At 42.8% G+C, this 72,089-nt stretch overlaps 2 protein-coding genes and 1 pseudogene across 2 annotated transcripts; all 3 read right to left on the reverse strand.

The window, feature by feature from the left end:
* Positions 1-16,486: 16,486 nt before the first annotated feature.
* Positions 16,487-27,858, reverse strand: LOC117049985 (transmembrane protein 68-like). The gene is made up of 7 exons (XM_033155224.1): positions 27,764-27,858; positions 24,996-25,370; positions 23,607-23,771; positions 22,248-22,438; positions 19,494-19,554; positions 18,042-18,181; positions 16,487-16,879 (listed from the first exon to the last, which is right to left on the reverse strand). The coding sequence occupies exons 2-7, from the start codon at positions 25,273-25,275 to the stop codon at positions 16,775-16,777; spliced, it is 942 nt and encodes a 313-aa protein (XP_033011115.1). The 5' UTR covers positions 25,276-25,370; positions 27,764-27,858; the 3' UTR covers positions 16,487-16,774.
* Positions 27,859-38,533: 10,675 nt separating this feature from the next.
* On the reverse strand, positions 38,534-48,816 carry LOC117050422 (annotated as a pseudogene).
* Positions 48,817-62,570: 13,754 nt separating this feature from the next.
* On the reverse strand, positions 62,571-69,234 carry LOC117049988 (transmembrane protein 68-like). The gene is made up of 7 exons (XM_033155228.1): positions 69,098-69,234; positions 66,764-67,136; positions 65,410-65,574; positions 64,701-64,891; positions 64,231-64,291; positions 63,608-63,747; positions 62,571-62,756 (listed from the first exon to the last, which is right to left on the reverse strand). The coding sequence occupies exons 2-7, from the start codon at positions 67,038-67,040 to the stop codon at positions 62,652-62,654; spliced, it is 939 nt and encodes a 312-aa protein (XP_033011119.1). The 5' UTR covers positions 67,041-67,136; positions 69,098-69,234; the 3' UTR covers positions 62,571-62,651.
* Between the last annotated feature and the right edge of the window lie 2,855 nt (positions 69,235-72,089).

Consider the following 72,089-nt stretch of genomic DNA (forward strand, 5'->3'; position numbering starts at 1 on the left):
ATAATACAATTTGAAATTTGGTAACGCCAATCCACCTCTCTCTTTTCTATCTGTTAATAATTTATATTTTATTCTTGGTTTCCCCCCCTGCCAAATAAAATCCGTTATATCTTTTTTCCAATCTTCAAAACAATTTTCTTTATAATCGGAATTGTTTGGAATAAGTAAAGCATTCTTAGTAATACGTTCAACTTTGTTATGGATATTCTTCCCCATAATGATAATTGCAATCTATTCCATCTTTCAAAATCTTTTTTTTATCTCTTTCCATACCTTTTCATAATTATTTTGAAATTGATTTATATTTTTCATAGTTAATTCTACTCCCAAATATTTTGCTTTTTTACTATCTGTATTCCCACCATTTCTTCTAATTCTCTTTGTTCTTGGTATTGGATGTTTTTAACCATAATTTTTGTCTTTCCCTTATTTAATTTAAATGCTGAAATTTTTCCAAACTCTTCCATTACTTTTATGGCTTTTATAATGCTTATTTCTGGATTTTCAATTGTTAGGATGATATCGTCTTATTGTTAGGATGATACCGCAAATGCCTTGACCTTAAATTCCTCCCTTCCTAATGTTATTCCTGTTATTTCTTTCTCTTTCCTAATTTCCATCAATAGAATTTCTAGTGACAATATAAAAAGAAGCGGTGATAGCGGGCACCCCTGCTTTGTGCCTTTCTCTATTGGGAAGCTGTCTGTTTTATCTCCATTTATTATCAAATTTGCAGATTGCTTCTCATATATCACATCTATGCTTCTGCAATAATTTCCCCCTAGATCTGATAGTTCCATGATTTTTCATAAGAATTTTCTCGATAAATTATTGAACACCTTCTCTGCATCGATTAGCATGAATGCCGCCCTTTTACCAGGTTTTAGATCTAAATATTCTTACAAATTGATCACAGTTCTCATATTTGATTTTATATATCTATTTGGGAGAAATCTGGCCTTATCTTCATGGATAATGTGCATTGAGTCTGTTTGTGTGTCCTTGCTACCCATTTGAGGGGCTCCTGGGAGCGGATTGGGGACATGTTGATTTAGGTATGTATGCTTTGTTTTCTTCAATAAAGGTACTTTGGTTCATCTTCCACCTGCTTTGTTTATTTGCCCTGATATCCTTGAAAAGAACCGCTGCATTTGGCAGAACATAAGACAGCTACTTTGAGATCTTGTATAGAATGTCCTGGGAGATTGAAGTGTTCTCCTACTGGTTTCTCTGTCTTGTGATTCCTGATATCAGATTTATGTCCATTTATCCTTTGGCGTATGGTTTGGCCTGTTCAATAGTTGCCCCTGCAGTATGTTTTGCTTTCTCAGGAGCTCCAAAATTTCCAGGTTGACATGCTTTGACATCAAATGGTCCCTGGCATTCAGTACACGTTCAATATTGTCAGGTGGGGGTGGAGGATCCATGTCCAACATGCATTTGTCAGTTATGTCAGAGCAATACTGTATTCATCATATGGTGGTCTGTTTTACTGTTTTACTCTGTTTTTGAGGGGAGAGGATTTATAAAGTAGCTGACATTCCTTATCCGCAAAAATGCTGTGTCATGCAGTACTCGGTCAACAATTTGGTCATAGATAAAAATATATATAAATGCCATATAAAAGACAAATAGAACCAAAAAACAAAAAAATAACAGGTATCCAATCTTCACTAGTCCCTTCATGAATCAATTGAAGAAGAGTTAAAACCTACTAAAACTCATTAAAACCACTTAGAACCTACTAAAAGGCAGATTAAAAACCACAAAATTATGGAGAGGGATGTTATCTGCCAATCTGTTAAATCCCTTCCAGGTTATCTAGATTCATTAATATCTAGCTTCAGACCTGAATTCAGAATTGAATCAGCCTCTGTTGACTTGGTGGATTCCTTTATCATAAAATGAACCAATGGCAAGGCCAGGTTCCCACCTGAGCACTGTGGTCTATACGTTGGTTGGTAACTTGAGGCTGTATTACTCCTCATGTGTTCTTTGTATAACTGTCTTTGGGCCTGAAGAAAAAGCACCAGTAAGCATAGAATAGGGTGGCTAGATTGCTGATGGAGGCATCTGACCGAGATTATGTGACACCATGGGATAATTTGGCCAAGCAACCCTTGCTGACCGAAGCATTGTTTCCCCTCCCATAAAAATTTCCTTGCACGTTTAAGACAACATCATTGGAAGCAGGTATTAACATTTAGTTCTCAAAAAAACAAAACACCATGAAAGTGATATGAAAGCAGCCAAGACAAATGTGCCACAGAAGCCCACCAACCTTGCAAAGGCCAACTAGGTAAAGGTTCTTTTGGCATGTGGGTGGAGGAAATAAAAAGGCACCTGTTGGGACGGGTAGTGCAGAAGGCAGGAATGCCAACAGGAAGAAAGCCCAGAGCCACTGAATGTAGTTATGCCCATAGTCCTCGTCCATGGTGTGTACTACAATGGCAACAGAAACCGAGGAGGAGGAAACTGGCAGGCAGTGGCATCCCCTTGTCATATGTGTGAAGGCAGACAGGAAGGCCTGGCAGAAGGTTGATTGCCGTTTTATCAGTTTTAATTGCACAGCCTGAATTTGGCTCAACCACCCTAATGCAACAGCTGCAGGTGGCCAAATGGATCCTTTCTCTACAGTCTATCTCAACACACTTTTAGAGCTAGTGGCTTTGGACAGGGAAGCAACTGAGAAAATGAGAGATTGCAAAGGACTACAAGGATCAGTTCTCTTTTATCTTTTTGCTGTTCCTTCCTTTCCTTGGTACAGCCTATTCTGTTAGAGATTGCAAATTGCCTACGTGCAGAAATACAGCTGTCTATCTCCAAGCCATTAAGCAATTAGTAGTTGGCAGAAAGCCCAGATCTGCTCTCTCTCTCAGACCCTTAGCAACGACCTGTGATTGGTCAATGAATTCCTGATAAGGTGAGCTCTGTGTGAGAGCTTTGTGGTTAGTATGGTTAGTGTGTGGTCAGGTGTTGGTGTAAGAAAGTGGTCAGTATAGAGAGAGAGAGACAGAGGAAAGATTTTATGTTTTGTTTCTTTTATTTTGTAAAGTCTGTAAATAGTAACTTTATGGATACTAGTTGCTTCAATCAATAAATACTGTATATAGTTATCCAGTGAGTTGCTGAGTTCCTGCGTTGTGCTGTCCAGTCACAACAGCCAGAAGCTTCCAGAAAAGTCTGCGTCTAACTCTGCGGTGTCCAGGAATACGTCATACTCCTGACACTAAATCTTAAGAGGTTATGGAAGTTCCAGATTGTGGCTGGTGATTGGCTGAAGCTGGTGAAGCTGTGGACGCGTGGAACTGCACAAGACAGACAACAGCTGCAGCGTGTCAGTGCTGGATGCTGTGGATTCCTGTGTTCTCTCTCAGAAGCTGTGAGTAGCTGGTTCCTGGGTTGTTAGGAAACATTGCTCTCAGATGGCTTCTCAACCGTTTCAGATGGCGTTTGAGCGTCTGAATGACCACAACTACTTGCTTTGGTCTGAGCGTATGCAGGCTGTGCTACAGAGGGAGCATCTCTGGCAGGCAGTAAATAAGCCATCTGCAAGGCCTGATGAGGAAGAGCAGGACAGAGACCAAAGAGCAAGGGCCACCATAGTCTTGGGGCTGGAAGACTCTCAGTTACCGCATGTGAGAGGGATTAAGTCGGCAAAAGGCGTGTGGAAGGCGTTGAAAGACCTTCATGTGCGTGAGACAGCAGGTTCCAAACTGTTTATTCGCAAGGCGCTGTATAAAGCAATGTTGCAGCCTGGAGTTACAATGCAAGGTCATTTGCACAGTTTGCAGATGAAGTTTGTGGCGCTTCAAGAAAGAGACTGTGTATTAGACCAGCAAGAGAAAGTGTCTATAATTTTGAGCTCTCTTCCTGAAAGCTGGGACAATTTAGTCATGACATTTGAAGGGATGAAAGAAGAAGATTTGACTGTTAATTACGTAACTGGGCGTTTGCTGGAAGAATGGCAGAAGCAGGAGGACAGGTCGTTAGTTTCAGAGGCTTCGGCAAGGGGTCGGCTTGTAAAGAATGCAAGCAGCGTTCCAGAAGGGAAGCAACAACAACGTCCGTGTCCGGCGTCTGGTGAAGAGTCCGCTTATGCTGTGCGTCGGTGCTATCGCTGTGGGTCAATGCGGCATCTGAGAAAGGGGTGTCCAGAGGCGGCCAAGCAGCAGCAGCGACAGGAGCAGCAGCAGCATCAGGAGCAGCAGCAAAGACAGAAATTCTTCAAACGCAAGAAGTCAGCGCAACTTGTGACTGCCGTGGTTAAGTGTGCTGATGAGAAACAGACTGTCTGAGTTGTAGATTCAGGAGCTTCTAGACACATTGTAAATTCAGAGAAAGTTTTTGTTTCTAAGGGCCAAACACAAAGCAGTCAGGTAGCTTTAGCTGATGGGAGAACTTCTGAGGTACATTCAGGGGGTTCTGTATATGTTCCTTGTCTGCGTGAGTGCCTGGAGAATGTGCTGTATGTACCATCACTAAGAAGCAATTTAATGTCAGTTGATTGTTTGCTTAAAGCTGGGTTTAAAGTTCATTTTGAAAACAACAGCTGTATTATCAAAAAGAATGGTGAGATTCTTGGCACTGCTAAGCCAGAAGATGGTTTGTTTAAACTTAAAGCTGGTTCTTCAGTTGCAGCAGTGGTCAGTAATTCTCAACCTGTGTTAAGCAACAAAGCTATGCATAACAACTGTTTACATTTACTGCATAGGAAGCTAGGCCATGCTGGATGGAAAAGTGTTTTAAAAATGCCTGAGTTAGCTGATGGATGCAAGCTAGAGAGTTGCAATAAGTATTTGGACTGCAATATATGTAAGAAAGTCAAAATTTGCAGAGTTCCATTTCCCAGGAGTGATAGAGTGAGTGACGAACCACTACAGCTTGTTCATTTGGATGTAATCAGTCCATTTGTTGTAAGCAGGGGTGGAGCGCGTTTTTCTCTAACCATTGTGGACGATGCAACACGTTTTTCTTGGGCTTATCCCATGAAACACAAGGGAGATGTATTTACCAAATTCAAAAGCTGGGTAGCATCAGTGGAGAGGTTTTTTTCTGTCAAGGTGAAAAGAATTCAGAGCGATCGAGGTGGTGAATTCATGTCTAATGCTTTCAGAGATTGGTTGCAGAAACGTGGTATTGGGCATCGGAAAAGTAATGTTTTTAGTCCACAAGAAAATGGTGTTGCAGAACGCAAGAATAGATCGTTGCAGGACATGATGCATTCAATGTTGGAGGATGCTGGGTTACCTATGTCTTATTGGGCTGAAAGCATGTTAACTTCGTGTTATATTCAAAATAGGCTGTTCCATCAGACTATTGGTACTACTCCTTATTTCAAATTGTTTGGAAAGAAACCTAAGATAGATCATCTACATGTTTTTGGTTCTAAAGCGTGGGTACAGATTCCAAAGCAAATGAGAAAGAAAGGGGAGCCTAAGTCTAAGCAATTAATTTTTGTAGGCTACCAGGAGTTTTCAAAGGGTTACAGATTTGCTGAAGGTACAAATGGAATTGTGATATCTAGAAATGCCAAGTTTTGTGAGCACGCTGGCTGGGAGAAATTGCATGCAAACACAGAGGTTTGGTATGATTCCCAGAGGCTTGAAAGTAAAAAAGAGACTCAGAGTTCAGAAACTGTGGGGGAGAAAAGTGCTGAGTTGTTATCTCCAAAGCAAGAGGCAGATCAGTCGTCGCCTGTTACTAAGCAACAGCAAGGGGGGCGAACGTCTGAGGGGGAAAATGAAACTTTTACTCCTAGGAGGTCACAGCGACAAAACAAAGGAGTACCTCCAAATCGTTATTCTGTGTGTAATGTAATGTTAAAGCCTCAAAGGTTTCAGCATTTGCTGCACAACTATCCAAAAAGTTTAAAGTGAAAGATCTTGGTTCAATTAAGTCTTATCTAGGTCTGGAAGTGTGCTGGGCAAAGGATGGGAGTTGTTTAATCAGTCAGCAGAGCAAAATTAAACAGCTTCTGGCAACATATAATATGCAAGACTGTAAAGGATCTGCTATTCCTATGGAACTAGGATTCATTAAATCACTTCACACAGATGAAAGTCCTATGTTTGAACATCTGGAATTATATCAGTCAGCAATTGGAAGTTTAATGTTTCTGAGTCAATGGTCAAGACCTGATATAAGTTACGCAGTAGGAATACTTAGCAGGCAGGTATCTAAGCCATCGCTTAATGCCTGGAAAGCAGTGAAATTTTTGCTAAGATATTTGAAACAAACAATTGGCCATGTGTTAAAACTTAGTTCTGCAGGAGATGAACTGTTACATTGTTATTCAGATAGTGATTAGGCAAATTTACCGGATAGAAAATATGTTACAGGTTTGGTCATTATGTTTGGAGGAGCTTTAATTAGCTGGAAGTCAAGAAAACAGAGTATAGTGAGTGTTTCTTCGACAGAATCCGAATTTGCGTCGTTATGTGAGTTATGTTCTGAACTGACGTATTTCAAGCAATTGTTAACAGATCTGAATGTAAACTGTGAAAAGCCAATACAAGTTTGCATTGACAATCAAGCGTGCATTGCCTTGAGTAATACTGAAAGTTTTAAGTCACGTTCAAAACGTGTCAGTGAAATATCAGAATGTAAGATGCAGTGTACAGAACAATTTAATTTCATGTATCTATGTACCAAGTGTTCTGCCAAGGGGCAGGGTTCTTTTTTTGGAATCTGGATCCAATGAAACACACAGATGGAAGAAGAACAAAAATATGCTTTAATTTTCTAGATACAATCAGACAAACGTAGCGTACCTGACAAAAGCCCAAGCACAAATCTCCTCTTCTGCCGCCCGGGGCCCCAAGAGAGCAGCGGGAGAGATCCCTCACACCAGGAAACCCACAGCACCCGGTACCTGGTCTGTGGCGAAGCCCAATCAGTCCCTTCCATTCCTTCGTTTATATAGCTGACTTAAGTTTGATTGTTTTCACCTGGCTATCAGGTACCATTCCCGAATGGTCAGGGAACCAGGCACCTGAGTGTGGCTTGGCTAAGGTCATTGGCAGCTGAAGGTGTTCTCAACTAATTGCATCTTCCTCACAAGCAACTTTACTTTGCTAATTAGAGGAGGAAAAGGGAATAGGATATGCAACCTGACTCCTCGTGATTACAAAGATCTTCCGCGAGTTTCCACTACACTCCACCCCTTGACATATCCTATTTCCTTTTCATCCTCGGTGTCATTTGATTGAGTATAGTCCACATAGGTTGCACCTTTGCATACAGTTGCTTAATTTTAACAAACAAAAAACAAGTGAAGATCATGGAAATACATATAATCACCAAAACAATGATAACCGGATGCAAGGCCAGGTTCAAAATATTGGTCATGGTGGGACTCCATCCGGAGAATATGTCCCACCAATGATGCACAGTGAGATCCCCAACATCTCGCATCACTCGCACTAACTCCGCTCCCTCATGTTTAATTTTTAACATCATTCCTTTAATCAAATTTACAAAGAAAAAACTATACTCATGACTATCTATATGATCCCCCCTCAATCTGCCCTCTCTGGAATCTTTCCACCTAGTGATATCCTGCCAACTCCCCTGCGTTATCCATCGTTGGCCATTAAAATATTGGAAAGTGACATTCCATGTGATGGACCATGACAGCGTAAAATTATCATACGTCCATGGGATGGAGAAGTACAGTCGTTTGCCAGACATCATCCATGTCCCCTGTCCAGTCACATTCATACATCTGCCATGGATGCCGGGGAGCCATCGCCTTTGAGACAGAGCTGGTTGTTCACACAGCAGCAGCGTAGTCGTGTTCAACTCAGGAGGATTCGATTGATCATAGATGTGCGCACAGAGGCAGACTATTACCCACCACCACCAATTCATGGTGTCCTAGAAGCATATAATAAGAAAATTATTATGGCGTATTACAAAGAAATAGGAGAGTCATTATTCTCGCCGCTTCAGCTTGGCTGCATCTAAACATATGGGTGCAGTAGCATTTGCCAAAAGCACCCAGTAGGTGGCCCCAGGTCCCTTACTAACAATCTCTCCAGGTCTGTTTGGCTGATCGGGGTATACCACCCATACCTTCTGTCCAGAGGTGAGAGTGGTATCTGTAGATCCAAACTCTCCTCTCCTCCTGACAGTAGATGGAGGTGGACCTGGTGCTTCCTGAATATCGGGTACACTGATACGCTCGCAAATGAGTTGCGCTATTCGTTGTCCTGTTAGCAGAGATGCATCTTGAGTGCTGACATTATGGAGGAGCACCTTTATTTCTCCTTGGTAGTTGGCGTCCACCACCCCTCCTAAAACCTGCAAGCCTTTTAAAGCTAGGCTGGATCGAGGTGCGATGCGCCCATAGGTTCCATGGGGAACGGTGACCCCAATCCCCAAGGGTACTAGTACCTGCCCTCCGGCTGGTACCACCACATCCTTAGGGGTTATGAGGTCAGCCCCAGCACTATCGGGCGTCGCTCGGAGGGGTGGCTGGCCATAAGGTTGGAGTTTCCAAACCTTTAGGTACTCCACTGGTGCTGGCGCTGGCAAACTTATCATTCGTTGCAATGGTGTTTGGCCAGCGCATATTGGATGGCTATTTAGTTCAAATTCCGCCTGATCTAGAACTTTACCCCACCCCTTCAGGGTATGGGTGGGGGTCAACTGTTTAAGCTTTTGCTTTAGTAACCCATTTAGCCGTTCTACCAACCCAGAAGCCTGTGGGTGGTGAGGAATATGATATATCCACTGGATATTCCATTCATTTGCCCAATCTTTTACCTCCCCCCCTGCAAAATGACTCCCATTGTCACTCTGTACCTGAAGGGGCGCTCCATACCTCCGTATTAACATCTCCAACCCCTTTATGGTGTTCTGCTGGTTCGCTCGTGCGCAGGGGTAAGTCAAAAGATACCCTGAAAAGGTGTCTACCATGGTTAATGCATACTGCCAACGTCCACATTTGGGTAAGGGTCCTATATAATCAATCTGCCATATTTGCCCAGGACCACTTCCCCGATGTAATTTTCCCATGGGTGTCTTAGACAGAGGCATCTGTCTCACCTGGGAGCACACTTGACAATTAGCAACCACTGTGGCAGCGGCACTCACTGAACATGGAATGCCTCTCTTGATGGACCATTCTTTGGTGGCTTTGGCCCCCAGATGCCCTGCCTTGACATGCGCCCAGCGTGCTAATACCAATAACTCTTCTTCTTCGTCTTCTGGAGTAGTTGTCCGTACTCTTGCTAACCGATCAGCAGCCTGATTGTACAGGGCAACAGGTGTCCCTGTTGTATGTCCATCTACATGTCCAATGTGCATTTGTACTTTTGAGAGCATTTGATCCAGTTTTATCCAGAGGTCCTGCCCCCACAATGGTCGGTTGTGGATGCAAAAGCCATCCTGTTTCCACTTTGGAAACCATACAGTCAGCCCTTTAAACACAGCCCAAGAATCAGTATAGATATATACAACATCCCCTCCTTGCTCAATTGCATGTTCCATGACCATTAATACAGCCATTAACTCAGCATATTGGCTGGACTTCCCTTTTCCTCCTCTGGTCAGAGTAATTTGTTTTCGAGGATTTAAAGCGGCGGCACGCCAGACTCGCTCATTTCCCTGGTAACGGGCGGAGCCATCGGTGAACCAGACTTCGTCATGAGTAACCTGCTCATACGGGGGAGCTTCCTGTGCTGGGGGATCTTTAAGTTCTAAGCTAGGAATTTCTTGGATTTCTTCCCCTGTAGGAGTCACAGCCAACACTTGCTCCTGCAGTGCGCTCACCCCATGAGAACCAGGTCTAGCTCTTTCTGCAATATACCACTTCCACTTTATAAGGGAAGATTGTTGAGCTCTCCCTACCCTGGGACTGGTAGAATTATCATTCACCCAAGCCATGATAGGAATGGCTGGTCGTAATACAACAGGGTCGGATCCAGTTAGCCTAGCAGTTTCAACCAAGGCCCAATAGCATGCTAAAAGCTGCTTTTCAAAAGGGGTGTACTGAACGGTGGGCAATTTACGAGACCAAAATCCTAGGGGGACGCGCTTCCCCTGCAGGCTTTTCTGCCACAAGCTCCAGACTGCAACTTCCTTATTTGCAGAGACTTGTAACTCAAATGGTTGCCCTTTAAGGTAAGGACCTAAAGGCATAGCAGCTGCCACGGCCGCTTTGGCATCAGACAGAGCTTTCTCCTGCAGCTCCCCCCATTCAAACTGAGCCTTCTTTCGTGTCACGTTATACACGGGTCTTAGTATCTGGGCTAGATGTGGTATATGCTGTCTCCAGTACCCCATCAGTCCTACCAGCCGCTGGGCTTCGGTTTTGGACGTAGGAGCCTGGAGGGTAGCGATTACATTCAGAACTTTTTCAGGGATATGCCTCACTGGTCCAGCCCACACCACCCCTAGGAATTGTACCTGCTGAGCAGGGCCCTGAATTTTCTTGGGGTTGATCTCCCACCCTCGGGACCGCATATGGTCAATCACTGTTATTAACCCTTGCTGCACATCTTCCGTGGGTCCCGACATAAAGACATCATCAATGTAGTGGGCTAAAAACAGGGCTAGGCTCAGTGTAATCTGCTGCAGGTCCCTAGCCACTAGCCCATGACATAAGGTGGGACTATGCAGATACCCTTGCGGTAAGACTTGGAAAGTATACTGTCTTCCCTCCCATGTAAAAGCAAACCGATCTTGCGATTCTGCATCAATTGGGATAGAGAAGAAGGCATTTGCTAAGTCAATTACCGCATGCCACACCCCGGCGTTCTTCTCAATATGTTCTAACAAAGTTACCATATCAGGTACAGCTACGGCCAGGGGCGGGGCATGTTTGTTCAGCTGACGATAATCTACCGTCATCCTCCATGTACCGTCAGGCTTTTTCACTGGCCACACAGGGGCGTTAAAGGGAGACACAGCCGGCCTTAATATCCCCACCTCAAGGAGCCCTTGGATTGTACGAGATATTTCTTCATGGCCCCCTGGAAGCCGATATTGTTTAACATTTACAGGCTTGGCAGGTGGTGGTATCTTGAGTGGGGTCCACTTGGCCCTACCTACTGTGATCGCCCTGACCCCAAAAACGTATCTTCCTAGCGGGGTATAAAACTCCTGACCTTGCAACAGGTCTATCCCAATGATGTACTCTGGTACATGGGATATGTAGACTCTTGCCCAAAAGGGGAGCGAATCCCCCAAGGCCACACGCAGTCTTACTCGGGTGGTGAGTTCTTCCCCATCCCCATACGCGTTAATATATACAATCTCTCCCTTATGTTTTGCCGGATTACCATGTATCAGAGTGACCTCAGCTCCAGTATCCATGAGAGCTAACACTCGCTGCACATTTGCTTTGGACCAATGAATGGTTAAGGGAATGTGTGGGCGCGGGTCCCCAGGGATAGCCGTCTTTATTGGCCTCACCGCTGGAGCCCTGCCACACCCCTATTCAGTAGGTTGGGGTATTTCCCACCTATGTTCTGACAAAGAGGGGTACAGTGACTCTGGGGGTGGGGCAGTCGGCGTAACCGTGCCCCTGACCCGGGGGCCAGTCCCCTCCTTTTTAATTTTCCCTGCACATTTTTGCTTCCACAAGTTGTACATTTCTGCAGTGGGAGTGCCATCTATATCTTCCTTGCGAACCCCTGCTTCCAATAATTCCAAAAACATCTGCTTCCTCGTCACCTTAGGGGTGGAGGATGTTTTATCTGTCCTGGTGAAGGACTTCTTATCAGTCCCTGATTTTCCCTTCTCCTGGGCTATTCGGGCACGGGGTTTAGCGACATTTTCTCTCTCTGCCTCCCCTAATTGTCCTATCAAGAGAACAACTTCACCAACAGGTCTCCCTTGGGCGGGGCCCAGCAGCGCTAACAATGGGCCACGCATATGTGAGGGTGCGCCCTTTAACAGCCGCGCCCTCATACCGGCAGTGAGACGCTGACTCTCTGGTCCCTGGAACCCTTGCTGATAGATCCCAGCCTGCAAAGCCATGCCACGCAGCTGTTCTATGGCTTCCTCAATGGTTTGCCAGGGGCCTGGCTGTTCTTCCCAATCCATTGGGGCGGGGTATCTGGCGTATACAGCCTCTACACACCACTGAAATAGGGAACCTGTTGCACCCAAATTAGGCATGCGCAAAAACTGATTAACCAATGTATCACGAGATAGGGTTCCCAATTTTACCAACTCCTCCCCCGTCAAGTAAAGACTGGTAGTTCCCTGGTCCCACAACCTAACCAGCCATTGGCTCAACCCCTCCCCGGGTTTTTGCCTGTTTGTCTTCGCCATTTCCGCCAACTCCTGCTGAGTGTAATCCCGTACTATCCGGGTGGCCTGGGCCGCTTGTGGGTTACCTGGCGGCCCCTTACTCTTGTTGGTCACTAGAGGACGTGCCTCAGCAACCCATTCCTCTTCATTCCCCTCATCTTCTCCCTCTGTCCATTCTGACTCCTCATCACTAGAATCCCAAATGTCCCCACTCCATGTCTTGGGGTCCCATTCCCGGGAAGCAATGAGGGCTCTAATCTTCCGAGGGTTAGGGATACACTTCTTTCTTACCCGCTTTGGGTGTTTCATTTTAGCGAAGCGAATAGCCATAGTGGCAGCCCGCTCCTTAGCCAGTTCTTCCCTCCCCCGAGCGCTTTCTAGCACCTCCTTAAGAATTGCCTGCTGGTCCTTTAAAGCAGCGATGTCCTCTAATTGCTGCTGTACCTTCCTCTGAGAGGCTTCTAATTGCTCCCAAACACTCCGGAGCGCAGTGAGTAGGACCCATCCAAGCCCCCCCACTGTCTTCTGCCCCGCACCTTTCTCTATCCCCATTAGCTGCAAACACTTAGACACAGCCATAGGGGTAGCACCTCCAAACCCAGCCATCTCAGCATCCCATGACACTGGTGGGGTCAACTGGTTCAAAATTTGAGCCACTGGTGCCCAAGCACTAGTGCTGGGCCAACCAGGGATGTGGCTCTGGCCATCCTCCTGCCTAGGGCTTTTCTTCTTCCACCAGGGCATTGTCTCCAGATCCTGCTCACAGCGCCAAATGTTCTGCCAAGGGGCAGGGTTCTTTTTTGGAATCTGGATCCAATGAAACACACAGATGGAAGAAGAACAAAAATATGCTTTAATTTTCTAGATACAATCAGACAAACGTAGCGTACCTGACAAAAGCCCAAGCACAAATCTCCTCTTCTGCCGCCCGGGGCCCCAAGAGAGCAGCGGGAGAGATCCCTCACACCAGGAAACCCACAGCACCCGGTACCTGGTCTGTGGCGAAGCCCAATCAGTCCCTTCCATTCCTTCGTTTATATAGCTGACTTAAGTTTGATTGTTTTCACCTGGCTATCAGGTACCATTCCCGAATGGTCAGGGAATCAGGCACCTGAGTGTGGCTTGGCTAAGGTCATTGGCAGCTGAAGGTGTTCTCAACTAATTGCATCTTCCTCACAAGCAACTTTACTTTGCTAATTAGAGGAGGAAAAGGGAATAGGATATGCAACCTGACTCCTCGTGATTACAAAGATCTTCCGCGAGTTTCCACTACACCAAGTGATCAGAATGTTGCAGATGTGTTAACAAAGCCATTGAACAAAGTGAAGAACAAACAAATGTGTAAAAGTTTGGGTTTGCTTGATGAAGTGAGTTAAAAGAACTCTGTATATGCACAGGAGTTAATTGCTATTATAAACAGCTGTGAGGGGGTGTTAGAGATTGCAAATTGCCTACGTGCAGAAATGCAGCTGTCTATCTCCAAGCAATTAAGCAATTAGTAGTTGGCAGAAAGCCCAGATCTGCTCTCTCTCAGACCCTTAGCAACGGCCTGTGATTGGTCAATGAATTCCTGATAAGGTGAGCTCTGTGTGAGAGCTTTGTGGTTAGTATGGTTAGTGTGTGGTCAGGTGTTGGTGTAAGAAAGTGGTCAGTATAGAGAGAGAGAGACAGAGAGGAAAGATTTTATGTTTTGTTTCTTTTATTTTGTAAAGTCTGTAAATAGTAACTTTATGGATACAAGTTGCTTCAATCAATAAATACTGTATATAGTTATCCAGTGAGTTGCTGAGTTCCTGCGTTGTGCTGTCCAGTCAATTACACAACAGCCAGAAGCTTCCAGAAAAGTCTGCGTCTAACTCTGCGGTGTCCAGGAATACGTTATACTCCTGAAACTAAATCTTAAGATGCTTCTCCAATATGGAGGTAAGACGATGGTTAAGGGAGCAGAAAGAAGATTGGAAATAACCGCTTCAAAATTTTACAATGGGGATAAATCATTCCTGGTATTCAGATATATGACTGGGGCAAGGGGGTTATTTTTTTTTGTAATCCATTAGCTGAGGGTTTTGTGGGAGGAACCAACCAGTGCATTGCTTCACTTCTACTTATCTGGAGGTAGAGGGAGAGTGGGGAAGAAAGTGGCAATGTGGGTGTGATTTAAACAAATCAGTGGAGCCAACCCAGTGCTCCTGTTTGTTTGTTTGTTTGTTTGTTTGTTTGTATCATGCTGACCTCACTCCCAACGTGCCTTTCCCTTATCCACCTGCTGTTAAGCAGCAGCAATGTGACCAGTCAGAGGTCAGGTGAACAATAGTGCCCCAGCACACTGTATGCTTCTGCTGTAATTCATCATTGTGCCATACAGTGCCATGTAATAAAATGTGTCCTGCATTTGCTATGCCTTCTTAATTGCTAGGTACACCCACACCTCCAACTAAGCTGGCATGGTTTTGAAATGGGGTGGCACACCCCACTAAGGTCATCTCCACCCTTGATTGTGGAAACTCCCACTATGTTGGCAGTGAGAACTTCCATCAATGATGCTATCAGGGTGACAAGAATGGAGCCACTTCTGAATGAATACCACATAAAAATTGCAACAAGTGTGATTGATTTCCCATGACTGCTTATCTGGATATTTTGTGTAGATATTTCTGCAGATTCCATTATTCTAGCATCATTATTTTAGCAAAAGGAGCTAATCACTTTGAGGATTTTTGTCAAAAAGCAAGATATAAATCTAAATAAATTAAACAAACCATTTAAAGACTAAGAAACATACTGTGATTAGACTTGCACCAAATTATTATTTCCATGGCACAATCTACATCCATGGCACTATGCAAATGACTATAATACTGTGAGGCATCATAAAGAATATCTACCTCCCAGCTCTATAATTACACATCCAGTGATTTGCAGATCTAAAGCTTGGCCTTTGTTCACAGGGCATACATTATCTTCAAAAACAAATGCCCAACAAATTCTTAAATCCTGATCAGCCTACTCTTGTATTCATAATTGTGGCTATGGAAGAAAGAAATCAGCTAAGATGGGAACTTAAGTCTTTCAGGAGTTAAAGATAAAGAAGATACAGTGTGTGTGTGTGTATGTGTGTGTGTGTGTGTGTGTGTGTACAGCCTGGTTGCTCCAGTCACTCCGGGTGGTTTAGAACATAATAAAAACACAGCAAAACACCATCAATTTAAAACTTCCTGATAAAGGGTTGCCTTCGGATGTCTTCAGAAAGTTGTGTAGTTGTTCATCCATTTGACATCTGATAAGAGGGTGTTCAACAGGGTTGGCGATGCTACTATGGGGCGGGCACCAGACCCAGATTCATAGCTGAGTTGGCTGTTTTCATTAGATCAGTCACTTTTTTCACCAATTCTGGCTATATTTTTGTTCTCTCTACTTTTCTTGCTATAGGTTTAAAAGGATTTGCATTATAGGGCTCAAATCTTGGAGCACCCTTTCATAAACATAAAAGTGCCACTGTTTTAAAACAGGTGATTCATAGACATTACTCTTTCACATGTAATATTATTTCATGTTTCAGTTAAACACTCTCCTTCCCGTTATACTCTTTGATTCTGCCTCTACTAATGCAAGTTCCCCCAAAAGGGGAATTCTGGGTGTATTTTTTTTTTTTAAAAAAAGCTTTATTTTATTATTCGCCAATACAACTATTAATACATTCGCATATTACAAACAAAATAAACTAACATTCACTCATTATTACATTCACTCATTTTTACAAACAAAGTAAACTAACATTCAATCATTTACAGAAAAACAACAACAACAACAAAAACAACAGATAAAGAACAGAAACGGAAAAAAACAAAAAAATCGACCAGTCTTCCCTTGCATCCTTACATCTGTTTTCCCCACCACCTTTCAACACCCCCCTCACCCTCTGCTTGACTTCCAGTCAACTCAGCTGCAGTTCATTTCCACTTATCCTTTTTCTTTCAACACACTGTTATTCCCATTTCTTATTTCTTTACAATTCTTTACAATTCTCCTTTATTATTCAGCTTGTTTAATATCTAATATTTATAACGGAACATGTTTATTACAATAGGAGATCCGACTTTTCAACATAATTTTGTAAGTACCCTTTGAACGCTTTCCAGTTTTTTTCTGTCTTTTCTCTTGTGGTCCTTCCAATTTCTTCCATTGTTTTGGATATATTGTAATATTCTAAAAGTTTGGCAAGCCATTCCATTTTTGTTGGAATTACCCCGCTTTTCCAATTTTCCAGGCTAATGATAGCGAAAAATTGGGAATTCTGGGTGTATTGCAGGAAAGCGCTTGTACGTCTTTGAAAACCTAGGACCTTCTGCACACACAGCAGGTGCTGAGCTATTAAACTAGGGACCCTTCCAAATAATTCATATCCAATCCAGCACAATTCTGTTTATATCAATTTAGCTTCAATAACATAATTATTAATGCTTCCTATTACAGACATCTGGTCGGAAACACTGCAACTGTTTTATATGGACTAGTCAGCTTTGTAAGGCTTATCAAATCGTTCTGAAAGAGCTCTTAATATATTTCCTGGCCTTTTTTGGTGTTTATCCCGAAGATTATTAAGTGCAATCTTTGCCTGTTGAAAGAAAACGAGTGGAATACATTGTGTTATAGGAATGTATTGCAAAATAGGTATTCACAGTTATTAATATCTGTGAGGAAAAAGCTAAAGGGATCAGAACCAGAGGCAACCCATTTATACCAGCTATAGAAGCACAATATGTAACTTCTTTCTGTGATATGCAAAAGACTTTGTGTACTGAGGTGTGTTGCACGATAGTCCTTGTCTCTCAACCCTCAAAAGTGGCTTCTTTAACATGGAGGGTTGGGCCCGAGGAGCCAGGGTGAGGAACCCCTACTAGGAATCAGATCATCTCTCAGTGAATCCACCCCACTCTCTTTATGTTTACCAAGATCACTGTAGGAGAATGGCGGAGAAACGAACATATGTGCCTTGGGCTGATTTGTACACAGTAGTTACCTTGCATGGTTGTTACAATGTAAAATAAAAGGATGGAACCTCACAACAACCAAGCCATAACCCCTTGCAGGAAAAAAATACTTATCTGCCCCTTTAAACAGGCAATCAAAAGCTGAAACTTGATGGAGCAAGAAAACAAGCAGAAAGTGCTTGGAGAAGGACCAGGCATACTAAACCATGTTCCAGCCCCTTACTAATAGCCATCAGGACCCTACATGCTCCCTCCCTTTGGGAGTCAGCTTCCCAAGTCTTCCTTTGTGTGGGTGAGGGGCAGCTCGGGCTCTGTCTTGGGTGGTGTGGGCTCTGTTTCGCACATGTGGACAGTTTGGGGGGGGCACAAGATGGCAGTTGACCAATGGCCCCAAAGAAGCTCAGCTCAACAACTTTTTATGTGATTGACCAAAATTTTCATCAGTAGCAATTAGAATAAGATCTATTATTTGATTATTGATATAAACATCCAGAATGTATTTTGTATAATCAACCCTAACATAGTGGGAAGAATTCCCATTACATGAGCAGATCTCTCTTTGTGCCGCATAATTTTTCCCCTTTACGGTAATTTGTCTCAACAAGTTAAGGAGAGGGGAAATTGAGTGGTGGGCATAATGCACAGAAGTATATATAATGAACCCTATATCTGGTCAGATAGAACGAGGAAATCAATATGTACAATACTATTTAGAGCTGAAAGAAAGAGAAACCAAGAGAAAAAGAAATATTCTCATTTAAACTTCCAAGTTTAGAGTTAACTTACTTTTTCAGCCAGCTCTACAGCTGTTATATTTGGATCATATGGGATGGGTTCTCCAATAAATGTCCTCAATTTCACTGGAAACCCTCCGTAAATGGGAAGGCATATACATCGAGTTTTATCATACAGCCATTGTGTCAACCCTGTGTATGAAATGGAAGAAGATTCTGAAGGAAAGAGACACCATATCAAATTTGAAATTGGTTGACATTCTCAGTGTTTGACAATTGCAATAAATACATCCCAGAGAGGAAGAGTTAAATGATATTAGAGCTTGGGAAAAGACATACAGTGATACTTCTGGATGCAAACAGGATCTGTTCCGTTGCCCCGTTCACATCCTGAGCAGAATGCAACCCGCTGTGCCGTTTCTGCGCATGCATGGGTCGCGATTCGGCGCGTCTGCGCATGCACGAACCGCCGAACCCTGAAGTAACTCGTTCCAGTACTTCCGGGTTCGGCTCATTCGGAACCTGCAGCGATCGTATCTAGAGGTATGACTGTACAGTGGTACCTCGGGTTACATCCGCTTCAGTTTGCGTTTTTTCGGGTTACGAACCCCGCATACCCAGAAGTGAATTTTGCCGCGCGGACGCTTCTGCACATGTCCGCGCAGTTCGTGCATGTGCAGAAGTTTGATGTTTTGCTTTGCACATGCGCAAAATGGACGCTCGGGATATGTACTTTTCGGGGTCCGAACGGCACCCGGAGCAGATCGGGTATGTAACCGGAGGTACCACTGTACAAGATATTGTTAGCTTTTCTCAGCTCTTTGCAATCAGATTCGTAAGTTTTGTAGCTACGATAGACTGCAGAATATGGTTTGTTTCCTGTTCAGTTCCCCTCCAGGTTAGGGTGGCTCCCACATTTATCGATTATAAAGGTAAAGGGACCCCTGGCCATTAAGTCCAGTTGCGAATGACTCTGGGGTTGTGGCGCTCATTTCGCTTTACTGGCCAAGGGAGCCGACGTTTGTCCGCAGACAGCTTCCAGGTTATGTGGCCAGCATGACTAAGCTGCTTCTGGCAAACCAGAGCAGTGCACGGAAACGCCATTTACCTTCCTGCTAGAGTGGTACCTATTTATCTACTTGCATTTTGACGTGCTTTCAAACTGCTAGGTTGGCAGGAGCTGGGACCAAGCAACGGGAGCTCACCCCGTCGCAGGGATCTGAACTGCTGACCTTCTGATCGGCAAGCCCTAGGCTCTGTGGTTTAGACCACAGCGCCACCTGCGTCCCTTATTGAGTATAGCTTTCTATTAAATCTAATAGAAAACTAAGCAAGGGCATGTTCATTCAGTACTGAGGCAGGCAGCACGGCTTTTGCAGATATGTATACATGGAGTAAACTCTATAAGTGAGTAGTAAATAGATATTCTTTTAAAAATATCATTCTATATTTTTAAAATGTATATTGACTGAAATCGCTTGATCAACCAAGGTATTTAACTTACTTGTCTTTCCAATGGTCCTGTATGCTTCACAACTGTTTTGTGTAAAAATAGGGATGATGGGCTAAAAGAATAAAAGATGAAACAGAAATGAAAAGAAAGGTGAGGACTGGATAATTATTTTGTCCCAACCATTCCGCCCCTTTTTGTTATGGACTACGAAGAATGCTTCACATCTGGGATTATAATGAGAAGCAACTCATAAATGATAATGTAATTGGCTTTAAAATTCTTGACACATCTATTCAAATATCTCAGATGAAGAAACTTCAGAAGCTGTCCTCCAGATTTTCAGGAATGGAAGAAAAAAAGAAAAGAAAAAAGGATTTCCTGGTTTGGCCTGAGGTGGAAAGGAAGGGACTTCCAGTTGGACGCCATTCTGCTCGGTCGGGAGAAACCTCGGCTCCGAGGTTTCTCTGTCGCTGCGGGGGAGGGGAGAGTCAACCCCCCAAGAAACTCCAGGTAGAGCGTCCTGGAGACATGGGATCCGGCTGGTCCCCCAGGGCGCCTCCCTTGCTCTCCGGTAAGCCCTAGTAAGGGCTGACGTGACGGGCGAGGTTTCAGAGGCGTGGGGGCTGTGGATCGTCTGCTGTCCTCGCAGCGAGAAGTAGCAGCTGCTGACAGAGAGAGCGTCCAATTCTTCCAAGATTCGGCTAATTTTGACTTGTAAGTACTGATTTTTCAAAAAAAAAGTTACTTTAATATTCGGCTGTCCTGGGAACTTCAAAAACGGAAGTCGGTTCCCTAAGCGTTGAAACAAAAGGAAACAGTGTAATTTGCAATTCCGAAGCTATTGACCAACTTTGTGACAAGGAAATTTCTGAAGCCTTTTCCCCCAGGTTGGGGGGTTGAATTAGGTTTTTATTTTAATTGGAACTGTGATTTTTGGAGAAATTATTACCCTCTCTTTGAGGAAATTTTGGATGGCTGCTTTGCAGCAAAAAATACATTTGGACTGCATAAGCTTTTTAGACTTTAAGTATGCCTAAAAGGAAATGGTCGCAGGAATTTCAAATAAAGGTTCTGGAACTCTTGCACAATTTAACAGTGGACGTTAATCAGTTAAATCAGCTAACTGGGACGGTGGTACCTTTGGACTTGGCTTTGCAGGAAAATGGATTATTGACTTCTTGTGAAAGTTATGAGGATACAACTACAGAAGAGGAGAAAATCCAGGATAAAATTCATGGACTCAACCCATGAAAAGAAAAGAGAAATGTGAGAAGGAACAAAACAAAAAGAAGCAAAAATGGGAAAGCTGCAGTAAAGAAGAGAGTGCAACGGAAAGCTGTACAGAGCTTGGACAATGTTGAAAAAGTTTCAAGGACATATGAGATAAGAAAGGAGCAGAAGCCAGTTTCCCAGGACTGCGGGGTTTTGGAATTTGAGAGGGTGGGGGTGGGTTGAAAAATGAATGTTTCTATGGCTATTCTCTTTGTGTTATGGTGTATGGTCTGGCAATGGATAACGGTTAACGAACAGAATTTAATTTTGGGGAGTGTAGGAAGGAAGCGGGGAGAAGAGTAAAAATGAAATTAATTAAATTAGGTTGTTTTATTGAAATTTTGAATTAGGCAATGGAGGTTCAGAAATATTGTGAATGCAGAGGATATGATAAATTCATAAACAAGATATGTAAGATGAATAATTATTTGGCAAAAGAGTTTTAAAAATGAAAATGTCAGAAGAAAAAAGTAATATGGGGATTAATTGACAATAACTGTGAATTAGGGTTAACCTGGAAATCAACAGGGGGGCGAATCGGGGAAGTTTGTAAAGATGTTATGTGCAAAGTAAGTGGTTAAATTGGGGAAGAATTGTTGGTTGCCCCAGTGGGAGGGGGGGTCTGTTTTGCTTGCTCCCCTTGGTGAGAGAAAGGGGAGTATGGAAAATTTAATCATGTATTGTAATTTGGTTGTAATTGGAAAATCTTAATAAATATTATTTTTTTAAAAAAAAGAGGTGGAAAGGAAGACAGGTTCAGTGAACCGGCCGCTGCTTTTTGGAGTTTGGGGGCAATCTGATGAAGCAATAAGGGATAGAATAACTGAGGCACATGCAAATCTGCTTGAGACTCAGAAGCAGGAGGAACATCAAGCTATTGATCATGCTTTCAAGGTTAAATCCCCATGTGCTAAGAAGAATACATTTCCAGGAGATTGTTGGGTTCTTTTTATTCTAGAAATATCAAATACTGAGTGCTCCAGACATATTATGAGAAAAGTCTTGAAATAGATGATGAGAGGATTATAATCCTAAAATTGGAAAACGTTTATTGAATATATGGAAAATAATTGTGTACAGCTGAAAACGTATTAAGGTAAATTCAACAGTGTAAATAAGTTTTGATGGATACAATAATGGAATACTGAATGGTATAGTTTTTGTAAAATATGCAGGGATTCATCATATGTAAAATGAACCATGGAAGGAGAAGAAGGGAATTCACTGATATCTTAGGGATGTAAAATGAGTAAAATGAGTATTTTAAATAGTAAAAGTGTGTGTGTGTGTGTGTGTGTGTGTGTGTATGGAAAAAAGGAAAATGCAAGTTTTCTTTTTAAATGTCACCAATTTTCAGTAGGTTTGTTGTAAAGCAGGAGTGGGGAAAGCTGTGGCACTCCAGATATCATTTGACCCCCAAACAGGATATTTGCCATCCTCGGCTATGGAGGATGCTAAATCAAGGATTTCAGCACAGTATGTCATATCCTGGATAATTGTAAAGACAATGCAAAGTGCACAAAAATCACTCACCACTTTTGCCTCCAAAGCTGCCTGAGCAAATCCTGTGCGTTTACCCCATATTAAGCAGTAATCATGACCATACATTGCTTCTCTACCTCCACCAGGTGAAATGCCCATTAAATGGCCTTTCTTCAGAATTTCCACAATTTCAGCTTTCTTGTAAGATTTCAACCCGATCACATAATAAAACATCTGAAGCCCTGAAAAAATAAGCCCCAAATAGAAGAATGCATTTTTTTTGGAAGGCACATTGAGTAGGATTGAGTGCTGAGCTGGCCACCTTTTTTGACATGTGTTCCTCAAGTCAAGTCTGTAGTACAACAGAATAGCCTTCAAGTTTGCATTATGACAAAACACAGCTCACAGTGCCTTGCTGCACCATCCAACATTCCATTCCTTTGGGCTGCAGAGCTTTTGGATACAGTACACACACACACACACACACACACAGAGAGAGAGAGAGAGAGAGAGAGAGAGAGAGAGAGAGAGATACACACATGGCACAGAGGAGACTATGCTGATGGAAAACTGCCTCCACCAGCAGAGATTGGTCCACAGATGTAAGGGTGGAGATTGTATGCTGCATTAATTAACCTAGTAGAAAAACTGCAAACAGCACTCTGTGCTACTGGACCTCTTTGGGCTCTGTCCTTCCTTCCTTCCTTCCTTCCTTCCTTCCTTCTTTCTTTAAATGACCTTTCTGTGGTGTCATAGTTTCCTGGTGTGGCTGCTCTGTGCATGCAGAGGAAGATGATGTGGGGGCAGTGGCAGTGGAGGACCATGAACACTACAGCAAGGGTGCCACTGTTTGATTGCAGTGTCACATGGGGCATAAAAGCTGTTCCTTCCAGTAAGGAATATCCTATCTTTATTAATGACTGAACTTTGCAAAACACTTTGTACTTGAGGAAATCATCAACTTAGAGACCCCAAATCCTACGCCTTGCCCTATTCTGGCATTGAAGTGAGCAGCAATTATTACATGAGAGCTTACAGTCATAGCATAGGAATTAGATGACACTATCCAGATTCCCTCAGTTTTAAGATCTCTGAGGAAGAATGTAGACAGAGAAGAACAGCATTTCTTCATGGAGACCATTTCTGCGGACTCAGTTGTGAATTGGAAATAATTATTCATCCTGCATTTGCTCTCTTTTACTAGCAAAGACTTGGTGAGAAAGTACCTTCATCTGCGCTAGCTAAACTATTTCACCTGTTGCTGCTATTATATTTATCAGTTGTTTTTACCTGCTTTCCTTATATACAGTTTTATATTGTATAGCATTGTTTGATATCTTACAGCATTGATTTATGTCATATTTTACATGTTTTATGTAAAAAAGCATGATTTAAATTTAAATAATTTACCTGGTATCCAGTAGCCGACATGATGAATTACTGAATGTACCAGTCTCCCCGTCTCTAAAAAATATCTAGCCAAAAGTAACGTATAGCCAAGAGAAACAACTGCATGATGATAAATAATAATCCCTGGTCCTTTAGGGATATGTTCCATGCCAATAAGTTCATAACCTGAAAATAATACAAAATGCAGCAAAGAAATATCACAACCATTATTGGAGGAAAACAATGTGGTTCAGGAAAAAAAGAAAGAAATTTAAGATCAGGTAAAAGATTCAGATAGGTAGCCATGTTGGTCTGACGCAGTAGAAATATATAAAAAAAATTGTCCAGTAGCACCTTATAGACCAACTAAGTTTGTTATTGGTATGAGCTTTCGTGTGCATGCACACTTCTTCAGATCAGGTAAAAAGCTCTGTTATATGCTCCATATTGTGGAGGGTTTTCTCCTCTCAAGAATGTTCCTTCCTTGCTTCCTTTTGGGCAGAGGTGGAAACATTGTTTCCCAGTCTTTGAGTGAGCTAAAACTGTGTTTTGCTGGTTGCATGGCTGGTTGCATTTAAACAAGTGCGCGGCCAGGGCTCAGCCTCTTGCTTCCTGCTCCCAGCTGACACGTTTTCCCCTCCCACCCTCCCTTTAGGCAGGGTTTCTTCCTGACCTTGCTATGGACCACGGTTGGTCACCGTTGAGGGGCCTGGTAGGAATTTTCCCACTTGGCAAATTGGCTTTGGTCTGGTGGTTTTCGCCTACCTCGTAGCAATTCGTCACAACTTTGGTCTTGGCGGTTAGGTAGTGGATTATCTTGGGAAGGCTGAAGGTGGGGGGGGGAGGTTGGGCCATCACCTCCCCCAAATGCTGAAGGGTACTTCGTTAAATGAGTCCGGGGGCGTGTCCCTGTCCAAAGCCGTGGTAGGTGAGGGCCAAAGGCACGCCCCATATTGGTGACCACAGGGTGAGTCCCTAGCTGATGTGCTGCAGCAGGGCTCTCCCATCGGTGGTTAACCCTTCCCAGACTGCCAGCATGACGTACTGGAGTCGGATATAGTCGGTTAGTTCCAATGCCTAAGCCAATACCGCTCAACATCCGTAACCAATAAAGTTGTGGCCTTTTCATGCCCATTAACCTTACTTGTTGAGTCCTGTGTCTTTATTTCACCACGGGAGGGGTCGGGATATTGACATGCAAATAAATGGCCATGCCTTTGCTGTGATCCTTATATAGCCAATCCAAACTTGTAGCTGTTGTGACTCTGGGGTGGGTTCAGAGGTCCAGTCCTCATTCACTGTGGCAACTATTGTTCCAGTGCTTCAAGCCTGAAATTCTGATCCTCAGTCCTATGATATTATATTGACTCATAAGAAAGAATTATTGCTATGAAAGAAACATTTACTCACCATGCCAAATCTTTCCATATATATGTACAATATGAGCAAAAAATCTCCTTGGCTTTTCCCAAATTTTGCTTCCATAACCAGTTTCTTGGTGCTTATTCATCTTCATGTAAACATATAGCAAAAACGATGAAGCACAGCCAGCCAAATATATATCTATCATTAATGAACAAAGCAAAACCAGAAGCTTTCGAAACCACCAAGGGTGAACCACTGAGCTCAGGTATTCTTCTAAATAAGGAAAACTTATCAAGTTCTGCAGCATTTGAGTAAACCAGCTCATTGTTTCCTGATCTGAAGCACCAAGTGTATGCCAATGAAATAAATATATGAAGTGAAATTTTCTTCAGTTGTGATGCTATTTCCCCCACTGTTTACCTGGAAAATAGAAAATGCAGTATGTTCATTGAAATATGACTCCATCATTTATCGTTGTAAAGCAAGCTGGTTTCATTCCACTGCTGAAGGGTTTTCTTGTTTGTTTTTGCATTTTCAAAAACGGGATCAGGGAGTACCGTATTTTTCGCTCCATAGGACGCTCCGGACCATAGGGCGCACCTCGTTTTTACAGGAGGAAACCAGGGAAAAAATATTTTTCTGGTTTTCCTCCTCTAAAACCCATGTGTTTTTTTTGAGAATCAGCTCAAAGTTTTGCAGCTTTTTTTGCAAAGGGAAAAGCCCTGCTTTTTGAGGATCAGTTCAGATTTGTGCAGCTTTTGCAAAGGGGGAAAAGCATTGCTTACAAACCAGTAAGCACCAGTACAAACCAGTACAGACCAGTAAGCACCAGCAAGTAATAGGAAGCAAGAGGAAAGCATACCAGTACAAACCAGTAAGCACCAGTACAAACCAGTACAGACCGGTAAGCACCAGTAAGCACCAGTACAAACCAGTACGCACCAGCAAGTAATAGGAAGCAAGAGGAAAGCAAACCAGTACAAACCAGTAAGCACCAGTACAAACCAGTAAGCACCAGTACAAACCAGTAAGCACCAGCAGGTAATAGGAAGCAAGAGGAAAGCAAACCAGTACAAACCAGTAAGCACCAGTACAAACCAGAACAGACCAGTAAGCACCAGTACAAACCAGTACAGACCAGTAAGCAGCAGTAGAAATCAGTACGTACCAGCAAGTAATGGGAAGCAAGAGGAAAGTGAACCAGTACAAACCAGTAAGCACCAGTACAAACCTGTACAGATCAGTAAGCACCAGTACAAACCAGCACGCACCAGCAAGTAATAGGAAGCAAGAGGAAAGCAAAGCAGTACAAACCAGTAAGCACCAGTACAAACCAGTAAGCACCAGTACAAACCAGTACAGACCAGTAAGCACCAGTACAAACCAGTACGCACCAGCAAGTAATAGGAAGCAAGAGGAAAGCGAACCTGTAGAAACCAGTAAGCACCAGTAGAAACCAGTACAGACCAGTAAGCACCAGCAAGTAATAGAAAGCAAGAGGAAAGCAAACCAGTACAAACCAGTAAGCACCAGTAGGTAATAGGAAGCAAGAAGAAAGCAAACCAGTAAGCACCAGTCAGTAATAGAAAGCAAGAGGAAAAGTAACAGAGAGCCTCAAATGGCTGAAAAACTCTATTTCCCAGGATCCTCAGCCCTCCCAAAGGGCTGTGCAAGGGGCCTGGGCGGGGCAGGAAGGGAGCTAGCTCCCTTATCTCCCTCCCAGATCTCCTGCAATCAGCTGTTGAGCAGGTTCCTTTCAACACTCTCTTCCCCTCTTGTTAGCCTTTAGCTCTTTCTATAACAGAAAAAGCAGGATCTGCCTTTCCCCCCTGGGCAGTTTGGCTCCAGGGACCATGCATTCGCTCCATAAGACGCACAGACATTTCCCCTTACTTTTTAGGAGGAAAAAAGTGTGTCTTATGGAGCAAAAATACGGTATATTTAACTGCACCCCCACCCCGTCCCACTTACAACCATACCAAATACAGCATATCTACTTATACCATGTGACTTCCCTTTCACACTTTTCCTGGTTCCTTTTGCTTTTCTACTACTCCGCATAATCCACATGTTTTTAATCATCCTATTTGTTATCTGTTTGGTACTTTATCTATTTCAACTCTGCTGAATTTACATGAGGCCTTCTAAGCTATGTATTTGTCTGTACTGGTTCTTGAAATACTCAATAAACATTATCCCTTCCTCCTTATATTCCTTATCTCCGTTTTCTCTTTTCCTGTTTGTCAGACAAGCCAGTTCAGCATATTCAAACAATTTAGTTTAGTTCTTCCTTAGTGGGTACTATACTTGTTCTCCACCTTTGTGCCTATAAAGTTCTAGCTGTAGTGGTGGCATAAAGTAGTAAACTCTTTAGTTTTTTGGGACCTCTGTTATTACCACCCCCAAGAGGAAAATCTCAAGTGTTTGGGGAAATTTTTTTTAAAAGTATCTTTTAAAATTCATTACATATAGTTTCTTAATATTCTTTAATCATTTTACAGGACCACTACATGTGAATAAAAATCCCTCAAGTTCCCTTGCAACATATACCTTTTTCTTTTTTCAGACATTTTTGCCAATCTGGTGGGTATTAAATTATCTCTGGACCATTTTCATCTTATTTTCTTTTATTGCATAACGTGCTGTAAAATTCATATTTATTTTCCACAACTTTTTCCACAATTTATAATCAATATTGTGACCCACATCTTATGCCCACTTATTCATGCTCGATTTCACAAATTCATCTTTAGTTTCCCACTTCAACAGCTGTTCTACGTTTTATGATTCTATGAACAAAAACTTTTACTTACATTCCTGGTAGGTCTAAATTGCCTTTAATTCAGTCACCTCTCTCAGGGAGCAGCAGAAGTCTTGTCTGGTGCACTTTTTCATTGGCTAATCTCCATCCTTATGGAGACAAGCCCCTTTATGTGGCTGTTTAAAGTGACTGTGATGGGTGTGCCATCTGTATGAAGAAAGGAAGCATTGTGAAAAAGAGGGAAGGCTTGCAGTTCCTGCTACTTAGAAATTGTGGCCATTTGTAATTAAGGGTAACTTACGGGATCACATCTACAATAACAGTCATATTGCACAATAACATATTGGGTCACAGAAAACCAGTTAGTGACTAAAGAGTAAAGGTAGGAATTCTGAAAAATATGCATGTAATAGATAATTCTGCAATACGTAAACCAGAATAACATGTTACGTTTACGAATTGGTCTTACAGGAAAAAGCAAGGGGTGAGATGGCTAAAAATAGCTTTGTCCTGTATAATGAGATAAGAATCCAATGTCTTTGTTCAGACCAGGTCTCTCCATGGTTTTAAGTTTGGTATTAGTTGCAATTCAGCAACTTCCCTTTCCAGTCTATTTCTGAAATTCCTTTGTAATAAGATGTATGGGAAACAATCCGGAAGATATTGTCACCAGGAGATAGAGTGGCCTGTCTTGGAGTTCTCCCCATATCCGAGCTGAACCCCAAACTCAGCTTCTGTGTGGATGTTTCTTTAAGGAAAGAGAGTTTGCATGTTTCACCACAGATGATGATAATTAAGATCAAGCTCTCTAGAAAAGGCAGGCATTTGGGATGGGAGAGGGAGCCTAGTCATGGACCCAGGGTGAGGGTACTGTGAGTCTGTTTGTGGGTCCTTGCTACCCATTTGAGGGGCTCCTGGGAGCGGATTGGGGACATGTTGATTTAGGTATGTATGCTTTGTTTTCTTCAATAAAGGTACTTTGGTTCATCTTCCATCTGCTTTGTTTATTTGCCCTGATACCCTTGAAAAGAACCGCTGCATTTGGCAGAACATAAGACAGCTACTTTGAGATCTTGTATAGAATGTCCTGGGAGATTGAAGTGTTCTCCTACTGGTTTCTCTGTCTTGTGATAGCAGTGGGGGAGGTGGTTGTGTTGTTAAGTCAACTAGGAGAGGTCCACAGAGAAAATGTTACCAAACCCTGGGCACATGCGGCAAAGGAGGGGGAGAAGTTTCTACAAGTCAAGTCTGGTCAAGCCAAGAAGCCAGCTAATAAGGTGACACGGAGGCAAATGTTTATGGAGCTTCTCAAGGCAGGAGTGCCCAAAGTGGACATTGACCATATTGCAACAGCTGAAGTATATAAAATGTGGAAGCAGAGGTGTGCTGATAGTTGCAGGGAGACAGACATCAATCCTCAAGTAAGGGAAGCCGTCCCAACCGCCCCACCGGAGGAGGCATTCTATCCCCCTTGGAGGGGGGCCCAGGAGTGGGAGATACCTCAGCCCATGGATTAAGGGGGTGGCAAGACTCCGGAAGTAAGGCTAATAAAGGCAGCCATCCCCAGAGATCAGTGCCCTCATATACCCCAGACCATATATTGGTCTCGAATAAATATGCAGCATGTAATGGCCCTCATGGATACTGGGGCAGAGGTAACCCTCATACATGGCAACCCTGATAAACATAAGGGGGGCCACAGTGTATATCAGTGCCTATGGAGATGGGGAAGAGTGTACTACTCAGGTGAACATATGCCTGGCTTTGGGAAAGTCTAGACCCTTTCGTGCAACTGTTCTAGTCTCTCATGTAGCTGAGTATGTCATTAGAATTGATTTATTGAGAGGGAGAGAATTTCAAACCACATGGGGCCGGTTCTCTTTTGGGGTTCAGGCCATAATGGGGAGAGCAGAGCAAAGTGGACCCCATTAAAAATACCACCACCTTGCAATGTGGTATATGTAAAGCAATACCGGCTGCCGGGGGGAGGGCATAAAGAAATATCACAAACAATTCGGGGATTGCTGGAAGTGGGAGTTTTAAGACCAGCGGTCTCCCCTTTCAGTTCTCCAGTATGGCCACTGAAAAAGCTGGATGGCACATGGAGGATGACAGTTGACTATCGGCAATTAAATAAGTATGCCTCGCCACTGGCTGTAGCTGTACGAGACAGTAACTTTATTAGAACAAATAGAGAAAAATGCTGGCACATGGCATGCCGTAATTGATCTGGATCCCAGGATCAAATTGCATTCACCTGGGAAGGCAGGCAGTATACCTTCCAGGTTTTACCACAAGGGTATGTGCACAGCCCCACCCTATACTGAACTCTACCTTGTTTATGGCCCATTATATTGATGATATCATGATATCAGGACCTACTGAAGAAGAGGTTCAGCAGGGCTTAACTGTTGTTGTTTTTTGTTTTTTTTTTCCATTTTTCATTCTTTACAATCCATCTTTACATCCATATACATATATCTCATATCTGAGAAGAAATAGAAAATATACATAAACAAATCTTCATCCACCCTTATCCCATCACCCTTCCCACTTCCCGTCACCCCATCTCAATTTCCTTTCACCTTTGTATTGTTATTTTTATAGAATTTATTAGATTTTCCAATTAAAAAGTCAATTAAAGCCAATACAATACAATACATGGTTAAACATTCCAAACTCCCCCCTCTCCCACCGAGGGGAGCATCAGACACCAAACCCCCCTCTCACAGAGGTAGCCAAAAATTGTTTAACATTTAACCACATATTTTCCAAATCGCAACAGGTAACTGACCCTCCTCCCAGGCCAGTCAATTAAATTCCAATCTTTACTTCTTATAATGACTTCCTCAATCCCCCCCTAACTGATTTCCAAATTATAACATAGTTCCAGATTTTTTTTTGCTTTAACTCTAATTTAAAATCCAACTCATCATTTTTTCTATTTTACATTTCTCTACCTCCACCTCAAAATACTTCTGTATTTTCTCATTATCTTAACCAAATTTTCTATATTACTCTTACACCTCCCTCCCTTATGGTCCCAGAGTCTAACTTTCAAAGCATTGTCCATTATCGCAGTGTCCATATCCGATTGTCATAACCATAATAAAATACCATTTCGTTTTAAGTTCTAATCTTTTACCCAATACCTTTCCTTTCAAAAGACCCGACCCATGAGTCATAACAAACCAAGTCCAGTAACTGTCCATCTAGTCGCAGACCAGTAGTTTTCTCACCGTCCAGTGGCAACTGAAAGCAATCTTTAACATTGTCACGATCTTCTTGCATAAGAACTCCATTTGGTATATCCTGTTCCAATTCTTCTTTTTCGGCATTGTCCATACTCCCTTCTTCATATTCGTTCTGTTCCGATATAAAGTCCTCCAAATTATTCTCAATCTCAATCTCCAAATCTTTATGTGCCAATTGTGCAAGGCTGTTAATTCCCATGGCTACTTGCTGCAAAAGTTCCAAAGCTTGCTTTACAAACTGCGAGGACAGTTTTCCCTTTGCCATCTCAAGGTCGAATTTCAACTTGCTAGTCACAACAATTTATTTCTTACTGCGTAGATCCATTACTGCGTTAATCCGCCATCTTTGCACTTATTTTTGTCTATGTATTATAATATCCACTCCCTCTGGACCTCCGGGAGAGAGGAAAATAGATCCAGTCCACTTTTAAAACTAAGAACACTCATACAAAAAGTTTCTTTGTTTCAGTCACATTGAAACAGCTTCAGCTACAAAGTCGCTCTGTCTCTTAATCTCAGCAGAGAGGGATTGACTTCCGTTTTTAGAATCCCCTCCGAAGCCAAATTAAATCAAATTACTCACAGTTTTATCTTCGGATTTGTCCTTTTGTCCGATTTTTTATTTTCCTTGGAAGAATTGAAACGCTGTAGCCCCTCAGTATCGCAGCTTCATGCAGGCAGGGAAAGCGGTATGTCCGATGTGCCGGAGCTCCACTCCCTCGCTCTCGGGGGCTCAAAACAAAGCCTTACTGGGGAGGGAGGAGCACCCTTCTAGCACCCGCCGGACGACCATGCCCCCAAAACTCTCGATTTGGGGTTCCTTGGGGTTCTTCTGCGCTGTAGAAGACACCCCGCCCCTGCCGCACTCAGGTTTGCTCAGCCAAGCAAAACCTGCGACTGATGGCGGCTCCGCGCTCAACCGGAAGTGGCCTTTGTATTGTTATTAACCTGCGTACCTTATTCATATAATTTATTAATCCAATCTTCCTTTGTTGGGGTCTTTTGTGATTTCCAATTCTTAGCTATTATCATTCTTGCCACTGTACTTTCGTATAGAAATAATTTTTTATTTCTCTGTGGTATTTCTTGATTTAATAGACCCAACAAGTATGCTTCTGGCCTTTTAATTATGGATAATTTTAGCATCGTCTTTTTTTCTCCTTTTTTATTGATTTTCATAAAGACATTGATAACATGCATACCCAAACAAACCCCACCAACCATCAGACATACAAACACACAAACTTATAATAAGATACATAATTTTTGTAGTCTTCATAATATGATCTTCACAAATAAACTCAAAGTTTCCATAGACAAATAAAGATAAGTAATAATATTATATATTCTAATATTATCAAATTTCTTTTAACCATTCCTTTAAAAAAAAAAGAACCAGGTTACTAACATTATATGTATATAACTGACTTCCCTATGCCACTCTCCACCAGCAATATTTCATTATAAAGAAAAAGCTGTATAGACACTGACACTTCTATTAAGCTGGTTTACATGTATTCATTTTACAAGAGTTAATCCAACAAATACTCCACGTGTTTGTGTCACATTCATTTTTAGCAACATTCGTTTTTAATAACTTCCATCTATTCTTTAGTGACTTTGTTTTGTTTGTTTCCCTTTTTCTTCATATTTCACATCCTTATACTTATTCAAATATATTTATAAAAATATTGCATAAAACTAAAATACTTTTACTTAAACTAAAGAATACAATGTCTTTCATCCTTTAAGGGTAATTCCAGGTCAAGTTTTTAAATCAGATTTATCCTCCCCTACTAGTTCAGCCGAACCTGTCCAAGTGTGTTTTTTTGTCTCCTAACGTATTCCGATAAATTTTCATAAATTTTTCCACATCTGCACCAGATTTGCAGTTTTTCATCGTGCCCTTGTGGTGGAAAGATATTCCTTCAGGATATTACCATTTATACTTTATACCTCTTTTTTTTAAGTCATCTACCAGTGGTTTAAAGACCTCTCGTTTCTGAAGTAATCAATATGGAATAATTATATATATAAATATTTCTTTGCCGTTAATTTCAATTTTTTTCCTATTACTTATTTCCAGAATTTTGTTCCTGATTGCCATTGATCTTATGGAAACCAGACAGTCAGCTGGCCATTTCTTCTCTTTTGCTATTTTAGAGTTTGTTCTATATATTGTTTCTATATTTGATGCTAACTCTATTTTTTCCATTTCCATCCATTTTGCTATTTCTGGAAAGCGTGTTCTCCTTCATGGAGAGCACGTGTTGCGGTGGGGGCTAACAAGTCACCCCTCGGCTGCTGGGCGGGTTAGTTTGGATGGCCACTACTGTGATTGGGCTCTGGCTGTCGTTGGAGAGATTCATATGTTGCAATTTGTTGATGGACAGCCCAGAGCCTATAAATGACCCCGCACTCAGCGTCGGAGCCCTCCTGGCTTCGTGCATCGGATCGCCCGCCCTCCCGCCCTGTTATTAGGCCTCTGCGTTGACCTTGCTATGCCTGTCATGGGGTCGTCTGCGTTGAGCAGGGGCCTGGTAGGAATTTTTGCCACTTGGCTGATTGGAATGTTGCCATTTGGTTTTTCGCCTACTGCGTAGCAATTAGTCACAACTTGTAAGGTTGGCGGTTAGGCATTGGTTATAAATTGATTTAGGAGGGGCAGAGTTGGCTGTGGTTGCCCCTCCTATGCTGCGAAGGGGCAGGTTGGCTGTGGTTGCCCCTTCAAAGCTGCTGCTGCGAGGGGAATTCCGTTACAGGAATCCAGGGGCTCACCATGCTTGTCCGTTTCCCCCCGCTCAGGGGACAGGACCCACGCAAGAGCCCCTGGGAGCATTTGGGGAGAACGGGCGCACATTCTCTCCCCAAAGTGTTTTCCCCTATACTGACTCCACAGGCGGGTAGATGTCAGTTCTGTCCCCAGAGGGACAGATAGTCTTAACCAATGCCTAAGCAACCACTCACTTAATTTGTATTCAATAAAGTTGTGGCCAAATTAATGCCGAAAACCTAAAACTTATATCTGGTGTGAAGTGTGATTTACTTGAGGGGTGGTTTGGGGACCTCAACACGCAATAATTCCCCCCCCCCCAAGTTTCTCATCAGCTTCCTCAACAATTCCCCTCAGATGAATCCATTTAACTTTTTTTTTTCTGTATTTGAAGAATAGCCATAGAATCCAAAATGGATTCCTGCTCAGATTTTAAATCTTTGACCTTTTAAATTGTATTTATCTCTCCCTTATTTTCCCTTCCTTCTCAAGGCCCCTTTTAAACAGCTCCTTCAAGACTATGAGACTTTCCCTTTAATTCTTGAACTATTGTAGTTTGTTTGGACCATATCCTTTACCTGTTCTGATAAAGTCTCCGTTACCTTAACATTCTGGTCCAATTTTCTTTCTATTTTTTTAAATTGTTCTTCATTCTTTTTGTTATTCTCATTAATTTATTTTTTAAAATCATTTTTAATTGTTGTATATCTTTTCTCAGTCCCCACATCAGTTCTTTAAGATCCATTGTAGAGTCAAAATCTACCACAGAGCCTCTCTTATTTTTTGATGATGAAGCTGTAGACTTTTTATGTGGCATTATGGTCAATTTCACTAAGATCAGCTAAAGTCTACTAATGCCAACTAAATTTTGACTAAAGATCTTAATTCTTGTGATAAGCCTTTCAGTCTGCAATTTAAACGATTTAAAGATCAAAATAAAATAAGCAGAGATAAAAATAAAAAAGAATGAAATTGTGACAAAGATAAAAATAAAAAGGGGAGGTGAGGGGGGAGGGGAAAAGGGGGGAAGGAAGAAGGAGAAGAAGAAAGAAAGAAAGAAAGAAAGAAAGAAAGGGAACTCAGTCAGCTTGTATGGTCAAAATACAGTCAATTTCTCCATTCAATAAAGTTCAAGCATAATTATGCCTTCTCCCGATGAGTGTCATGCTTTCATAAGTCATACTTTTGAAGGTCAGATGCAAACATGGATAGAGTTTATTCTGGAAGCTATGGAAGCCAAGTAAGTAGATCACAAAATTCCAAGCTAATATAGGAAGGGTCAGTATTTAATTGCAGTTATTGTTTTCCCCGGTAGATGTCGCTGTTGCACCACATAGGCAGGAAAAGAGCAGTTTGGGCGTTTTTATCAGCGTTTTTACTTCGATGTGGTTTTTAACAATTCTTTACAATTTCTCTCAGAACTAGGAGCAGGAGGGGTCTTAAAAGACATTTTTTATGCTTATCATGACCCGTTGATGACTTCACAAACATCACACTCTCACTAAAGAATTATTGTCCCGATCTTCTCTATACGATGTTCTTGCAATATACCTTTAGCCACACATCCCTCCGCCATCTTATATCCAATTCAAACTTTTATGTTAACACCAACACGGAGCACTCTTCCCTTTAGTATTGTCAATAAATGTGTTTTTCACTCTTTCCTTTGTTGTGTCTTCTAGTCTTTATAAACCTCTATGGAGTGGGAGCCCTTCACATGCTCCATATTCACCCTGGTCTCTCCCCTTTTTGGGGGGGGCAGCTCAGATGGCAATCTAATCCAAATATTTACCATTATAGTCTTTTTGGAGCTAGTTTCAAGGGAAGCTTGGTCCCGGTATCACATCAGACTGGGCTCATCGCTGGTGTGGAGAGAGAGCGCTGCGTTGGGGAGGTCTACCTTAGCTGCTCGGCACCCAGGCTCCAGCTCTTTGTTGAAGCCCTCCATGTCTCGCGCAGCACACCCAGCTCTCCCACGCTGATGCTACTTGTTCACCCCAGCAACATCCTCACTGGGGTATGGAGGGAGTAGGGAACCTGAAACCCTCCTTACTCTCCAGCCAGCCACCGCGCCCGCCGCCCCGAAAACGGAGCCGCCGAAACGCGCGTCCGGCGGTGGCGAGGACCAAACCCGGAAGTGATTTTAGCATCTTCTTAATTTCCTCATGAATCATTGTCCAAAAAGGCCTAATTATTTCACACGTCCACCACATATGCATTACTGACCCCACCTCCTTCTCACACCTCCAACAGATGTTGGTATTCCTCTTATAAATTTTTGCTAGCTTTACCGGTGTTAAATGCCACCTGTAAAACATTTTTATGAAGTTTTCTCTAATCGTATACGAGGCCGTAAATTTTATAATTCCATAATTTCCCCCACTGCTCTAAATTGATAATTTGCCCAAGATCCTTTGACCATTTTAACATTATCTCCTTCACTTCTTCATCCATCAGATCCCATTCTGCTGTAATCCATCATTGTGCCATACAGTGCCATGTAAGAAAATGTGTCCTGCATTTGCTGTGCCTTCTTAATTGCTAGGTACACCCACACCTTCAACTAAGCTGGTGTGGTTTTGAAATGGGGTGGCACACCCCACTAAGGTCATCTCCACCCTTGATTGTGGAAACTCTCACTATGTTGGCAGTGAGAACTTCCATCAATGATGCTATCAGGGTGACAAGAATGGAGCCACTTCTGAATGAATACCACATAAAAATTGCAACAAGTGTGATTGATTTCCCATGACTGCTTATCTGGATATTTTGTGTAGATATTTCTGCAGATTCCATTATTCTAGCATCATTATGTTAGCAAAAGGAGCTAATCACTTTGAGGAATTTTGTCAAAAAGCAAGATATAAATCTAAATAAATTAAACAAACCATTTAAAGACTAAGAAACATACTGTGACTAGACTTGCACCAAATTATTATGGCACAATCTACATCCATGGCACTATGCAAATGACTATAATACTGTGAGGCATCATAAAGAATATCTACCTCCCAGCTCTATAATTACACATCCAGTGATTTGCAGATCTAAAGCTTGGCCTTTGATCACAGGGCATACATTATCTTCAAAAACAAATGCCCAACAAATTCTTAAATCCTGATCAGCCTGCTCTTGTATTCATAATTGTGGCTATGGAAGAAAGAAATCAGCTAAGATGGGAACTTAAGTCTTTCAGGAGTTAAAGATAAAGAAGATACAGTGTGTGTGTGTGTGTGTGTGTGTGTGTGTGTGTGTGTGTACAGCCTGGTTGCTCCAGTCACTCCAGGTGGTTTAGAACATAATAAAAACACAGCAAAATGAGCATTCCCCACATCAAATGGGGTGCGCATGTTGCGAGGTTGCGGGGAGACCCGTTGAATCACGGTGGCAGCTCCTGGCAGTTGGTTTGGCTTCGCCTTCCCAGGTTGGGATACCTGTGGACTCCACCTACTCTAGTAGCCGCCCAATCCCGGCTGGGGAGGTGTTGCCAGGGGATTGGCCAGGTAGAAGGAGGGATTATGCAGTACACACAATAGAACTTGAGTCATACCTGGGAAGCGGCTGTTGGGATTCAGAGCTTCCCCACCCTCCACTCCCTCAATTGACGCTTACTTTGCAGGTTTAACCACCTTTTTTCCACAGCCATGCAGGCGCTGCTATGACAAGGTCGCCGTTGAAGGGCTGGAAAGTAATTTCCCTGCATTGGCAGGTTTCGCCTTTCCCGTAGCAATTTGTCACAACTTTGGCGGTTGCAGGCCTTGTGCGGAATCCTTTAGTCATTTACAGGATTGGGGGGGTGGTGGGTGGTGACCCCCGCCCCCATTGTGGTGGCGATAACAGGGTTCCCATTAAAGGGATCTCAGGGGGAGGCATTGACCAAACACCCAGTGTCGTCACTGCCCTCCCGTTCCAGCGGCAGCGAACATAGGGGGGTGGGCTATCTGCTTGAACATATGTTCTCCAGATTAGCCCACTTCCCAATCATGCTGGATAACCCTGAAGTTACCCAGAACCCCGGCTGGGGTGCTGGGAAGGATAAACGCCCAATGCCTGAGCCAAGGTCTTCCTACATCTGAAATATTAATAAAGTTGTGGTCAATTTAATTCCATAGAACGTTGTCATGAGTCATTATTTCCCTCAGGGGCTGCCCCGGGGTCCGGGGGGACTTCGCCTGGCCGCGCAACACCATCAATTTAAAACTTCGTGATACAGGGTTGCCTTCGGATGTCTTCAGAAAGTTGTGTAGTTGTTCATCCATTTGACATCTGATAAGAGGGTGTTCAACAGGGTTGGTGATGCTACCACGGGGCGGGCACCAGACCCAGATTCATAGCTGAGTTGGCTGTTTTCATTAGATCAGTCACTTTTTTCACCAATTCTGGCTGTATTTTTGTTTTCTCTACATTTCTTGCTATAAGTTTAAAAGGATTTGCATTATAGGGCTCAAATCTTTGAGCACCCTTTTATAAACATAAAAGAAGCCCCACTGTTTTAATACAGGTGATTTATAGACCTTACTCTTTCACTTGTAATATTATTTCATGTTTCAGTTAAACACTCGCCTTCCCGTTATACTCTTTGATTCAGCCTCTACTAGAGCAAGTACCCTCAAAAGGGGAATTCTGGGTGTATTGCAGCAAAGGACAGGAAAGCACTTTCCATTATAAAATGGGCATTCTGGGAGTATTGCAGGATAGGGCAAGACTTGTATGTCTTCGAAAACCTAGCAGGTGCTGAGTTACTGAACTAGGGTCCCTTCCCGATAATTAATAAACAATCCAGCACAATTCTGTTTATATCAATTTAGCTTTAATAACATAATTATTAATGCTTCCTATTACAGACATCTAGTCAGAAACACTGCAAATGTTTTATATGGACTAGTTTGCTTTGTAATGCTTATCAAATCGTTCTGAAAGAGCTCTTAATATATTTTCTGGCCTTTTTTGGTGTTTATCCCGAAGATTATTAAGTGCAATCTTTGCCTGTTGAAAGAAAACGAGTGGAATACATTGTGTTATAGGAATGTATTGCAAAATAGGTATTCACAGTTATTAATATCTGTGAGGAAAAAGCTAAAGGGATCAGAACCAGAGGCAACCCATTTATACCAGCTATAGAAGCACAATATGTAACTTCTTTCTGTGATATGCAAAAGACTTTGTGTACTGAGGTGTGTTGCACGATAGTCCTTGTCTCTCAACCCTCAAAAGTGGCTTCTTTAACATGGAGGGTTGGGCCTGAGGAGCCAGGGTGAGGAACCCCTACTAGGAATCAGATCATCTCTCAGTGAATCCACCCCACTCTCTTTATGTTTACCAAGATCACTGTAGGAGAATGGCGGAGAAACGAACATATGTGCCTTGGGCTGATTTGTACACAGTAGTTACCTTGCATGGTTGTTACAATGTATAATAAAAGGATGGAACCTCACAACAACCAAGCCATAACCCCTTGCAGGGAAAAAAAAGAATTCCCATTACATGAGCAGATCTCTCTTTGTGCTGCATAGTTTTTCCCCTTTGATTTGTCTCAACAAGTTAAGGAGAGGGGAAATTGAGTGGTGGGCATAATGCACAGACGTATATATAATGAACCCTATATCTGGTCAGATAGAACGAGGAAATCAATATGTACAATACTATTTAGAGCCGAAAGAGAGAGAAACCAAGAGAAAAAGAAATACTCTGCTTTTAAACTTCCAAGTTTAGAGTTAACTTACTTTTTCAGCCAGCTCTACAGCTGTTATATTTGGATCATATGGGATGGGTTCTCCAATAAATGTCCTCAATTTCACTGGAAACCCTCCATAAATGGGAAGGTACACACATCGAGTTTTATCATACAGCCATTTTGTCAGCCCTGTGTATGAAATGGAGGAAGATTTTGAAGGAAAGTGACGCTGTATCAAATTTGAAATTGACATTCTCCGTGTTTAGCAGTTGCAATAAATACTTCCCAGAGAGGAAGAGTTAAATAATATGAGTGCTTGGGAAAAGAGATACAAGATATTCAGTCAGCTCTTTTCAGCTCTTTGCAATCAGATTCACAAGTTTTGTACAATAGACTGCAGAGTATGGTTTGTTTCTGCTCAGTTCCCCTCCATGTTAGGGTTGCTCCCACATTTATCAATTATAGCTTTCTGTTAAAAAAAAAATAACACACACCAAAGACAGTCTGACCCACCATGGTCTCGATCCCAACATAATTCTTTCTGTGGGTATGCTAGTCAACAGCAGTTTAAATCTGGTTTAGGCTTTGTGTTCTGGTCATCACTTTCTCCTCTTTGATATCTTGGAGGCTGTTTAAACAGGTTCATCTTACTCTCTAAAAGAGCATCCTATACTAATTCCTCTGAGCAGCCACACAAATTGCTCCTCTGACTGTCTGAGAGGCAATTAATAAATCTGTGAGTCTGTCAGTTGATCCATAAGAGAACTGACTAATGCATATAGAAGCTAAACACATGGGATGGGAGAGACAAATGTGATTTATTTCCCTCTCTGTTAGACCAGATGACTAATCTACTCTTCTCTTATTTGTTCTTCCCTCTATATCTTTTATCACTCTGTGCTTCCTTACAAGAAAAATCTTGGAATTTAAGTCCTTAGCAATGGAAGATTTTCAATTCTCCTTCCTCTTCTGCCACCCCCTTTTTAATTTATCTGCATTAGAACTGTGTCTATTAAAATTCACCAAATCAATAAGAATGTGACTCGAGCTGTGGAATTAAAATCTATTTTATTACTAAAAAAAAAATCTAATAGAAAACTAAGCAAGGGCATGTTCACTCAGTACTTTTATTGAAAAAAATTAATATTTAAACATACTAATAGACACATACAAATATACATACACACATGCATATATTCCCCCGTATATTCTGTAGAAAATAATTGGTTATGCCTATAAATAACATTTTACATTTCTTCTCACCCCTCTACCACCCTTCCACACACACCCCACCTCACCCAGTGCTGGGCTTCCAATCTTCTCAGCTGCAATATCTTCTATCATTTCTCTTATATACTATTAATTATACTATTATTTTCAATACTAATATTTTTAATTTCTTCTAGCTTATTTTTCTCACGGAACTTGTTTCATTCTGATAGGAGTTCAGGTTTTTCAATATAATTTTGTATATATCCCCAAAAGGCATTCCATTACTTTTCCAACCTGTCCTTTGAGATCCCTCCAATATTCCCCATTACAAAGGCAGGCAGCACGAATTTTGCACATAAGTGTACATGGAATAAACTCTATTAGTGAGTAGTAAACAGATATTCTTTTAAAAATATCTTTCTATATTATTTAAATGTATATTGCCTGAAATCGCTTGATCAACCAAGGTATTTGACTTACTTGTCTTTCCAATGGTCCTGTATGCTTCACAACTGTTTTGTGTAAAAAAAAGGGATGATGGGCTAAAAGAATAAATGATGAAACAAACATGAAAAGAAAGGTGAGGACTGGATAATTATTTTGTCCCAACCATTCCGTCCTTATTTTTGTTATGGACTATGAAGAATGCTTCATATCTGGGATTATAATGAGAAGCAACTCATAAATGATAATATAATTGGCTTTAAAATTCCTGACACATCTAATCAAATATCTCAGATGAAGGAACTTCAGAAGCTGTCCTCCAGATTTTCAGAAATTGAAGAGAGAGATAAGGAGTTTGGGGGCAGCTCGTAGGCAACGAGCGCCCCCCAAAAGGAAACAAGGAGAGTCCCGTCATTGGAAATAAAAGGAGGGGGATAAGACCTTTGAAAACCTTCTTTTTAAAGGAAAAAAAAATAACTTTAATACTCCTCCTCCCTGGATTCAAAACCTCAATCCAACTCTCCTATATTTTACAAGATTTATTCTGGAACATTTCCCACCCACTCTCTTTTTGCTCTTGGGCATGTTGGATTTTTTTTTTGCTATTTAGTAAGTTGGATTTCCCCCCTTTTTTCTCAGTTTTCTCAGTTTCTTGGGCAATTTAATTGAGGTTGTATACTGCTGCCCCCCCCCCGCGATTATTGTTGCATTTATGAAGGATGTATCATATCAACAACCCCTGATTTTTTTCCCTCCCTCTCTGGACTGGGGGCATATTTAAGAATATAAATTTTATTCCGGCTTGGTGGCTGTGGCTGACTCACAAGATCTTGCCTGCTCAGACTGTGTAGCTTCATATATATTGGATTTTACCCCCTCTTTTTCCTACCTCCCCCCCAGCAGCGGAGCTAGCCGCTTGGGAACCCAGAGCGGTGCATATGGTGTGCACCCGGGGGGGGGGCGATCAGCCCAGGAGTGTGATCGGTTTGGCAGCGATCTACCCAGGGGAGATTTTGTCACTTCCCTCAGGGATGATACCTGGGGTGGGACGCCCCCACCATACCCCCTTCCTCCACTACTGCCCCCCATTGCCCCCCTTAATTAATGGTTTCTTGCGCAATTTATTTGAGATTGTTTTTCCCTCTTGCTCCTCCCTTCTGACAGGCTAGTCTGTTCCTCTGCCAAGCATGTCACCTATTGATTATAAAAAATAGATTTGCTTATTATTATTATTATTATTATTATTATTATTTTGTTCTCCTCGATGGTTGGAATAGAAACCCTATTTTTCTGCCCTTCCCCTCCTAGTTGTGGTTCTGGCATTTATTTTATGTTATTAGTAACTCAGAGGGCTGTACAGTTGGAAATGAAAATGGCTGCAGAAACACTTGTGAGCTGACGTAACAAAAATAACCCCAAGGTCAAGAAAACAATAGGATACATAAAACAAAAAGCCGCAATATTTGGTGTTATATAGAGCAGTGTTTTTCAACCACTGTTCCGTGGCACACTAGTGTGCCACGAGATGTTGCCTGGTGTGCCGTGGGAAAAATTGAAAAATTCAAGAGAATTACTTTATATATAGTCAATATAGGCACAGAGTTAATTTTATTAACATTTTCTAATGGTAGTGTGCCTCGTGATTTTTTTCATGAAACAAGTGTGCCTTTGCCCAAAAAAGGTTGAAAAACACTGATATAGAGATCCCTGCCATCTGGTGGTTAACTAAGGGTTCTGTTTGTAATATAAATATTCTTGTCAGCACTTTTTTTCTTGGCACAATTAAAATAAGAATGGCCTCACAAGAGAAAAATCCAATACAGACACGTAGCCAAGCAAGGAAGGGTCCCCTTCAGGAGTGTGAGCCAAACATGGACCTTGTGGAGGCAATGGTGGAAATGCAGAAAGATCTCCAAAGCCACACTAAACTGGTAGGTGAATTATCTACAGAAATAAAGGCCCTTGCAAGCAAAACAGGCAATTTGGAGAAAACGGTACAAACTCTCCAAGAGGCTGTTCAAAAGAATAAAGAGGAAAATAAACAAATAAGGAGGGAACAGGAAAAGATGCAGGAGGCGATAGCATCTCAGGAACTAATGGCAGACCATTTGGCTTTCATTGAATTGAGGCAAAAAGAGATGCTATTAAGATTTAGATCTATTGCTCAGCAATCTGGTGAAGCAATTGCGTGTCGAGACCCTGCGGCCGCCCCCTCAAGGATGAAATAAAACACAAGGACACAGGATATGAGGTTAATGTTATTGGGCAAAATTTGGCCACAACTTTATTGGTTACAGAATGTGAGTGGTATTGGCTTAGGCATTGAGTGGACCTGACTATATCTGACTCCTGTCCGTAGAGCAGGAAGTCAAGTAAGGGTAAACCACTGGTAGGGGGAGCTCCGTCGATTCAGACCAACTCGAGCTCCCCCTGGGTTCCTAAGGGGTCGCGGCATGGCCCTAGCCCCGCCCCGGGCTTCGGACAAGATCCACACCCCCGGATTCCTTTAACGGAATACCATTAAGCTTGGAGGGGCAGGCGATGGCAAGGCCTCCCCTCCCCCATCATAAGGTCACCCAATGCCTAACCGCAACACCTTATAAAGTTGTGACAGTTGCTATGTGGTAGGCAAAAACCACATGGCCAAGCCAATCTGCCAAGTGGAAAAATTCCTACCAGGCCCCTGACAAGGGCAGGCGACCAACCGAAGTCCAGAGCAAGGCCATTGAAGAAAACCTGCAAATATGGAGGGAGGGTGGGAGATTGAGGTAGCGAGCCGAAAGGAAGCCCTCCGGCTCGCACTTCTGCCTTTAAAGGGGAGTCCAGCCACGCCCCCCAGCCGGCCAGTTGGCCAGCTGTTTGCTGACGTGGCCGGGAATCCTCCGGGCAGCGAGGGACAAAGTCCCCCGCCCACCCGGAAGTGAGAGGGCGACCACACGGTCCACCGCAACTCCTCCCCACGGGTAAGTGGAGCGGATTAAGGGATAAAATAAATGAGGCACATGCAAATCTGCTTGAGACTCAAAAGCAGGAGGAACATGAAGCTATTGTTCCAGTAACAGGTAGGTAGTCGTGTTGGTCTCTAAGGTGCTACTGGAAGGAATTTTTTTATTTTTTATTTTGTTTTGACATCAAGCTATTGATCATGCGTTCAGGGTTAAATCCCCATATGCTTAGAAGAAAACATTTCCAGGAGATTGTTTGGTTTTATTCTAGAAATATCAAATAATGAGTGCTCCAGACATATTATGAGAAAGTTCTTGAAATAGATGATGAGAGGATTATAATCCTAAAAGATTGGAAAACGTTTATTGAATATTTGGGGAATAATTGTGTACAGCTGAAAATGCATTAAGATAAATTCAACAGTGTAAATAAGTTTTGATGGATGCAATAATGGAATACTGAATGGCATAGTTTTTGTAAAATATGCAGGGATATATGATACGTAAAATGATCCATGGAAGGAGAAGGGATTTTATTGATATCTTAAGGATGTAAAATGAGTGTGTGTGTGTGTGTGTGTGTGTGTGTATATATATATATATATATATATATATATATATATATGAAGGGGAAAAGGAAAATGCAAGTTTTCTTTTTGAATGTCTCCAATTTCAGTAGGTTTTAAAGCAGGGGTGGGAAAAGTTGTGGCATTCCAGTTATCATTTGACCCCCAAACAGGATACAATGGTACCTCGACTTATGAATTTAATCCGTTCCAAATGCACATTCGTAGGTCGAAAAATTCGTAAGTCAAAAAAAGCAATTTCTCCATAGGAATGCATTGGAAACAAAAAATTCAAAAAAAATTCGTAAGTCGAGTAAACCACATCTAAAATTTGTAAGTCAAGTAAACCCCATCTAAAACCGCTAACGGATGTCCTTCGGATGTCGAAAAACCCATAGGGATGCAGGCACTTTTTTCATTCGTAAGTTGAAAAATTCGTATGTCGAGTAATTCGTAAGTCGAGGTACCACTGTATCTGCCATCCTCAGCTATGGAGGATGCTAAATCAAGGGTGTCAACACAGTACGTCATATCCAGGATAATTGTGAAGACAATGCAAATTGCACAAAAATCACTCACCACTTTTGCCTCCAAAGCTGCCTAAGCAAATCCTGTGCGTTTACCCGACATTATGCAGTAATCATGACCATACATTCCTTCTCTAGCTCCACCAGGTGAAATGGCCATTAAATGGCCTTTCTTCAGAATTTCCACAATTTCAGCTTTCTTGTAAGATTTCAACCCGATCACATAATAAAACATCTGGAGCCCTGAAAAAATAAGCCCCAAATAGAAGAATGCATTTTATGTGAAACTTATTTAGGAAATAGTGGGGATACAATACAAGTGTCATTATTGCAAAGATATTGCACTATTATGGATCACAAGCATAGCTCTCTGCCAATCCATTTCAACTAGGATTTCATGGATGGTGCCTTTATGCTAATTCCTCTTTTGCTCAGATGTTTTGACAGTAGGCTATTTTTGGAAAGTGGGGTTGAGTGCTGAGATGGCCACCTTTTTAGACATGTGTTCCTCAAGTCAAGTCTGTAGTGCAACAGAATAGCCTTCAAGTTTGCATTATGACAAAACACAGCTCACAGTGCATTGCTGCACCATCCAATCCTTCCATTCCTTTAGGCTGCAGAGCTTTTGGATACAGTAGTCACCAAGAGAGATAGAGAGAGAGAGATACACACATGGCACAGAGGAGACTATGCTGATGGAAAACTGCCTCCACCAGCAGAGATTGGTCCACAGATACAAGGGTGGAGATTATATGCTGCATTAATTAACCTAGTAGAAAAACTGCAAACAGCACTCTGTGCTACTGGACCTCTTTGGGCTCTGTCCTTCCTTCCTTATTTAAATGACCTTTCTGTGATGTCATATTTTCCTGGTGTGGCTGCTCTGTGCATGCAGAGGAAGATGATGTGGGGTAGTGGCAGTGGTGGACCATGAAAACTACAGCAAGGGTGCCACATGTGTTTGACTGCAGTGTCACATGGGGGCATAAAAGCTGTGTGTGGGAATGCTTGATTGACCATGTGTTTGGCTGGGGCCATGTTTTCTGGATCTGTGTGCAGATTTGGTGATAGGTTGTACTTGCTATGAAAGCCACGGACATGTCTTTGGAGCTTCACTTGGGCTTCTGGCCTTTTCCTTAGCCGTAGCTCCCACCCCATCCCAGCTGCCAGTGGTGTTTGAATACAGAGGATTTTGTACAAGTGGTTTGCTAGTACAGATGCTCCCAAGAAGAATCCCATACTTTGCGTTGTTCCTTCCAGTAAGGAATATCCTATCTTTATTAATGACTGAACTTTGCAAAACACTTTGTACTTGAGGAAATCATCAACTTAGAGACCCCAAATCCTACGCCTTGCCCTATTCTGGCATTGAAGTGAGCAGCAATTATTACATGAGAGCTTGCAGTCATAGCATAGGAATTAGATGACACTATCCAGATTCCCCCAGTTTTAAGATCTCTGAGGAAGAATGTAGACAGAAAAGAACAGCATTTCTTCATGGAGACAATTTCTGCGGACTCAGTTGTGAATTGGAAATAATTATTCATCCTGCATTTGTTCTCTTTTACTAGCAAATACTTGGTGAGAAAGTATTTTTAATATTTTGTTGGAAGGCACCCAGAGTAGCTAGGGAAACCGAGCCAGAAGGCTGGGGTATAAATAAATTAATAATAATAATAATAATAATAATAATAATAATAATATCCTTTATCTGCACTAACTATACAATTTTACTTGTTACTGCTGTTTTTACCTGATTTCCTGATATACAGTTTTATATCTTACAGCATTGTTTTATGTCATATTTTACATGTTTTATGTAAAAAATTATGAGTTAAATTTAAATAATTTACCTGGAATCCAATATCCCACAGGATGAATTAAAGAAAAGCACAGTCTCCCCGTTTCTAAAAAATATCTAGCCAAAAATAAGATATAGCCAAGAGGAATAACTGCATGATGATAAATAATAATCCCTGGTCCTTTAGGGATTTGTTCCGTGCCAGTAAGTTCATAACCTGAAAGTAATAGAAAATGCAACAAAGAAATATCGCAAGCATTATTGGAGGAAATCAGTGTGGTTCAGGAAAAAAAAAATGACATTTAAGATCAGGTTGAAAGCTCTGTTATACGCTCCATCATTCTGGATGCTAGGTTGTCATCCACACGGATCAAGACTTTCTGTGTGGTGGCCCCTTAATGAATGAAGGGATTTCTCCTCTCCTGGAATGTTCCTTCCTTCCTTTTTTTTGAGCACATGTGGAAACATTTTTGCCCAGTCTTTGAGTGAGCTAAAACTGTGTTTCTTGTTTTAGTCAACTTTAAGCTTTTATATAGGTTTGAGCCCTTGAGATGGTTTACTATGTGGTTATACTTCATTTTTCTGAGACTTTTTTTAATTTAAAGAGTAGTATTGGGTGGCTCTGTGGGTTAAACCACAGAGCCTAGGGCTTGCTGATCAGAAGGTCGGCGGTTTGAATCCCCACGACAGGGTGAGCTCCCGTTGCTCGGTCCCAGCTCCTGCCCACCTAGCAGTTCGAAAGCACGCCAAAGTGCAAGTAGATAAATAGGCACCGCTCTGGCAGGAAGGTAAACGGCGTTTCCGTGCGCTGCTCTGGTTTCCCAGAAGCAGCCTTGTCATGCTGGCCACATGACCCGGAAGCTGTACGCTAGCTCCCTCAGCCAATAAAGTGAAATGAGGACCGCAACCCCAGAGTCGGCCACGAGTCCCTTTACCTTTATCCCCCTTCTCTACAAAGTGTTGCTTTGCATGAGAGCTATCCAGGGCCTGGAGTACATTTCTTCCCCATCCCTAAGAGCTCCAACTTCAGGCATCTCCAGACCATTCTCTGAATCACTTTATACCAAGTGAGAAAGCTGTTTCCTAGACAGACACACCCTTGACCATATCCTAAGTAGCTACAGGGTCTCATCCTTATGGCCCAAACTTGGTTTTGGTAGTGTATTTCTCATTTCAGTTTCAACACTGACAGTAACATGAGACCTGTGGGAAGCATTGAGAACACATAGAGAATCCGATGGATCAGGCCAAAGGCCTCTGTATTAGACCATCCTGTCCATCTAAATTAGTAGCCATCACCATATCCTGTGCTGGCTAATTCCATAGTTTGTGTACATAGTTGCTAATTGTTTCTCTGTGAGGTGTAAACAACATTCTCCAGGTTTCTTTTGGAGAAGAGGCATACTTTAAATGTGGTTTAAATGTATGGTGTTTATGCAGCCACCAGCTGACCCTTTCTTCTGTAATCTGTCTTATTTATTTATTTTATTATTTATTTATCGAATTTATATACCGCCCTATACTTGGAGGCCTCAGGGCAGTTCACAGAACCGCCTTAGTTTCATTCTTCATAAAATGTTTTGTTTTTCTTATTACATACATAAATAGCCATGCCTTTATTTTGATCCACATGGAGCCAACCCAAACTTGTAGCTGTTGTGACTCTGGGGTGGGTTCAGAAGTCCAGTCCTCATTCACTGTGGCAACTATTGTTCCAGTGCTTCAAGCCTGAAAATCTGATGCTCAGTCCTATGAAATTATAGTGACTCAGAATAGAGAATTATTGCTATGAAAGAAACATTTACTCACCATGCCATATCTTTCCATATATATCTACAATATGAGCCACAAATCTCCTTGGCTTTTCCCAAATTTTGCTTTCATAACCAGTTTTTTGGTGCTTATTCATCTTCATGTAAACATATAGGAAAAACGAGGAAGCACAACCAGCCAAATATATATCTATTGTTAATGAACAAAGCAAAACCAGATGCTTTCGAAACCACCAAGGGTGAACCACTGAGCTCAGGTATTCTTCTAAATAAGGAAAACTTATCAAGTTCTGCAGCATTTGAGTAAACCAGCTCATTGTTTCCTGTTCTGAAGCACCAAGTGTACTCAATGAAATAAATATATGAAGTGAAATTTTCTTCAGTTGTGATGCTATTTCCCCCACTGTTTACCTGGAAAACAGAAAATGCAGTATGTTCATTGGTTTGATCTGCCATCCCAGAAGCATTCATGATTACATGAAAATCTCATGCTATTTAATATTTTCCTAGTTTTCCCCACTGTAACTTGCCAAGTTGCCATATTGTCTTTCTAACGTCCATCATGGAGATTTACAAAATAACAAATATATGACTCCATCATTTATCTGTCGTAAAGCAAGCTGGTTTCATTCCACTGCTGAAGGTTTTTCTTTGTTTTGTTTTGTTTTTTTTGCATTTTCAAAAACAGGAACAGAGAGCATGTTTTATCTAACATAGGCATGATGCCTCAAAGTAATTTGAAGGTCTGGCAGGACATTCATTTTGATGGCCAAAACAGTGATAGCTTCATTCCCTCCCATATTTCCAAATCTTTGTTTCTTTCCAAGCTTTTATGTAGTTGTCTTGATAGATATTTTGTATTTTATTGTTAACCAGATTCCCAGATAATTTCCCCCCCTCTATTTTCCACCCACATTCCAATTCAATGTCTTTTTTTGTTTGATTATTCTATTTTTTTTAGCACCATCTTGATTTTCCCTTTATTTTGTTTGCAGCCAGCCAATTTTACAAATCTGCTTATCTCTTCTATAACTTCCAGTATGCTCATTCTTGGTTGTTCTAAGGTTAATATGATCTCATTCACGAATGCTTTTAATTTGTAATTTTGTTGGCCCACTCTTATTCCATTGATTTTATTATTAATCCTTATATTTTGAGCCAGTGCTTCTAATATTAATATAAATAACAGTGGGGTCAATGAGCAACCTTGCCTCGTCCCTTTATATATCATATACTTTTCTGATGTGTTATTTACAATTTTATTGGCCGTCTGCTCATTATAGATTGATTTTATACTTTTTATAAAGGTCTCACCAAACCCCACTGCTGAAGTATTAAGGAAAGTGAGAAAGGGTCACTTCTTCAAGAGCCCGGCAAGGCCCTCTGCAGCCGCAGATATATCATGTGATGTATTGAGATATTGTGGTATTTAGCTGGTAATATATTGTGATGTTGTAAACCTGATATCGCCCAGCCCTAAAGCACACTGAAAGACTCTCTCTCTCTCTCTCTCTCTCTGTGTGTGTGTGTGTGTGTGTGTGTCTGCTGACCCCTGCACAGGAAGTGACAAATAACACAACTTCTAGCACATTTGCAAACAAAGCAGGGTCCAGTATGGTTTCAAACTGCATGAGAGTCTGTTTGTTGAGATTCCTGCATTGCAGGGGATGCCTAAATGACCCTTGGGGCCCCTTCCAACTCTACATTTTATGATTCACTGAACAAAAACTTTTACTTACTTTCCCGGTAAGCCTAAATTTCCTTTAATTCAGTCACCTCTCTCTGGGACAGCAGAAGTCTTGTCTGGTGCACTTTTTCATAGACTAATTTCCACCCCTATGACGACATGTCCCTTTATGTGTAGGTTTAAAGAGATTGTGATGGGTGTGCCATCTGTATGAGGAAACAAAGCATTGTGAAAAAGAGGGAAGGCTAAAGGTGTCTGCTACCTGGTAGTTGTGGTCATTTGTAATTAAATGTAAATTATGGGGTCCAGATGTATATGCAAGATATCCTACAATACCTAAACCATAGTAATATGTTCTGTTTGCAATACAATCCTAGCACTACATCAGGAAAAGCTTTTCCATTGGATCTGTCTCTTCAATTCATAGCAATAATCACATACACATATGGGAGTCAGTTTTACTCTATTTTTGAGGGGAGATTTGTTCGTACTGACAGAATAGTAGTACTTTCCTACATTAAGGGGTTTGATCAACAGGGGAGAAATAATTTGATAGCCTTGCCTTGTTTAATTTGTTTGACATGATTAGTTTGTTCTAACTTTCTTTTTGGGAGTCTTCCACATCTACAATAGCAGTCATATTGCACAATAGCATACTGTGTCACAGAAAACAAGTTATTGACTAAGGAGTAAAGGTAGGCATTGTGACACATGTGTTACCTCCCTTTCCAGTAAGGTATAAGATATGTATGCAATAGGATCACCCTGCAATACATACAAGGTACAATATATGTATGCAATAGGATCACCCTGCAATATATAAACCTTAATAACATAATCTGTTTACAATATTGAATCCTATCGCTGCATCTTGGGGATGACCAGGACGTTGAAGGTTCCTATGTAGTTCAAAAGCGAATTCCCAACGGGTTTGCGGTTCCATTTGTTGCTGGGCTGACCCAGCTGTCAAACTGTGATCTCTGGACTCCAATGCACTCCTGTAGCAGGCTGCCTCGAACTTCCTTCCTAGAGAGCAGCAGATTTTCCAGAAAATAAAACCAAGGAATATACTTACTGCTTAAGTATTGAAGCCCCAGTAGCAGCCACCGCAAGGGGTGTGTGTGTGTGTGTGTGTGTGTGTGGAAGTATTGGGACTCCTAACGGGAGAGGAAGGGCAGTTGCCACCCCAATACAAGGCCTACTGGGACGTGTTCTGTGAGAAGGAGGCAGACAATTTGCCTCCACATCGACCTTATGAGTGTAAAATAGACATCCTATTGGGGGCTCAGATGCCCAGAAGCTAATGTCTATTCAATGTCTTGAGAAGGAGCTAACTGCCCTCAGGGAGTTTCTCAATAAGAACCTGGCATGGGGTTTTACCCAGCCATCCATGGTGCCAGAGGGCTCTTCCAAGCTGTTTGTAAATAAAAAGGCATGCCCGAACTGTGTCTCTGTGTGGACTTTCACCAGATTATCCGCATCATGGTGCCCAATCGCTACCCCTTACCATGTATTGGGGATTTGCTGGTGAGGTTGAAGTCTGCAAAGATTTTCACAAAGCTGGACTTGAGGGGGGCGTACAATTTGATACGTATAAGGGGGAGAGATGAATGGAAGACAACGTTCTGCAGTTATGGCAGTTTTGAATACTTGGTCATCCATTTCGGGTTGCAGTCAGGGACAGCGACATTCCAAGCATTCATCAACCACGTGTTGGGGAACCTGGTGGACACACATGTCATTTCTTATCTTCTGATCTATTTCAAGAACTCAGAGCAGCATGCACGTCACATGATGGAGGTGCTACGAAGGCTGAGAGAGCATTACCTTTACACAAAGTTGGAGAAATAGAGTTTCAGAAGTAGAGTTCTTGGAGTACCATATAATGCCGAGTGGAATGCACATGGATCTGGCCAAGGTGCAGGTGGTAGAGTGGTGGAAGGAGCCCAAAAACCAAGAAGGGCTTGCAAAGGTTTTTGGGGTTTGCAAACTACTATCACAAGTTTGTGTCCAGCTACTGCAGGCTCACAGTGCCTCTTATGGATTGCTTGAGGGTAAAATAAAACCCTTCCTGTGGATAGCAGAGGCTCAGCAGGCATTCGAGCAACTCAAGGCCGTATCTTTCTCGGAGGAGTATCTAGCCCATGCCAACCCCCAGCAGCAGCTGGAGGTGGAGACCAATGCCACCAATAGGGCATGGGGAGTGGTGCTGCTTCAAGAAGACTGGAATGGTGATCTGTGCCCCAGTGACGTAGTTAGCCCTATGGATTGGGTGAGCTGGGGGGGGGGAGGCGCAGGATGATCCACAGTGCCAAAAATGCCCCACAATGCGTCTGTCCTGACACTGCTTCAAAACCTTGGTACGGAGATCCTCCTCTGGGACATACAGCGCTGTTCCCTTATACAACAATCCACCTCTTTCAGCAAAGCTGTCTGCAGCACTATCAACCTCTGCATGGCCAACCCCAGCCTCTCCACAAAGTCCAAGTCTATAAAATCTGTAGACGCTCACACTTGCTCACTGCCCCCATCCGGAAACTAGCGTGGTGTGCACTGTCAGTCCCAGAATAAATTTAAAATGATACTTTAAAATTTTCCCAAAACACTTGAGATTTTCCTCTTAGGGATGGTAACAACGGAGGTCCCCCCCCCCAAAAAAAGAGTTTACTACTCTATGCTACTACTGCAGCTAGAACCTTATTGACACAAAGGTGGAGAACAAGTATAGAACCCACTAAGGAATAACAGTTGTGTAAAATGTTGGAAATTTTCTGAACTGGCTGGTCTGATGAAAAGCATAAGAGAAAATGGAGATAAGGAATATAAAGAGGAATGGATAAGGTTTATTAACTATTTTAAGACAAATACATAGCTTAGCAGGTCTTGTGTAAATCCAGCAGAGTTGAAATAAGAGTATTTAGTTGATACCAATTTGGATGATAAAAAAGATGTGGATTATGCAGAGTAGTAGAAAAGTAAAAGGAACCAGGAAAAGTGTGGAAGGGAAGTATATGGTATATGTATACATGCTGTATTTGGTATGAAGTGGTAAGTGAGACAGGGATGGGAGGGGAGGGAAGGGGAGGGGGGTTAAATATGCTCTGTGTTATTGTTTTTGAATTTAATTTTTAACAATTATTTTAAAGCCCTCTCTAGACCTAACAGAGTGCAAGAACTATAGAATGGTCACTGACACCTCTTTTTTGCCGAAGGAGATGGAAAGGGTGGTTGTGGAGCAACTGTAGGCAATTCTGGATGAGAATGATTTTCTAGATTCATTAAATTCTAGCTTCAGACCTGAATTCAGAACTGAATCAGCCTTGGTCGACTTGATGGATTATCTTTATCATAAAATGAACCAACTGCAAAGCCAGGGTTCCCACTTGAGCACTGTGTTCCAGGTGTTGGTTGGTAACTTGAGGCTATATTTCTGTAATATGTTCTATGTGGGACTGCCCTCGGGCCTGATGAAGAAGCACAAGCAGGTGTAGAACAGGGTGGCTAGATTGCTGATGAAGGCATCTGACCAGGATTATGTGACACCATGGGGTCATTTGGCCAAGCAACCCTTGCTGACAGAAGTATTGTTTCCCCTCACATAAAAATTTCCTTGCACCTTTAAAGAACCAAGAAGATAACATCAAGGTATTAATGTTTATTTCTCCAAAAACAACAACAACAACATGAAGATGATTTGAAAGTAGCCAAGAGAAATGTGCCACAGAATCACACCAACCTTGCAAAGGCCGACTAGGTAAAGGTTCTTTTGGCATGTGGGCGGGGAAAATAAAAAGGCACCTGTTGGGATGGGTAGTGCAGAAGGCAGGAATGCCAACAGGAAGAAAACCTAGAAGCACTGATTGTGTTATGCCCCTAGAACTTGTCCATGCTGAGTATTCCAATGGCAACAGAAACTGAGAAGGAGGAAACTGGCAGGCAGTGACGTCCCCATGTCATAAGTGTGAAGGGGCTGGCAGAGGGCAGGTTGCCATTTTATCAGTTTTAATTGCACAGCCTGAATTTGCCGCATCCACCCTAATGCAACAGCTGCCACTGGCCAAATGGTCTGTCTCAACACACCTGAATGCCTGGAGCTAGTGGCATTTTATAGGGAAGCAATTGAGAAAATGAGAGCCTGAAAAAGGACTAGAGAAGGATCACGTTTCTTTTATTCCTACCCCCCCCCTTGCCTTTCCTTCCTTACATTGATACAGCCTATTCAGGAGAAGCCAGTTTATCCAATATGCAGGTAAGATGGTAGTGAAGGGAAAAGAAAGAATATGGGAAATAACTGCTTCAAAATTGTACAAGGGGAATAAATCATTCCTGCTATTTGATTGGTTGCTTTAAGTCAGGATCAAAGTACTCACTATGATGCAGCAGATATCTGATTGGGTTGGGGTGGGGGTTACTTTTTGTAATCCAGCATCTGAGGAATTTGCGGGGAGCACCACTCACCCAGTATATCACATCACCAGTGTGGTGGTGTAGTTAAGAGCGGTAGACTCGTAATCTGGGGAACGGGGTTCGCGTCTCCACTCCTCCACATGCAGCTGCTGGGTGACCTTGGGCTAGTCACACTTCTTTGAAGTCTCTCAGCCAAACTTGCCGCACAGGGTGTTTGTTGTGGGTGAGGAAGGGAAAGGAGAATGTTAGCTGCTTTGAGACTCCTTAGGGTAGTGATAAAGTGGGATATCAAATCCAAACTCCTCCTCCTCTCCTCCTCCTCCTCTTCTTCTTCTTCTTCTTCTTCTTCTTCTTCTTCTTCTTCTTCTTCTTCTTCTTCTTATCTGGAGGTAGAGGGAAAGCGGGAAAGATAGTGGCAAGGTGGATGTGATTCAAACACATCGATGGAGCCAATCTTTCTTGTCTGCGTATACCATGCTGACCTCACTTCCAACTTTCCTTTCCTCCTCTACCTCCTGTTAAGCTGCAGCAGTTCCCCATCACACTCTGCCACTGCTGTAACCCTTCATTGTGCAATGCAGTGGCATGTAAGAAAATGTGTCCTGCATTTGCTGTGCCTCCTTAATGACTAGGTACACCCACACCTCCAACTAAGCTGGCGTGGTTTTGAAATGGGGTGGCACGCCCCACTAAGGTGCTCTCCACCCTTGATTGTGGAAGCTCTATGTGGGCAGTGAGAACTTCAATCAATGATGCTATCAGGGTGACAAGAATGGAGCCACTTCTGAATGAATACCACATAAAAAATGCAACAGGTGTGATTGATTTCACATGACTGCTTATCTGGATATTTTGTGTATATATTTCTGCAGATTCCATTATTCTAGCATCATTATTTTAGTAAAAGAAACCAGTCACTTTAAGGAATTTTGTCAAAAAGCAGGATATAAATCTAAATTAAATAAACCATTTAAAGACTAAGAAGCATACTGTAACTCAACTTGCACCAAATTATTATTTCCATGGCACAATCTATGTCCATGGCACCTTGCAAATGACTCTAATAGTCAGGCCGGAGGAATCTCTCCCTCCCTTCCCAATGTTTTCAAGGATCCAGGAGAAAACAAGAAGGCTTTTAAGTATTGTTATGTATTGAAGTTCTCACCTTGGCCACCAGGGGTGTGTGTATATAGTTTATTCTGCTGCGGTTTTCACTCAGGTCAGCTTATGCAAATGAAGGATTATAAACTGACACTCAGGGATTGGATAGCTGCAGAATATGGTTACTGTTGCATTGTAGCTGAGTTCTATATAAGCTGGTGGCTGAGGCCTCCAGCTCAGTTCTGTTCCAGCCTGCTAATAAACAAGAGCTGTTTTGAGATCGCTGTGTCGTCTGCTGTGTCCACCCACAACTTAACACTGGCGACGAAGGTGGGATCATGGACATCAGAACACAGACAGCACACAGCCAGTCTCAGAGCAAGGGCAAATCACTGAGCTGAATCACTGAGCTGAATCACTGAGCTGAATCACTGAGCGAAATCACTGAACAGAACCAACTCAGAGCTGCCCGTTCTGGCTAGAGCACTGTGTTCCGTCCATCGCCCACCACGTCGGCATCGGAATCATGGCTACACTAGTGCCTCTACCGCCGTTTGCCCCGGCCTCTGAATCATGGGACTCATATCTCGCTCGGTTCGAATGCTACCTTCAGGCAAACGAGCTAACAGAAATATCAGAGGAGCGGAAGCGAGGCCTTTTCCTCAGCCTCTGCGGGCCCGAAGTGTTTGAGACGGCCAGAGTTTTAATGGCTCCACTCGCAGTTCACAGAGCACCGTGGGACGCGCTACAAGAGAAGCTACGCGGCCACTACGCGCCCAAGCCTTCCAAAATTGCGGCCCGCCATGCCTTTTACCACCGGAACCAGGCAGAGGGGGAGTCGATCAACGACTACATCGCCGCCCTCCGAAAGGCCGCATTGACCTGCGAGTTCCGAGACTTAGACGATGCCATGATGGATCGGATCGTCTGCGGGGTCTGGGACAACCGTCTGCAACGGCGTCTCCTTGCCAAGCCAGACCTCACGCTGCAGAAGGCCATCGAGGAGGCTGCGGCATCAGAAGCGGCTGAACTCTCAACCCAAGAGATCCGCAAGGCCAGCAGCCCACGTCCTACAAAAAAGCCAATCGCTGTACACCATGAAGAGGCTAGCAGCGACGAGGCATCAACCAGCGAAGACGATGACGTGCACCAGACGAAGCGGGAACGCGGGAAGTTCAAACATAAGTCCAAGGGCCAATCAGAATGCGCCGGCTGTGGCGGCAACCACCCCCGCGTCAAATGCCGATTCAGAGACGCCATCTGCCGGCAGTGTTCCAGAAGGGGTCACATCGCCAAGGTCTGCCGATCTACGCCATCAAGCACAGCCTCTTCACCACCTTGCGAGTCCAAGTCGTCAACCCGGTCCACAAACAGTAACTGTTTCGCTCTCACCAACTGTTGCTGCTCATCCGGAACCACGATTGGACAAACCGACTCGCCTACGCGACACAAACTACACATCACGGTGCTCATCGAAGGAGCTCCGTGTGACATGGAGATCGACACCGGGTCAGCCCTGTCCGTTGTGTCCTGGAGCACTATCAAAAGACTTGTGCCCAGGCTTTCTAAGAGGCAGCTTGACCGACATCGTGTACACCTGAGGGACTACCAGGGGAACGACATTCCCGTGACAGGCGTCGGCCAGTTCCAGGTCAAGTTCAAAAATTTCTCGGGCCCACTCCGACTCGTGGTAGTTGAAGACCCGCGGCCCAGCCTCCTAGGGCTAGAATGGTTTGGCGCCCTCGGCCTGGAAGTCACCGGCATCAACTGCATCTCCAACGCAGAAGTGGAAAAGTTAACTAAAGAATTTGCCGAGGTTTTCGATGGCACCTTGGGCCAATATACAGGCACACCCATCTCCTTTAGCCTTGATCCGCAAGTAGCTCCAATCAAGCTAAAGCCACGCCGGGTTCCGTTCGCCCTCAAGGCTAAGGTGGACGAACAACTGGACAAATTAATCGCGCAAGGGGTTTTGGAGCCGGTCGACCATGCCAAGTGGGAAACGCCTATCGTCACACCTGTCAAACCGGATGGGTCGGTGAGGGTATGCGCAGACTACAAGTGCACGATCAACAAGGCGCTTCAGCAGCACACTTATCCAGTTCCCGTCGTCCAACACCTGCTGCATTCTTTGGGCGAAGGCAAGGTCTTTGCTAAGCTGGACCTTGCCCAAGCCTATCAACAACTGCCTGTTGACGACGCCACCGCTGAAGCTCAGACGATCGTCACCCACCGAGGAGCGTTCCGATGCCGCCGACTACAGTTCGGGGTGAGCGTGGCTCCCGGCATCTTTCAAAGCCTCATGGAGCGCCTCCTGCAGGGACTGCCAGGCGTGGTACCATATTTCGATGATGTACTGGTATCCGCAGACTCAAATCAACAGCTGTTCGAGCGCCTCCGCGCTGTGCTGACCAGGTTCCAGGAGGCCGGACTCAAGGTGAAGAAAGAAAAGTGTGAAGGTGAAGAAAGATTGCCGTTCCACAGGTGGAGTTCCTGGGCTACCTCATCAACACCTCTGGCCTTCACCCTACGGCATCCAAAATCCGGGCCATCCAGGAGGCCCCGATTCCAAAGAACAAGACTGAGTTGCAGGCGTTCCTGGGGCTGCTGAACTTCTACAATATGTTCCTGCCCCACAAGGCAACGCTAGCTGAGCCTCTCCACCGCCTGCTCAGCACGAAGGCACCATGGTCCTAGGGTCATCGGGAGACAGCGGCCTTCAACGCGGTCAAGTCCCTTCTCTCCTCAGACAGTGTGCTGGTACAGTACAGTGAAGCCAGGCCACTGGTCCTCGCCTGTGACGCCTCGCCCTTTGGCATCGGTGCAGTCCTCAGTCACCGGTTCCCGGATGGGAGGGAAGCACCACTCGCTTACTTCTCTCGGACGCTGTCTCCGGCGGAACGGAATTACAGCCAGCTCGACAAGGAGGCACTGGCGCTTGTGGCTGGAGTGAAGAGGTTCCACGAATATCTCTACGGGAGAACCTTTGACCTCATCACTGACCACAAGCCGCTCCTGGGCCTCCTTGCAGGGGACAGACCAACTCCGCCGATCCTCTCGCCACGCATGCTGCGATGGACTGTTTTTCTGGCAGCATACAACTATCGGCTCATTCATCGCCCGGGAAAATCGCTGGGCCATGCTGATGCCCTCAGTCGTTGCCCTCTTCCGGCGCTTGTGGAAGATCCGGCTCCTGCTTCATCGGTACTCCTGCTTGAGGACCTTCCAGCTGCACCAGTGTCGGCTGCCGATGTGGCCTCCGCATCTTCCCAGGACCGCACCATCAGACGTGTGCTCAACTGGGTGTGGAGGGGGTGGCCAGAAGGGCCATTCACAACTGAGTTCCAGCCGTTTGCAACCAGACAGCACGAGCTCTCGGCTCATCGCGGCTGCCTACTGTGGGGAGACCGAGTCGTGGTTCCCCAAAGACTCCGCCAACGCGTCCTTGAGGCTCTGCACATCGGCCACCCAGGGATCGTTAAAATGAAGGCATTGGCTCGGTGTTACGTCTGGTGGCCTAACATGGACGATGCCATCACCTCCTGGGTTGCCTCCTGTCAAGCGTGTCAAGAATCGAGACCTGCACCACCGGCAGCTAAGGGCAACACCTGGGAGACGCCAAAGGCACCCTGGTCGAGAGTGCACATTGACCTTGCTGGCCCTTTTCATGGCCGGACCTTTATGGTAGTGGTGGACGCTTATTCGAAATGGCTGGAGGTGGCTCTGATGCCCTCCACCACTACCGAAGCCATAGTCCGGGTGCTGCGGGGCCTATTTGCAACGCATGGATGTCCTGATGTCCTCGTCTCCGACAACGGGCCACAGTTCACATCAGGCGCTTTTGAAAGGTACCTCTTGGGGCTAGGCATCCGCCACGCCCTAACAGCTCCATTCCACCCGGCCAGCAACGGACAGGCAGAAAGAATGGTGCGCTCAGCGAAAGAGGCACTGGCACGCCTGGACCAGAAGGACTGGCATGAGCGAGTTACGGAATACTTGCTCGTGCAACACATTACCCCGCATGCAGCCACAGGGCGGAGTCCAGTTGAACTGCTTATGGGCCGTCGCCTCAGATCTCCGCTCGACCGGTTGCATCCAGACTTCGGGGTAGCCGAGCCCCCGGGCGGTGCTAACGCACCAAGGTCTTTCATTCCCGGGAATAAAGTTTTTGCCAGAAACTATGTGGGTGACATTCCTTGGGTGCCGGCCACGATAGTGGGAGTCACTGGGCCCCGCTCATATCAGGTGGCACTTGAGGATGGGCGTTTGTGGCGCCGGCACATAGACCAACTGAGGCGCCGGGTTGGGACTTCGGACGATACCGCAGTACCCTCAACGGCAGCCTCAGCTCTAGAACCGACACCAGTGGAAGGCGAGGCTCCATCTACACCCCCTTCGCAAACTGCGGACATGGAGCCAAGCCGAGCCACTGCAGGGGTTTTGCCTGAGACGCCGACCACTGCCTTGCCTGAGTGTCCACCAAGTCCGATCGTGACAGGCCCTCCAACAGCAGCGGAGCTGGAGACCTCAGGCCCAATGACACCAGTGGTAGCACAGCAGTCGCAACGGGACTCGGGCAGCCAACCGGGCTCTGATACTGGCCCACGGCGGTCAGGTAGGGTTCCCAAACGCCCAGCGTATCTAAAAGACTATGTTACACACAATTTGCACACATAATGCTGCATCGTAAATTGAACTGTTATGCTATGTGCTTAAATGAATATTGCTGTATATAATGGAACCACTATGCTTGTAACCTAACGCCTTATCTTGGTGGGGAGGGGTGTTATGTATTGAAGTTCTCACCTTGGCCACCAGGGGTGTGTGTATATAGTTTATTCTGCTGCGGTTTTCACTCAGGTCAGCTTATGCAAATGAAGGATTATAAACTGACACTCAGGGATTGGATAGCTGCAGAATATGGTTACTGTTGCATTGTAGCTGAGTTCTATATAAGCTGGTGGCTGAGGCCTCCAGCTCAGTTCTGTTCCAGCCTGCTAATAAACAAGAGCTGTTTTGAGATCGCTGTGTCGTCTGCTGTGTCCACCCACAACTTAACAAGTATGATTTATTCTGTCACTGCTGTAACACAAAGAATTCCAATCTTTATGCCATGATGGAGTTATTCACTCTGACTACTCCTTATTTCCCCTCCCCCAGCAGCATCGACTCCTATGGAAGCTTTCCATTGCCAAACATTGCTGAGTACACTGCTGTAGTACCCTCAGTGACCATTGCATCCTAGGGGGTGGGGGAACTCCTACTGTCTGCTCTCCCCCCTCTTTTAAGTCCCCCAATTCAGCATAGATTGGCTGCTCTCCTATCTCTGCCTGGTTATCTCCCTCATAGTTTAGCTGGAATTCAAAGCTGTCTCTCTCCCCCCCCCCCCCGCGCCATCAGCTCCAGGAGAAAGGGAGGGGGGAGGGATTCCTCCCATCCCTCTTCTTCTTAGTTCCAGTCCCTGACACCAATAGTTTCTTCAGGCATCATAAAGAAGATCTACCTCCCATCTCTATAATAACATTCCACGACAAACCCAATGATTTTCAGATCGAAATCTTGGGCCTTTGTTCCCATCATCTTGAGGAACAGATGCCCAACAAATTCTTAAATCCTGATCAGCCTACTTTTGAAGTCATAATTGAGGCTATGGCAGAAAGAAATCAGTTGGGAGAAAGCCAGCTAATGGGTGCTAGACGAATAGGCCTCTGAGTTCCTGGGCCCTTGACCAGGACCTGCCAGCCACAGCTGCTTTGTTGACCCATTGGGATAACTCTGTGTACCTGCAGAGGTCTGCAGCCCACAGGTTCAAATCAAGTGAAAGCTTATCTCTCTTGTTACAGTCAACGGGCCTTAAACCTGTTCAACATTGACTGTATTGTTTCCTACATTGTCCTTTGCATTTCCTTTGAGAAAAAGCATTTTAGTTGCACTTGCTCTGATGTTGTTAATGCTCTCTAAGTGATACTCCTCAGTTGGAAAAAAGTGTTCTAAAGTTGTTGCTGTAAAATCTGACCGATGTTCTATTTCATACAGTATCATAATTATGTTGCCTAGGTCCTGAGACTCTATGAGCATGCACAAGAACATCTGCATATGGGATGAGCTCCACTTTCAAACCGTTCAGCCATTTTGCAAGGAAGGCAGCCATGTCTGTCCCCTCTTCTTACTCTGGGACCCCCATCCATCTCAGATTCTGCCCCTTGATGCCAATTTGAATAATCCTCAAGGTAAAGCTGCAAAACTGAGGCAGTTTACTTTAGCTATTTAACTGCACTTTGATTGCCCAGATCCGGATTCATTGATGAGTTGGCTGTTTTCGTTATGTCAGTCACTTTTCCCACTAATTCTGGCTACTTTTTCCCTCCTCTACTTTTTTTTGCTATATGTTTAGAAAGGTTGAGCCATTATAGGGTTCAAATCTTGGAGCAAACTTTATAAACATAAAAGAGGTGTCACTGTTTTAATACAAGTGAATTATAGACATTACTCTTTCACTTGTAATATTATTTCATGTTTCAGTTAAGCACTCGCCTTCCCATTATAAAAGGGGCATTCTGGGAGTATTGCAGGATAGGGCAAGACTTGTATGTCTTCGAAAACCTAGGACCTTCTGTATGCCCGCAGGTGATGAGTTACTGAGCTAGGGTCCCTTCTAGATAATTAATAAACAATCCAGCACATTTCTATGTATATCAACTTAGCTTTAATAACATAATTATTAATGCTTCCTATTGCAGACAGCTTGTCAGAAACACTGCAACGGTTTTATATGGACTAGTTAGCTTTGTAATGCTTATCAAATCGTTCTGAAAGAGCTCTTAATATACTTCCTGGCCTTTTTTGGTATTTATCCCGAAGATTTTCAATTGCAGTTTTTGTCTGTTGAAAGAAGAACAAACATATAACATTGTGTTATATCGATATATTGCAAAATGGATATTCACAGTTATGCATATCTGTGAGGAAAAAGCTAAAGGGATCAGAACCAGCAGAATTAAGAATCCCATTTTTTCCAGTTACAGATGCACAATATGACAGTCCTTGTCCCTCAATCCTCAAGAGTGACTTTTTCAGAATGGAGGGTTGGGAAAGAGCAGGCTGGGCCAAGAAACCCCACAAGGAAACTGTTCATCTCTCCGTGAATCCAGCCCACTATCTTTATGGGGTTTAAAAATAAATAAATCAAGAGCACTCTGAAAATGGCAGAGATACAACCAAACGTAAGTGCCTTGGGCTGCTTGGTACGTATTAGTTTTCCAGCACGGTTGTTACCCCCAGCTATGTGAGGAAAACTGCAGAAATGCTATTGAGTTATATTTCACTATGTTCAATGCATTTTTCCAGAAAATAGCAGAGTAGCATGGAGTCGCATTCACTTCAGGCTTAAGAACATACAGTGCTTACTGTGTCCCCCACCAGGGGAGGGTGCTTGGAGGGACCCTCTGGGGCAAATTCTGGGGCACATGGTGGGGAGAAGAAGTCCTATTGGATGAGCAGATCTTTTTGAAGCACAACATAAGATGTATATGTTTTTCGTGGTCTCAACAAGTTACAGAGAGTGAAAGCTGAGTGATGAACATAATGCACAAAAGTCTATATAATGAACCCTATCTCTGGTTGTATAGAATTAGGAAGTCCGTAGGCAGAATGCAATTTATAGAACTTAAAGAGAGAAACCAACAGGAAAGAAATATTCTGCTTTTATACTTCCAAGTGTAGAGTTAACTTACCTTTTCGGCCAACTCTGCAGCTGTTATATTTGGATCATATGGGATGGGTTCTCCAATATATGTCCTTAGTTTCACTGGAAATCCTCCATATACGGGAAGGTGGAGAAGTCGTGTTTTCTCATATATCCATCTTGTCAACCCTATGTATGAAAGGGGAAAGAGTCTGAAAGAGAGCGACCCCATATCAAATTTGAAATTAGCTGGCATTCTGAGTTTTTAGCAATTCCAGTCAATCCATCCCCGAGAGGAAGAGTTAAATAGTATGAGTCCTTTGGAAAAGAAAAAGCAACATATTCTGTCAGCTCTTCTCTGTTCTTTAAAAATCAAGGTCATAAGTTGTACAATAGACTGCAGAATACGGCTTTTTTTCCTGCTCAGTTCCCCTCCATGTTGGGGTTCCTACCACTTTTATAGATTATAGCTATCTTTTAAATCTAATAAAAAACTAAGCATGGACATGTTCACCCAGTCCTGGGACAGGCAGCACAGCTTTTGCAGATCAGTGCAGACTGAATAAACTCTACTAGAAGGTAGTAAAAAGATACTCTGTTTTTTAAAAAATTGTATATCATTAATATGTTTATTGCCTGAAAGCAGATCTCTTGATCAACCAAGGTACTCACTTGTGTTTCCAATGCTCCTGTATGTTTCACAACTGTTTTGTGTAAATATAGGGATGATGGGCTAAAAGAATAAAATCAAAAATCAAAAGGAAGCTGAGAACTGGAGAATTGCTTCACCCCAACTGCCCCACCTTTATTTTGGTTAAGGACTAGGAATAATTCTCTGCATCTGACATTACAATGACATGCCAGACGTAACTGACTTCAAATTGCTCATGCTATCCTCCAGATTGTCAATAATTGAAGAGGGGGAAAGCTATTTTTCTTTTTAAATGAAATTGAAATCAATATTGTTTTTTTTAAAAAAAAGAACAGGTGGGAAATACTTGGAACTCCAGATATCATTTAAGCCCCCATGCAGGATATTTGCCATCATCAACTATTTAGGATGCTACATCAAGGATGTGAGCACATTACGTCTTATCTAGGATAATTGCGAGGGCAATGCAAATTGCACAACGATCACTTACCACTTTTGCCTCCAAAGCTATCCGAGCGAAACCTGTGCGGTTACCCCACATTATGTTGTAGTCCTTACTAAAGTTTGCTTCTCTACCTCCTCCAGGGGAAATGCCCAGTAAATGGCCTTTCTTCAAAATTTCCACAGATTCAGCTTTACTGAAATCTTTCAACCCGAGCACATCAAAATACGTCTTCCACCCTAAAAAAAAAGCCCCAAATAGAAAAAAAATGCATTATTTATAACTCTTATTTAGGAAATATTGTGGACGCAATACAGGTGTCATTATTCCAAACATATTGCACTATTATGGATCACCAGCATAGTTCTTTGCCAATCCTTTTCAAGTAGGATTTTGTGGAAGTGCTGAGGTGCCACCTATTTAGACATGTGTTCCACAAGTCAAGTCTGTAGTACAACAGAAGGACATTTATGTTTGCATTATGATAAAAATACAGACCACAGTGTCTTGCTGCATGCACAGAGAGACAGACAGACACATGGCACAGATGAGCCCATGCTGGTTGAGACCTGCCTACACCCACAGAAGTCCATCTTTTCATGCACAGATAAGTGGGTGGAGATTATATGCTGCATTAACTCACCCAATGGAATGCCCCCCCAAACAGAGCACTCTGTGCTACTGGGCATTTTTAGGCTCTGTACTTCCTTCCTTCCTTATTTTGTAAATAAAGCAAGATTTGAATTTAATAACTTACCTGGTACCCGACAAAAGGCACGATCAATTACTGAAAGGCAACGTCTCTGTGTTTCCTTAAAAAGTTTAGCCACAAGAAGGGAATAGTCAATAGAAATGACTGCGTGATAATAAATAATAACCCCTGGTCCTTTAGGCAGATGTTCCATGCCAATAACTTCATAATCTGGAAATAATACAAAATGCAACAAATAAATATTACTTGGTTGAAAAATAAATAAAATATTGCTGTCTTTTATTGGAAGAAAACCGTGCGGTTCAGAAAACTGAAATTTAAGATCAGGTAAAAAGCTCTCCCATATGTTGCAGCATTCTGGATGCAGGTTGTCATCCACAAGGATCAAGGCTTTCTCTGTTGTGGTCCCAGAATAAATGGTATTTCTCCTCCGCTGGAATATTCCTTCCTTGCTTACTTTTGGGTGCAGGTGGAAACATTTCTGCCTAGTCTTTGAGTAAGCTAAATTTGTGAGGCAATTTCAGTCTCGTTTAAGCATTTATATGAGTTATAATACTCATATATTCAGACCATTCTCTGAATCACTTTATACAAAGTGAGAAAACAGTTTCCCAGACAGTTTCCCCTTTCATAAATAGTCACAGGGTTTCATCCTTATGACCCAAACTTGGTTTTAGTAATGTATTTCTGATTTATGCTTCAACATCTAAAGCAACATCACACTCTGGGAAGCAATGAGAACATAAGATGGATCCTGCTGATCAAGCCAAATCTCCCTGTATTCCATCATCCTGTTTCCCGCAGTGTCCATCCAAATTAGCAGCCATCACCACATCCTGTGCTGGAAACTTCCATGGTTTGTGTCCAGAGTGTATGTTTCAGAGTTACTTAGTGCTTCACCATGTTCAGGAAAATTGCACCCTCAAGGTCTCACTGCACGATGACATACTCATTGCATTCGCTGCATACTCACTTAGAAACTTAAACCCAACCCCCTTCTCTTGCCACAATCCATGAAACTATTTTTAAAGAGCTTTGCTAATTATAGCTCTGTGAGGTGTATGCAACATTCTCCAGGTTTCTTTCGGAGAGGAGGCATGCTTTAAATGTGATTAAATGTAAGGTGGTTATGCAGCCACCAGCTGACCCTTTCTTCTGCAATATATCTTAATTTCATTACTCATAAAATGTTTTTCTTTTTGATTGCTTATTACCTAAATAAATTTCTTTGTTTTGATCCTTATTGAGCCAACCGGAACTTGTAGCTGTTGTGACTCTGAGGTGGGTTTAGAGGTCCGCTCCTGATGCACTGTGGCAACTATTGTTCTCATGCTCAGTCCTATGAAAGTTTGGGAGCTGATAAGAATGAATTATTGGAATGAAAGAAACCTTTACTCACCATACCATATCTTTCCAAATATATCATAAACTTGAGCAATAAATTTCCTTGGTTTCTCCCAAATTTTGTTAACATCACTTTCTTGCTGGTTATTCATCATCTTGTAAATATGTAACAGAAATGAGAAAACCCAGAAAAACAAAAGCACACATATCAGTGGTGAATAAAGTAAAACCAGAAGCTTAAGTAACCACCAAGGGTGAACCACTGGGGTCAGATATTCTTCCAAATAAGGGAAACTGATCCAGTTTTCTAGAATTTGAGAAAACCAGTTCATGGTTTCCTGATCTGAAGCACCACGTGTATTCCAATGAAAGAAATATATGAAGTGAAAATTTCCTCGGTTGTGATGGTATTTTTTTCAACTGTTTACCTGGAAAACAGAAAATGCAGTACATTAGTCTGAACTGTCATCCCAGAAGCATTAACGATAACATGAAATCTCATGTGTTTTAATGTTTTCCTAGTTTTCCCCACTGTAACTTGCCAAGTAGAGGTATTGTTTCTCCAACATCCACCATGGGGATGTACAACATTACAAATATATGACTCCATCATTTATTTGATGTAAAGCAAGCTGGTATCATTCCACTGCTGAAATATTAAGGAAAGTGAGAAAGGGTTACTTCTCTTTGAGTCAGCAGAAATGGTTCCCTGCCTCCTAAAAATGCAGCTGCATGCATCTTGTGACTGTCTTATTTGTCTTACTGGGAAAACTGGGACATAGCCCAGGATAGATAAGAACTCAAGATGCAGATTTAGGTGGCTCATATTTTACCAGATCCTTTCAGACTTTCTGTTTCCTACCGAGGGAAATGACTGTCTCCCATGAGATTGGACTCCCAGCATTGCCAGAAATTCAGGACAAATATGGGAGTAATTAGTCCTGCTGACCTCTCCAGGGTAGGAGAGAGCTGTCTCAACCACGGTGTCGGTTTTATGGCCCACACAACAAGATGCCACACCTTGGCACTTTGGGTGCCAAGCCTAGCATGGAAACTGGGCACTCTCCAGAGTCATTCTCTGGAGCAGGCACATCTGTTTCCTAAAAATTAATAAGATTTGGCTGAAAACAGGCGTATTCTGGAATGATGGAGATAAGGGAAACAGTCTGCGGGACTGCACAGTTGCTGGTGTCTAAGTTTGGACTTCAAAGAGATTCTCATCATGGTGCTTGGATTTACGGAGGTGATCAGTATGTTCTCTCTTTTATATGTACATTAGCTTTTATATGCTGAGCCTCATTAAGAAAGACCTTAAAAAATTTAAACAGAGTACAGATGGACTTCTATTTGCAATTGATTATTCAGCTGAAACAATAATTTGGGAAATATCCCACAATGCATCTGTTTGCAGGTTTTTCTTTATGGGGGAGAGAGAAGGTGAAAAGGGTGTCTAGCAAATCCCCTCCCTGGAGGGGAGACTTGCATGGTCCCCAGAAAAGCTGATCAATCGCCAAATGATTTATATCTGTGGAATATATTTCATTTTAATTGCTACATATATTTGCAAACAGTATGCTTAACAACTCTTTAAGATCAGAATGTGGAAAATATGAGAACAACAAGAAGAGGGCAGAAATATAATTATGTGAGATGAGTTCTTCATAGTTCCAGAATATGGGAAGTCCATGTGAAATTTAATAATTAATAATTCAGATTGTAATTTGGTGGGTGCTTTTTAAAAATTGGATTATGATTTGATTAGATTTGAATTGAATTGGATGTTCTTAATGGAAATTAATAAAATTATTATTATTATTATTATTATTATTAATAATAATAATAATAACTTTTCCACCCACCCTTGCTAGAAATGGGGAACCCCCTCATCACTGGTATTTGAGGAAGGATGAATTCCAGAGGGGAACTGTTTCAACTATAACAAAATGTTTTTATCTCACATATATTTGAGTCTGCATGCAATTCTTTCCCACTGTTGGTTTGGACAGTTGTGTACACTTGACATTAGCTACCATCCATATCTATCCCAGCTTCAAATCAACCCTGACTGAAAGAAATGAACATCCTAGCTGTGTTTTAAATTGACAGTGTGGAAATAGACTAAGATGGTCATACAACTAATTTTTACACGCACACAAACACAGAGAGAGACACAGACAGCATTTCCTCTCTCTCTCTGCTGACTCCTGCACAGGAAGTGACAAATAACACAACTACTAGGACATTTGCAAATGAAGCAGGTCTAGTATGGTTTCAAATTGCTGAGAGACTTTGATGAGATTCCTGCATTGAAGAGGGTTCACTAGATCACCCTTGGAATCCCTTCCAGCTCTACACTTTATGATTCTATGAACAATTTTTCTTTACTTACATTTCTGGTGAGTCTAAATTGCTTCAGTCACCTTTCTGTGGATGCAGCAGAAGTCCTGTCTGGTGCACTTTTTCGTAGGCTAATTTCCACCCCTATGTAGACACGTCGCTTTCTGTGGTGCTTTAAAAAAACTGCGATGAGTGTGCCATTTGTATGAAGAAACCAGGTATTGTGAAAAAGACAGCTTAGGGATCCTGTGCCCATTTGTAATTAAAGGTTATTAAGTCACAACTACAATAGAAACAAAACAAAATAACAACATATTGGGTCACAGAAAACCAGTTATTGACTAAGGGCTAAAGGTAGGTATTGTGACAAGTGTACTTCCTCCATTTTCTGGTGGCTTTTCCCACTATAAGATGTGTATGAGATAGGAACATGATGTAATACACAAACCTTAATAACATGTCTGTTTACAATATTGAATGCTAGTGCTGCACCAGTAAAAGCTCTTCCATTGGCACCATGCTGCATTTAATTATGCAGCATGAATTGCTTGCTTAGGAGCCCCAGAAATTCCAGGTTCACATGCTTTGATATCAAAGGGTCTCTGGCATTCGGCACACATTCAATACTGTCAGGTGGAGGTGAAGGATCCAAGTCCAGCATGTGTTCATCAGTTAAGAAAGAGCAATAATCACATCCATTTTACTCTGTCACTCAGTGTCTGCAATTCACGAAACAAAATAGGAAATTCTTTCCAGTAGCACCTTAGAGACCAACTGAGTTTGTTCTTGGTATGAGCTTTCGTGTGCATGCACACTTCTTCATTAAAACAAGTTAATCAGGTCGTTTACAAGATGATGATTATCATATCTTACTATATATATATCTACATCTATATATCTATATCTATATATTCGGGGAACTCTATCCCTTCCCCAGTGGCAGCAAGAAGCAGAGAAAAACAAGAAGAGTTCTTACGAATGAGTTTATTCAATCATCACAGGGAGAGACAAATGAATGTAATCAGTCTCTCATTAATGACATTGCTCCAACTGAGATCCTCTCCACTCCCTTCCTCCCAACAGCACTTCCCCTTACAGTGGCCACCAGGGGCTAATTGTCTCTGAGTCCTTTGCTCTTGCACTCTCAATGAACGGCGGGTTCTGGGAGAAGGGGGGTCAGAAATACTCACCAGTGATAACATGTCAGCTGGCTGCTCTGGCTCTGTCCCCTGACCATGCCATATCTTTCTAAACATGCCTGTAACTTGCCTTGGATTGCCCCCAAAATTTGCTATCAACATCAGTTTCTTACTGGTTATTCATCTTCTTGTAAACAGAGCAAAAATGAGGAAGCACAGAGAACCAAATACACTATTCTCAATATTGGATAAAGCAAAATCAGAAGCATAAATAACCACCCTGGGTGATCCTCAGAGCTCAGGTACTGCTGTGAGTCGTGAAGGCCGCTCCCTGCAAGGCCCTTACCACCTGGCCTAGTGGGTGGAGCCCAGACTAACCAGCTCTACTAAAGAGGTGCCTGAACTATTGGATTATTTTGCCCCATCTTTTTGTTCCTGCCAAACAGCCGTGTCATAATTATTATGATAATTTTTTATTCTCTTGCTAGTTATGCTGTTTTAAATGTGCATTTAATATGGGACTTCATTTAGCAGTGGTTTTTTTTTTTAAAGTTTAAGATGTTTTTTTGTTAACTTTGTTTGTGGAGTGTGTATTCTGTAGTTGACCTCCTTTGTAATGTTTTATTTTGAAATCTTTGGGATTTTTTAAAAAGTTAATTATGTTGCTTTGACTGTATATTCTATATTTGACTTTCTTCAGAGTGTTTTATTGATGTTTTAATGTGCTTTGAACCTCTTTGAGATTTTTCTTAAAATATAAAGCGATACACACACACACACACACACACACACACACACTAGCTGACCCAGCCACGCGTTGCTGTGGGTTTTTTAAATGATTTTTTTTATGATTGTATTGATTTAGTTTGCTGCACCTCCCCCTTTTCAATTACCCAATTCCCCCCTGTTTTCAATTACCCTCTTTTTGGCCCCCCCCATTTTCAATTACCTTCTTTTTGGCCCTCCCTTTTCAATTATCCTCTTTTTGGCACCCCCATTTTCAATTACCCTCTTTTGCCCCCCCCCATTTTCAATTACCCTCTTTTGGCCCCCCTGTTTTCAATTACCCTCTTTTGGCCCCCCTGTTTTCAATTACCCTCTTTTTGGCACCCCCATTTTCAATTACCCTCTTTTTGGCACCCCCATTTTCAATTACCCTATTTTTGGCCCCCCTTTTCAATTGCCCTCTTTGCGGCACCCCCCGTTTTCAATTACCAGTTGGTGCTTTTGCAAATGGCCGAGGGAGCCCTGCCAGGGGGAAGCTGTATTAGCTGCGGTACCAGGTATGACATCAAATTGTGGAGCCAAGGTCTAGCTTTTGTACCTGCAGTACCAGTATAGCCGTCGCTAGAGGGTGCTGTTTTTCTGGTGATGTCTAATGCGTGTCCCATTTTTTTTGGCCTTTATTCCATCTTTTAGGCATGACAGGTGTGCTTTTTTAATTTTTATGATGCCAGATCCTTCCTTGATGGTCATATTACGCTTTGTACTAATTTGATGCGCTTTGGTCCAGCAGTTACGGACAACATCGATGTCTGCCGCGCACACAATGGGAACATTTTTATATATATAGATACACACACACACACACACATATTCTTCCAAATAAGGAAAACTAATCCAGTTTTCCAGCATTTGAGAGCTTTTCCACCCCTATGGAGACATGTCCCTTTCTTCTGTGGTTGAAAGAGACTCTGATAGGTGTGCCATCTGTATGAAGAAACAAAGCAATGTGAAAAAGAGAGAAGGCCTAGGGAGCCTGCTGCTTGGAAGTTGTGTCCATCAGTAATCTAACATAAAATATGGACACACACCTACAGAAGCATTCATATTAAGGTAAAGGACCTCTGGACAGTTGGGTCCAGTCAAAGGCGACTATGGGGTTGCAGTGCTCATCTCGCTTTT

This window comes from Lacerta agilis, chromosome 7 (assembly GCF_009819535.1).
Source record: "Lacerta agilis isolate rLacAgi1 chromosome 7, rLacAgi1.pri, whole genome shotgun sequence".
Lineage (NCBI taxonomy): Eukaryota > Metazoa > Chordata > Lepidosauria > Squamata > Lacertidae > Lacerta > Lacerta agilis.

Coding starts and splice junctions, on each gene's coding strand:
- LOC117049985 (XM_033155224.1), bottom strand. CDS start 25,275: ATGAGCTGGTTTACTCAAATGCTGCAGAACTTGATAAGTTTTCCTTAT. Junction 22,439..23,606: donor TGTCGGCTACTGGATACCAG/GTAAATTATTTA, acceptor TTATTTTTTCAG/GGCTTCAGATGTTTTATTAT. Junction 19,555..22,247: donor CAGCTTTGGAGGCAAAAGTG/GTGAGTGATTTT, acceptor TTATTCTTTTAG/CCCATCATCCCTATTTTTAC.
- LOC117049988 (XM_033155228.1), bottom strand. CDS start 67,040: ATGAACTGGTTTTCTCAAATTCTAGAAAACTGGATCAGTTTCCCTTAT. Junction 64,292..64,700: donor TAGCTTTGGAGGCAAAAGTG/GTAAGTGATCGT, acceptor TTATTCTTTTAG/CCCATCATCCCTATATTTAC. Junction 63,748..64,230: donor CAGGAGCATTGGAAACACAA/GTGAGTACCTTG, acceptor TTTCATACATAG/GGTTGACAAGATGGATATAT.